Below are 72,089 nucleotides of genomic sequence, written 5' to 3'. Positions count from 1 at the left end.
TGATTTTGTTCCATTTCTAATATTGCTTGTCTCAGTCATCCAAGTGAAAATATCACAGTTCATCTCTTCATTAAACCCTCCAAAGTCTCAGTCACCAAATCCTACAGGCAGATTCTGTTACCTTCATTGCTCAAAATATTTAATAAATGACTGTTGAGTAATTTACTTGGAAGCATCCCCCTGTCTGTCCCATTGTTATGACCCTTCTGAAATATCTTAATGATCTCTTCTTCAGAATGTTTTATACTGGTTTACAAGGCCTAAGTAAACTTGAACTATAGTATTTATTCTGCCAGGCAGAATTCTAATCAGGTTTATTTCATTTGTTTTATTGTTTCAGTTCTAATTAGTCTCTCTCTCTCTCTCTTTTTTTTTTTTTGTTATTTTACTTACTGTTTATGACCTAGCTGGACCTGAATCACCTACATCCACCCATTCTTAAAGTGACGCATTTCCTGTCTTCTACCAATATGGTACCAGTGTTGACTGGACATTTTTGTTAGTTTGAGACTGTTCTTAATAATGTCATTTAAAATGCTCAATTGCTTAGTATTTTTTTTACTTTTTTTTTTTTTTCCTCATCATGCTTCACCTCTCTATTCTCTTGAATGGTGAGACCTAAATCACTTGGTTTTAGGCCAAACCTAGACTATTTTTTCATCTCCAACTCATACTCTTTTCTGAGTTTCTAGCTGTGCATTTCTCTGTTCTCTGTCTCTATAAAGCTGAAGATACTTCTATTAGCATTTTTTCTAATTAGATGGAACTCATCTAGGATTTTTTGCAGTTCTCAGTTTATCTCTGTCGTCTGACCTTAAGATGTCCTTCTTTGCTGCCGATTGATATGTTTCTGATGTACATGTTAAGATTTTGAATTCTTGTTTATACAATTTATTTTTATTTGTTTAGGTCTCTTTCCTCTTTGCTTGGTGTTTCCAGCTCTTAAAGAATTCTCTTCTAAACTTGTAGAATTGATAGAATGTTTTTTTCTATAATATATCAGTAGATAATAAGAAAAAGAAATAATTATTTTTTCTATTCCTACCTCTTTTCATACTGGAAACGTATACATTGCTATACAACTCACTGATTCATTTTTTTAAAATTATTTTTAAGCCAGTGATGAGGTTTTTTGCTGTGCTTTGGTGTATCATACAATGCCAAAGGTAAAAATTCTCATTTAATCTTATTACTCGTGCTAGGGGATTAATGTCAGGTGGCACTTATGGTGACAGTGAAAAGATTAAAAAATAATTCCATTAAACCTGTCTACTGCATTTGATATTTGAACCATTAATAAGAGGGATTATCTTCTCTGTAGACTGTGGTAAAAATAAGCTCAGTATAATTGCCTTATGAACTAAAGGCCTGCTTCTAATATGTAAAATATTCTATTTCATAAAGATCTCTGATTAAGATGTTCATTGAGATTTTAGTCACATTAAGATCAGCACATTAAGAAAGATCAGCATAATAGTTTCTTCATTTTCTAATGGTGAACATCATAAATTTTCTGAAAATGCATAAACGTAATTAAATCGTACTCCATCTTAAATTTCTGTGTTTCCATAGGTAAATGAATAGCACAATTTTTGTAGGAGTTGCTGCTGAAACTATTGAATCTGAGTGAAAAAGCACTCCATAAGAGAAATAGAGTAAGCATATGGATGACACTGATCTTATTTAATTTGAATGCTTTAAGTGATGTTTACAGGGTCTTTAGCAAATTTTCTTGAGTTCTGAGATGGATTAGAAGGCAAAGACATCTTGTAAATTATCTATTGTTTAAGAGAGAGAGCGAATTCCCAGTGTTTGACAATTGGAGAATACCACTGAGGATCTGAGGTCATCGCTGTTCACATGTGAAATAGGTGAGTAGAGCAGTAAGAAAACTTGCTGATAGAAGAAAGTGAAAACCAATAGCACTTACACAAGCTGCAAAATAATTTTGAGTACTGAGAAGATAAGCCAGTAATATGGCAGATGAAGGTCACAGTCAGGGTTGATATATTTATCAAGCACATCAAAAACACTATGGTGTAGTTGCAGTGTTATTGTTGCTCCTTGCAGCGGTTTTAAATTAAAACTAAATACATACATACATACATATATATACACACATATATATATATGTATGTATGTATTAAAAAAAAAAAGAATAAATGAGAAAAAAGAATATTTGCTAGAAAGCAACACTTCAGTCCTCGGTGGTGATCAGAAGATGTTAAAACCATTGAAATTATAGAGGTAAGAGTGGAAAATAAAACAAAAACTGTCTTTATGCTGTGATACTTGCATGCTTGCAATTCTGTGTTATTCCAGGTTGTGCAATTTTTAAGAGAATTTAATAAAGATGGAAAAAAATATGGTATGCAAGGATAACTGGGAAAACAAAATGGCTTTTCATGTAGGATGAGGCTGAGCAGAGTAGACATCCATTTGGTCCAGTGAATGAAAGAAATCAAATTAATTTGAGTGACATTATTTTTAAAAGGTTTTCAGTATTACTATTATTCAGTGGTTTTTTAGAAAGAGAAAAGGAATCAAGGTATTTTCAATGAAATGTTCAGGAAGAAAGTTTAGAAGAAACAAACACAAACTTGAATACTGGAAGTCATTATTGTAGGATCTTTGAGGTGCCAAAAAGAAGAAAAAGAAAAGAAAACTGGTTTCAAAGCAATTGATTACTTCAAAGAATGTTTATCAAAAACTGTCAAGTGCAATGAGGAAGGCTAAGTCTCGAATTTGGGAAGCCCCTAAACTATAAACCTGGTGGGAACTGATAAAATGCATGCATCAAAACATGCTATATCTTTCTGGGTTTGGGATATTTTACATTGGATTTTGTTACATATCTGTATCAGATGTTTTTTTCTTCAGTGACTTTTCTTCCTTTGATTTCAGACCCCATTTCACTGTATTCTAGAACAAGACCCAGAGTGGTTAAAGGAGTGGGCTTTTTTCTGTGGGTTTTTTCTTTTCCCTTTTTTGTAATCGCTTACAATCTATTTTAAATGGACATACACTGTGCTAATATAGCAATGACCAGTAAAATAAAACAATTTCCTTTTGTGAAATGTCTGTGACTTGGTATGCTGACAGAAATCTAGGTTATGAATGATCAACAAATGGACTAGAATGGAAAATATTAAGGATTGTATTTTATTTTCCCTGAATAAAAGCCAGCCCCTAAGATGTTTTATAACCTGGCATTGAGACTTTTTTGGGGACCCACATTACTGTAAAAGAATGATTTAAATCACATCACACTATTAGTCCAGTGCTAACTACTGATTAGTTTACTGCTTGGGAGACTAATGAATTGACACAGATTTAGATCCATTTGTTTTTATGCTTTTGCTGTAGAATAAATACAATAGAGAATGCGCTTTTTCATGCATTGAAAACCAGCAAAACTTTCAGTGAGTAACTTTGTTAATGTTAGATTCAAGGCAGTTTTTGGACAAATGTTTTAGTTAAATTTTATCTCTCTATTGCCAGAACATCTGCTGCTCAGTTCTCAGTAGGTGTTTTCTTTACTCTGCATTTTACTTGGTGTTGCCTAGTCAAGTGTGTGTTCCAGTGGTTTACATGACTGAAACATGCTGAAGTCCTAATGAGAGCAAATATTACTGACCTTTTACTGTTGGAGGCTATTTGTTCATCTTCTTCAACAAATATAATTACTTTGCATTCACCTCCACTTATGTGATGGCTTTCTCAAAACATGCAGCACCCAAGTTTATTCCCAGCAGTATGTGAGGAAAGGTTTGGAAAAGAAAACACCCAAGAACCCCAAGAAAGCACAGAGGGGACTGGGAGGGAAATGGAGTGTAGTGGGAAGAGTCACTTCAGAAGAGGATGACCGATCTTTGAGGGAGGCTGAAAAGACTGCAAAAAGCAGGAAGGCAGTAATCAGGATAGGTGATCCAAGATGTTTTGCTATGACTGTGTTGGATAATAGCTTAGGGAAAAAAAGAAAAAAACACAACACAAGAATATCAACTACAAATATAATTCTAAAACATGATGGTTTCCTCTGTGAGGAGAAGCATACTGTAGAGTTATTATGTTCAAACTCACTTTATAATTTTGTATTTCAAAGACTCTTTGTAAAATTAATAGCTTGTGTTAGTTTTCAAAAACACAGTTAGAGGAAAAGGCATAATGAATAAATTACTGGTTAATTCTGACTCCTGGAATTCTAACAGAATTGTATGTATGCTGCATTTTTCCACCAGTTTACACTGAATTTCTTGGGTAGATGAAAACAGAACGTGGTTTTGTACTGCATGTGCTTGGCTGACAACAAAAATACTGAAATAAATAGATTGTCATTACCAGTTTTTCTAACAGTTTATAAAGATTTCCTTTGATTAAAGATACTCCCTGGCCACCTTCATGTAAACCTATTCAGAAATGTAAACTACTATTAACATTAGAGAGCTGTTCCAGCATTTTATACCTCTGGTAGCTTCTCATTTAATTTTCTGTCTAGATGTTTCAGTGGTTGAGTTTTCCTTTTCTAGTAATGTAAATCCTGTTATTTACATTTTCGAGCTCTTTCATCCTGATGTTTGCCATTATATCACTTCTTTATACAGAAACATATCTGTTATCAAAACATCAGTCTAATTCTTGCTTAGCCCTACAAACCATACTGTTTTGATATCATTTGTGAAGTAATAATTCAGTCCTATGCTCACTGCAATTGCTATTTTGTGTATGCATTCTAACTTGAAATGGTATTTTTGAGCACTGGAGATTCAAATAACATTTCTGACATTCAGATTTGATATCTGGACAGTATCTCATCTATGCCTTATACAAGGATATCGATCTCACTTACTTCTTCTAGAAATACTTTGTCAAATAAATTCAGTATCCTCTTCCAAAGCAGACTCTCACCGGTGATTCATAGACATACCGTGACAGAGTAATATCAGTGATTTGCTGCAAATGAGCATTCGGGTTTTTTGTTGTTTCTTTTTGTTTTGTTTTTTTTTTTGCAGAAACATTATCTGTCCTTAAGTAGTGCATAGTATTGAATTGGTGTATTGAATGGTGTAGTAATGGCATTTTATTCCATTTTCTATATTCCGAATATACCTGTCTTCCCCTTATTTTTCTGTTCCTCTGTATTGGCTATGCCTAAAAAAAAAAAAAAAAAAAAAAAAGGAGAGAGAAATAATAAAAGGAAAAAAAGAGCACCTTTTAGATTATGAATCTGAATTTTCTTGTAGTGCTAATATTTTCTGAAATAAGAGAGGAAGCTAAGGGGAATTATGGCACAGGTATGGAAATACGGATGTTACCAATCACACGTGTCTGAGTTTCATGCTCAAACAGCTGAAACTCCAAATGATTTGCAACTCCAGTTACTCCACCTGCATATTTCGGTCATATTTACAGAAAATTCATTTCTGAACTCTGCCAGCCAGATTATTAAATGATCATGTTTCTACAACACTAATACAAGTTTATTTTCTAGATGTAGTTCTATATTGATTAGACTGCAAGAGAGGTTATTTTTTTCATTAAGTAGAACGGAAGGAAGTTATGTGCAGAAATAGTATATACTAAGTCAAAATCTTGCTGAAACTTTTTCTTCGTTTTAAAATCCATTGAACATTATAACTTTCACTTGTCCTTTACATAAATGTTTTACTGTTACGCATTGCTATGTTACTTGTAAATAAAAGTAGCTAATACAAGTCACTATGATTTTACAGTACACAGAGGAGATAGGAAGCCAATAGGTATTAAGGTTTTCCTAAGATGTGGTAAATATTAATCTAATTCTATCCAGAAATGCGTATACGCTAGGCAACGTGTGTATATGGGGTCACACTGAACTTTGATTTGTTTCTATAAAGCTTAATTGAACTTAGGCTGTGCTCTTGCTCCAAGGGTTTGGAAGTACAAAATAACTTTGCATGGAGATATAATGTTAAGAATGTAATAGTCTAACTAGCGCCCACCTTTTTTAGCTCCTTCTAAACCAATATCCCACATAAGATATGCCAAATTAGGAAGCACAAATGGTAAGGCGATACCATGAAACACTGAGGAAATGTGATATTTTCCCAAGTACTGTCATCAGACTGTTTCACTTTGTGGATAGTTTTCCTAATGAAGCAATCACCAATTTATAGTTCTCTTCTTGTAAATGGAGGCTGTAGGCTCATCTGATTTATCCTGGCAGCGCATAACACTCTGAAGTTTGTTTATGTGGTTTCCTGTGACAGGTTCTCTTGAGATTTGGGAACTGATGTTCCAAAATAGGCTTATCTCCAATATACAACAAGACTAAAAATAGTGTCAAAAAAGAAATACAGTGTTGATTCTCATAATCCTGTTTGTGTCAAGCTTCTTCAAAGACTAATGTTGACCACTACTGATTATTTTGTTAAGAAAGATCTCTAGGAAATAAAAATCAAGGAGAGGCGCAAGAGACTCAAGCAACGTTGGAAAATGGCTTCATAATTCTATTCATAAATTCTCAAAGCTTCATATTTTGAAGTGAAACAAAGTGAAGTGGGAGCCAAAGTTTTATAGATAGACTTGATTCAAGCTCTCATATCTTCACGTTAGTAGATATAACAAAAATTCATTTTCACTGTTCCTGCCAAAAAGGCCTGAACCGGTTTTATTTTCTTTTAAGGTAAATGAGTGGTTTCTATTTTAGTAACAAAGATCCATGAGGATAAGTCTGAAATTCTAAAAAGTCTCCAGATGTTAACTTTAAGGATTTAAGTTCATAGTGAGATGGACAAAGAGCTTTGCCTTCTGAAAGCACTGGCTACTCAACAGTCTTCCTGGCTTGGATATTCTGTGTACTGACACACTTTTATATTACGATTGAATATTTATCAGATGTAGCAGTCTAGATTTTTCCTCTGATTTTCAAAGACAGTAAAATAAGTGTTTTTTTTCTTTTTCCTTGCTAAGATGTTCAGCTTTTCCAGTCACTCTACAATTTCCTTAGCCTGAGGAAGCAAAAAGTACGACCACATCAGTAAATTAACTTTATGTAGTCATTTCATGGTTACTGTCACTTCCTGTTCTTACCTGAGCTTTGTCGAGGTCAGCTTGAATATGATTTGAAAGAGCAATTATTGGTCTTTTAATTAGGCATTTTGAAATTGCAAGTCAACTTTTAATTCACCTCCAAGAATGTCTTGCTTTTTTCAGGTAAGATAGAAGTTTCCAGGTTTCTTCCAGCTGAAATTCTTTTCTCTTTCACTCCTATATTCTGAGATTTTTTTTTTCAACTTAATGGTACAAATAACATTGTTGGTTAAATGCCAGTAGCCAAGATCAAAATTACTCAAGACTCAAAGTTCAGATGTCAATGCACTCCTCGCACAAGTCAATGAACTTATCCTGTCAGTGTCACTAAAAATAAAATAAGCAGGTTTCCAGTTCTGGAAATGAAGAAAATTGAGACAACTGCTAAGTACACGAGGTTGGGACAGAACCTAGTGCAAGACTCAAATAGTTTTGAGTTCTGGTCTTATACTGGAATATCTGAAAGCAAGCTTCCCATGCTTTCATCTGTTTCTTGGATTTTAACGTGAATGAGTTTTATTATTATTTATTTATTTTGATTGACAGAGACTAAAGCTAGACAGGAAAGATTATGCTGTATTATGAATTATTAATGAAGTATGACAAGGAAGCACATTATTATTCAAATGGCTTGTAACTAATTTGTTAATTACAGTCAGAAATGATGTTGCTACCTTAGTTAAAAATCCCCAAATAAAGCTGGAATTTGTAGCCAAAATTTATTAGGAGACATTGGTAAATACCTCATTGAGAAGAAAAATCTGTAGGATTTTGCCTGGAATTAACTAGGGTTTCATTGTTTGCCAACTTTTTTGGAATAACTAGCACTTGTACCCTTTGTGTAAGCAGCAAAGTTCCATCCATGTTCAGTCTTCCATTGTGTTAGCCATAGTGGGAACAAGAAATAGCCTTTCTATGCAGTTTATAATCTGGCAGTAGGTATAATTTGACAATGTGTAAAGAAAAGTTATTAAGAAAGTAAATAATATATTTGATTGTTCTTTGTACCTTCCCTCCCCAGAAGAAGTCAACAGAAGGGTAACTGATCTTTCTCAATTTTTCTTAGGCTCGTAAAATTAGATGAAGGTTCACAGGCAACATTACATTGTTTTAATAAATTTAATCTGATGCATACAAATAATCACGCATAAATAACTTTTCATGATTAGTGTACCATTTATTTCTGTACCGATACAAGAGTACAGAGTCCACTGAGAATATTTAGTTACTCTTTTAGTGTATTTTAACTTTTAACCATCCTGATTAAAGAATGAGCACTCTCTTAATCCTTGGAAAATTTATCCCTGATTTTGTTATGTAATTTCTAAAGGAATCTATGGTGTATGGAAACTGCTGAGTCATGGCCTGAACCACCAATTAAGCACCTGGGAAAGGACCCATCAGCCCTGGGAGCACAGGTGAAGACAGTTTACCTGTAAGACAGGGAAGGTGGAGCCTTGTTGCACCTCTCTTAGACCTCATTTATGGGCTGCGAACTGCCCCTGGGGGAGGATTTCTTTCTGGAGATCTGTCCTTGGTGAAGCTTTCCCTTCTGAATCTGGAATCTTCTGATACAGGTTAGCAATATTCTTCCCTTCCTCTATAGCATGTTTCTATTGTGTGTGTCCTTTAGTCATCGCACCTTTATTGTAACGCCTTTGCCATTGTATTGAGTTGTCCAATTGCTATGAGGGAATATTGTTTTTCTTTTCTCATATTGATTTTTAAGGTACTTTTTTTCTTTTAGAGACATCTTTTTGATGGAGATTCTGAATTAATAGTGTAGAACCAACACCAGTATAGGAATGGCCTTATGGTTTGTCAAGTGGTGATTTTTCAGTTTTGCAGCCCATGTAAACAATACTATTAAAATATTTTTGTATAGAAAACTAAGTTTCTCTAATCCTTTTATTTCTTCACTGCAGTTGCATTCTTTTACAGTGTATCTAAGAATGTATCTGCAAAATTTCTTGCTTATAAAATTTGTGTCGAGGTATCTTGAAAATGCTTTGAATTTTGTTATTAAGTACAGATTACACTTTGAAAGTTGCCCTGTGTCTTTCTTGGCTGTTGTTTAATGTTTGCAATTTCCTTTCTTTTGGTTATGAATTCAAAGACCTATTGCTGCCTTTAAATCCAGTGTTGGAAAATTAATTTCAAAATTACAATATTCATATTTGAATGTCAGTGCATATAAATGTAGACTATACTCAAGTTACTACAATATTTTAGCACAATTGAAAAGTCTTTATAATTGCAGTAAGAAAATGGCTTGCACTGTCATGTTGCACATCTTCATCATCAATTCTTGTAAAATATAGAATGATCTTTATGCCAAATGTTATTCTTGGGTGAGACATTTTTGAATAGTATTGTAAAAAGATTAACACTACTTTTCAGCTAAGTAGCATTGTATAGGTTGGAATCAGATGACTATTTCTTCCCACAGAATGAAGGGGAAGCAAAAATTCAGAAAATCAGAAAAATGAGTAAATAACTTCCACAGTTGAAGAGATAGGAAAATCTCCATGGACATACAATTCCTTAGGAAGTTCTGTTTCTTCAATAAAGCAAAGTTGAAAAATAAGTCATGGATGTGAGATGTGGGAACTGCTCATCTTTGAGGGTGAAGCTTTCAGGGCCATAAATGCTTTGAGTTTGAGAGTTTTAAAAGCTGGCGAACTTGTTTTATATTACACGTATGCTAGCAAAAAGCTCATTCTTCCTTGTAGATCACTCTCAGGGAAGCTAAATAGTCTTATAGCTTAATATATTTGCTTGACCCATGAAGTAAAATACGTACTGATGCATGTAAAACTTTGAAGGACTTAATTTTGGGGTAGAACAGGAGTGCAGGCTGAGTTACCTAAGGAGATAACTGTAATCATGGAAACAGTCAAGCTGAGCAAGAGTTAGAAGAAAGCTTTAATATAATATTGAAATAGTTGTTGTGGGTTCCCCATCCCTGGAGGCATTCAAAGCCAGGCTGGATGTGGCTCTGGGTAGCCTGTTCTGGTGCCTGGCAACCCTGCATATAGCAGGGGAGTTGAAACTGGATGAACATTGTGGTTCCTTTAGAGCTCATCTGGTCCAATTCCTGTCTTAAGCAAAACCACCTAAAGCAGGTGGAATGACTGAATAAAATATTATACTTCCCATTAACATGAATTGAATGGTCATGCTACACTTAAATTTCCTAATGATGTGATTTTGACTTACGTGAAAAAAAATATTTCGACTTGTATGTGAAGACTGATACTTTGTTACAGCTAAAATTGAAACATCGTCGCTGTCTTCTCAGTGAAATGTTCATGCATACAGAAAATTAATTGATAGGTTTTGCTAAGAGCGAAATGCTTTTTCAAACTAATCAAGACTGTGGCTAGCACTGGAGATTTACTTAAGGAATATATTCAACGAATTGTCAGAGTTAAAGCAGTAACAGAAATGCCAGCTCTGATCAGGAATTATTATTAGGGTAGGCAAAAAAATAAAAATAAAAGTTATATTAGTAGGAAGAGAATTGCATGAAATGAAAATTATTCTAATCTGTTTATATATTGAGAATTGTCAGATTGTACTGTGGTAGATTTCATTAAGGTTTTGCCATTGTATTTTTATGGTAACTGTATGTCAAGTATCATTCCACACTACTACTTAGACTCTTACCTTCCTTTATGCTGAAATTATCTCTTTAGTTTAAGAACAGCAGCTAAAACAATCAAGATGAAACTCTAAACATATAAAATATGTATCAGGTAGAGATTTTGAATTCAGTAATTCAATTTTAAAATCTATTTTTTTAATCTTCCAACTATTTGTTTAGGTGATAAAATATACATCCTAACTACTAGAAATACAAGTAATTAAGAAACCCTAACATTAAGAAAAAAATAATTTATTACTACTGTAGCTTAATATTGGTTTCCTTGTAAGCTTACCATTGTTTTTATTTAGTCATCCTCTTTGGGATGTAGCGTTAAAGTACAAAAGCAAAACTCTAATTCACTAATATGTGAATATGGGATGTGTTTATGCCATTAAGAGGGAAAGCTTGCAGTGTTTAAACAAATGATCCTATCTGCCTATTTGTGTGTTAAAAAAAAAAATCTGTTTTGTGGAAATATATCTCAATTTTAGCTTACTTGTGAATCTTTAGTAATTTTGAGCAGGCTCATGGGGAATTTTAAGTGATAGTTTGTTTTCCTTGAATCTGTTGTTTCTAGTGAATTCAAACATTGCTGTGCTGTTCCAGTTTTCCCGTGTAAAAGAGCATCTTCCTAAATGTAAATATTCTGATTTTATTGTAAGACTTATGACATTTTTTCCTTTGAGAGTGTTAGTGTTGCTTATAACCTAGGTTTCTTGTGCCTTGTGTAAAGGAAACAGCAAAGGCCAAATGAGTGTTTCAGGATACCTGTAGAAGGGAAGGAATGGAAATACTTGTATTTTTAAAGCACAGGATGCAGTTAAGTGATGATATTCGGGGTGTATTCTGGCTATTGTCTTCACAGAGAGGGTGAGAATCATTTTGAATTGCTCAGGAAACCTTTTGAGGATTCAGACGTGGATGTGCAGAGTTTATTGTGCAGTTTACAAAATGGTAAGGTGGCTGCAGCTGCAAATCTTTCTAGATGGCTCCCTCAGAGACTTGTATTAATTGTCTGAGGCAGGAAGGGGACAGGGAAAGAAAAATGTATGCAAAGCATGACTAGATTTTTATTTATTTACTGATTGTTGCTTAGGGTCAAGCAGGAAGTAGCTTGACACTAATATAAAGCTGAAAGTTTAAGCAAATTATGCAGGGCTTTTTCAGTAAAGGAAGGGGAAGCAGAAATTACAGTTGTACGTCAGGACCTTGCTCAGGCACCCTGGTCCTGGCCATCCTGGCTTTGCCTCCCACGGCAGCTGAGAGATAGGATGGCTGGGCTGGTTGCTGCCTTGTCCCTTGTTGTGAAGCTGCCCACCAGCAACACCGTGTGGAAATATCTCCCTGTGCTGTGACAACGTGCATAGCAGGTGAGATCTGAGAGTGACAGGGGTAAGCTGGAGGACCCGGTCGCAGCCCATGAGGGAAGACCCTGGGGAGCCATGCTGTGCTGCTGCAGTCTAGATGAGATTTTGTTACAGCTTGTTCCATAATTGTGGTAGTATTTGGACTGAGAAGCTGTTTTAATTTGATCTGCAGGATTAATTCCCTGGAAGAGACACTCCAGCCAGCACAAGCATTAGACAACACTCTCCATCTGTAACCCAATATGTTTGCTAGTAACCAGGGTTAGAGATGCTTCATCACAGACTATGTTGTCCATAAGTAAGAGGGGTCAGACAAAAGCAATTTCTATTGCTTTGCCCTTGCAGTTTTAGCATGCTCCAGTGTTTCTCTGGGTAAAAAGTACCATTTGTGCCTCCACTGGAAGCTCCTGACCAAGCTCAGGGTGGAGCCCGATGATGAGAGAAGGAGGCAATCAGCAATCTGCTGCAGGCAGAAATAGCAAGGAGAATCTCCTTGGAAAAGAAGCATTAGAATTGTGCCTAAGCCTCTAGTTTTTGTGTGTGCAGTTCAGTCATCATTTCTTTTAGGAACTGCATAGAAGGTGCCAAAATTTTTGCAGGTATTGCTTTGCAAATATAAAGCCAGCAGATTTACCTAGAATTTTGTTTTATTTTGCTATGCTCTGTATTTGTAAATGTTCTCTATTGAAACGATCATTTGATTTTCTTTGTGTGATTCCCCAGGGGAAAATGGGCAATCACAGAGCTCTGACTGATTCAGGTCCTGCACTTATCATTGTGCCAAATGGCTACTTCTTACCTCAGGTAGTATCTGTAGCCCTGACTGAGGAAAGGAAGTGTGAAAACCCATGCACCTCATCTGTAAAGGTCTTTGGAAGCATTTTTATTTATACCTTTTCCATTCTCTTTTACTTCAACCCCCCCCCCCCCCCCAAAAAAAAAAATCAGATTAAAGTTTATTTTCCATATCTTTCTCTTTTTCAGCTTCTCTTGACGGATGAGTTGCAACAATGATTCTCATACTTGATCCTCTATGGAAGTGAAACCTGTTCTAGACCTCAATTATGTTTTGTTTGCTTTTTGTTCGGTTTTATTAATGGTTTTGCAGAGTAAGATCCAACTTATTTCGTTGTATTCAACTGGAAATCCGGCTGCAATCTTTTTCTTCCTGCTCCCCCAGATCTTAAACTGTACTATGGCCACACTGACTTCTACCTCTCTCTCAGTTGGATGTACTGAGTAGCGGAAAGAATTTCCTGGAAATAAATGAGTCAAGAGCACGCATAATGATTTAAAGAAATCAGTGAGTAGAAATTTAACAGCAGAGTTTTGTTACCATTAAGCCAGGTATTCTTTATTGTCAGCACTTGGTAGCATTGAGATAACTCCAAGAATGCTCCACCAGTTCATTGTTTGTAAACAGGTTATATTTTCACATGTATTGCATACTCACGGCTTTCCCAAATTCAGTATCCTATCCGCCCCTAATGATTCCCCACCAGACACATCCTTATTTTGTAATTCTCAGTGTCATCTTGTCTTCTAGCCTCATGGTGGTTGGCTCTTGGTTCATTATTAGTCCTTTGGGCAGTCGTTTGCTTCTTCCCAAGCCTTCTGTCCCAAATGCTGTTGTGGAATACAAGGGCTATTGATAAGTCTCTGCACACACAGATAAAGAAGACAAAAGGGAACATCTTGATTCTGTTTGTCAGATTAAAGGCATCCTGTTATTTCTTTTGCCTTGTTTAAGCAGACCAGCCTTAAAACATGTTGTCTCACCTACGATACTACATCACAATTATCACCTGCAATATCTAAAGTCTACTATGTTGTTGTAACAGAATATTTTGTGTAATTACTTTTAAAATCAATAGGAAACCATGAGGAGGCCCTTTCTTGCAAATTAGGTTGTTCCACTTTATCTCTGCTAATGAAATAATTGTAAGGTAGCTTAGCTGCTTTTTTTAGTGTCTTAATTCAATGCTATGTTTTTCATTTGTATTAAATTGGGCATAGGAAGAAAACTAAGTTGCTCTCTTTCTGTAAGTCTAGTTAAAGCTGAAGATGGCAAAGAACATGTGAAATCTGAGAGGCAGGGGTTGTTTGTTTGGTTTTTTTTGTCTAAAATCAACAATCTTTCTTTCATCTTTGTGGTGTACAATGCAATTAGTTCAAATAGCGACAGCATATTTTGCTAGCAAAGGACTGAAGATTCAAGTGTGAAAACAGTTTTCTTGATTCTATGTGCATCTCACTGCAATAAGAGATAGACTCATCACAACATGAGTTAGTCTAAAGAGAATGTATACTGGTTTCTATTTTGACGGGTCAAATTAGCAGTAGACTGAGTGTATTTCATGTGCACTGAGCCAAGTAATGTGTTGTAAATGATCATCATGCTTTGCAAGCTAATTCTCTTCTGTGGTGAGATAATTAGAGACAGATGCATCCCACCTGCATCTGGCTTGGATGTAGTGTCATGTAATCATTTTAAAAGTTTGTTGTTTTTTTTTGCCATGCCAATGTAAACTGATTTAGACCATTAAAGCTACTACAGCTATATAGAATCTCACATTTTTAAGTGCAGCAGTGAACCTCTAGACACTTTAAATTGAGATTCTGACCTCTGTTTCTAGAAACCACTCAGTTTCTGCAACATAACAAAGTGGTGGGTGTGTCTTTTAGAGGCAACATGTTTATTAAAGGTTGTCTGAAAAATTTCTCTTTGGATAGTTTCTGATGAATTCAGGTATGACAGGTCAAAAATATTGCTTCCAAACTTAGAGTTAGCACAGTGATATTGGTAGTCTTTAGTGAATATTCAGATGCTAGTGCTATCACATCAGCCGGAGAAAATTGTAAATATTGCTTAAAAATTATTAGTTGTAATATTTTGAATTTATAAATAAATTTTCTGTGCAGTTTTATGTTAACTGCTCCAAGTAACTGAAATCATTTCTCACACATCAAAAGCTGAATGCGGATGTGTAAGAATCTTTCAGTGGTTCAGTATCTGCTGAAGTTGATCATCAGCTATGAAAGTGGCCTGAAATTAACTTGCAGCTCTGTTATGAGAAATCCTGATCATGTTGTCTTCCAAGACTGCTCAGCAGCTTCTGCAGTGCAGTTTTAGTTGCTAAATCACAGCTGTGTTGTGTGTACATGCCTTGTTTGGGAAAACAGGGAGCTTAAGCTCAATTCTTACATTTGACAGTGTTTGTTCATCTCCTAAGCCACCAGTCTTTCCACCCTCAGAAAGACTGGGCTGCATTACTTACTTAAAGTTAGCTTGGATTCAGTAAATGTGAGAAAATGTGTGGCCTCATTTTCAAAAACAGGCTCTTTGGTCTTGATTTTGTAGCTTGAAATAACATGTTGGTTACAGTTCTTACGTGATGGCACGCGGTGTAAGCTTTTAGTTTAGAAGAGGGAAAAAATCATTGGGCTTAATTTAGAACTCTGTCCATGAGTATGATGATAACTGTTGAATTCGTTTCATAATAAACGGGCTGTGAGATCTTTCAAAAATCTGACTGCAGATTATTATCTTTATTATTATTATTATTATCTTGGCATTATCTTGAACTTAAGTGTATAACAATTTCATTAAATTTGCTTCTTACAGCTTCTGTATGTAGCCAGTGCTGAATAATTTACATATGACTGAAGACTTCACAATGTATTCTTTAACTCTTAAGGAGGACAAAAGATTAAAGTAGTAAGTTGAGGGGCAGGAGCCTGTCATTTCACAAGTAGGTGGCTGGATACAGGGCAGTTTTCCTGGCAATGTTTATCTTGTGGTGAGAGAAGATACATTCTGGTCAGCAGTGCACTGAAATGACTGGAGAGCTTCCAAAGCACTATAATTCACTGAGTTATAACTTTTTCATCTCAATATAATATTGTAAACAAAATCAGTCACTCACTTGGAATCAGATATGTGGTTGATGTTTTCTTTGTTCTCAAGAAACTGAAGAACCAGTCTGCCACGTGAGGTCCCTTAATGTTATTTGATAGGTTAAATTTTATCATAACTGCAGCTGCAATGGGATATGGGAATAAGGAACTTCTTTATCAGAGCCATAACACTTATATCCAGTCTGACCTGTCATCTCTGTGCTGTTTGATCACCGAGATTCCCAAGTAAAACTTTTTTCTGTGAAACAGTAAGAAATGATTTTTGTATGAAAGCACAACTCATCTGTGCAGGTAAGTTGTCCTTATTTGCATTTTGTAAACTGACTGTACCAGTTGAAACATTTATGCTTTAGGAAAAAGTGGCAGGTAAATCTAAAACATCTGTGTCCCTTAGAAACAGCAAATGAATTACAAAATAGTCCTACTATATGTAACTTCCTGCTGTGCACATAGATACTCATTTCCAATTCCAAAACTCTAATTCTAATTTCCAAAACATTAGCTTAATCTTGTGCTGATCAGATTCAGCCTACAATTTCCATAGTACATGGCTAGAAAAAAAAATAAGCAATCATACAAATCAGTTCTCAATTAAGCTAAGTAGTTTTCCATTACTTTATGTAAAATTCCATTAAATTCATTTTGGGTTTTTAAGCATTTTTGCTGCTAAGTTTTGTCATCAGTGAAGTCCAACGAGATGTGGTGTAAGATTACTCCTTAAACTACACCACTTAAGTACACTGTGAAGTTTACTTAATAAGATTTGTTATTGGTCTAGAGTATTCACTGGAGATAGTGTCTTTTCCAGAGCATTCACTGGCAGCCTTCAATTTAAAATATATATAATATATATTCCACAGCATATTTTAATAGCATATGTGGTTGTGTAGTGCAAAGCAACTTTTTGTAGGTAAATGCTTTTCTTTTTCCAAGAAGAAAAATGAGGACCATATCGAACTCTTCTACTTGAAAAACAGTGACAGGTTCTATAATACAGATAAAATCTTGACACATTATTACTTACCAAAAGCAAAAGCATTTATGAAATATCAGTGTCTTAAGATCTGTGTAGCCTCGAGTCTAAACCATCTCAATGTTGTGTTTTATTTCCCAGTGTTTTTGCTTGTAGCAGACTGCCCCATGGCTCTAAGGAGCCATTTTCTTCCTCTGATTTTTAAGGAATACACATCATATATTACGTATTTCTGTTTACTGACACACACTGGAGATATTTCTCCTTCAGAAGAAAGCAATATGTTTTTAATTATTTTAATTGTCATCTAAATGTTAGAAAAATTGTTAAACATTTGGCTTCCATGTTCTAATACTCTTGAACTGATGTTTACATTAACTACTAAAATAATGAAGATATTAGGAGGTAACTTTTCCTCTACAGATCGTTCATGCAGTGTTTGATACCTGCTCTGTGGTACAGGCTATGTACAGTGGGTTTGTCTGAGATCAGATTTCCAGGGTAATGCTTCATGGTTTTTCTGTGATTATATTTAGTTGGAGAATGCCTAAAGTGATATTCCCATTGAGATTAGCATTAGTCATTCATGAATTAATATATTGCTATTTGTAAAGAAGTCAGACGCTGGCCTTATTAGAAAGATTTGAAAAGAGGCATTCTTTTCTGGTTAATTCATAATGGTGGAAGCCTTAGCTTTGTATTGTTAGATGTGTGGTTCCTACAAGTGACTTTTTAATCAGTTCATACAATGGAAATTAATGGGAATTATGTCTCCACTGCAGAAGGTCTGTTAGACTTTTTCTGTCTATACTCCATAGCAACACTTAATTTGATGGAAATTTTATAGATTGTTTTAGCAGACTTTGAATAGTACTTTGTGTGTGAATGTTATATAAACTGTTTTAGAAAGTTTTAGTTGTTTTTTCTTCTCTTGCTTTAAAATTATTTAAAAATAATAATAATGATAATCCTCACCAATACCAGTGCTTTCCTGACTGCTGGGAAGATGACGTATACTTGCAATTGAATAAAGAGATTACTGTTTATTTTTGTTTAAAAATGTTTTGATCTATAGTCTGCTTTTTCTCCAAACACTTGGAAAGACCAATTTTTTTTACAGGGCAAAAAGCTTTTCTCAGGAAGTCTGATTGGCTCCTGTAGTCATGGATATTTCAATAAGACAATCATTCACTGAAGAAGGCAAGTGTGAAGCAGTTTACAGTGGAAACAGAATTCCTATTCTGCTGCATAGTTAATCACAGAATCAATAACATTCTTTATACAATAACGAACAAATAGTGACTTGAGGCATTATTGCTGTCACCACTGCCATTCAGAGGAAGCCATAGGATTTAGCATTTAAACTGCCAGTGTATGTCAGTACCCCTGTTCAAACCTTATCTTTGTTAAAAGTATCCCAGTCACCCCCTCACTCAGCCTTTTTTTTCTCTTGGAAGCGTGGAGAGGCTGATGAAATGCTTTTTTTTTGCTGTTCTTCCACACTTTCTTATTTCCTCCCTCCTTCAATGCCTCCATCGCTGATTTGTTCCCAGGGGAGAGGAAAAACATCCAAAACAGAAGTTTGATTATTGACATGATTCTCAGAAGTACTGAATGTACAGGATTTGCTAGTCCATGCTGAGCAACTTGTTCCCTAAGTTATATATGACAGAAGTATATAATAAAGACTTCTGTCTACAGTAAACCAGAATAGCTACATTTACATGTAGAAAAGATTCAAACATATCTTATGTGCCTTTTCTAGGGAGAAATGTGATCTCATATTTATAGTGATATTTTTCCCTATGATTTTTATAAATTCTTTTAGAAGTTTTTTGGTTTTTTTGTTTTATTTTGTTTTTGTTTTTTTTTTTTTATATTGAAGGAAGTTACTTATTTGTGTACTAATACTCCAAGTTACTGCACAGCAGAGCAATTCTGTAACTACAGAAACCCGATGACCTAAACTGGATAAATTGGTAAACATAAATTCTGAACCATTGCCAAATGTTGCTTTCATGACACTCACCCTTATGTGGCAGTGCTTTTAAAAGTATGGTTAGTTTTGCAGTGTAATAAATAAATAGTAACTATATGAATGAAAAACAATTATCTGTGAATGTGGGATTTTAACTGTAAAAATTACAGTAGAAATGGTTTCTGGAGAGGTTGCTGCCCATACAAATTGGGTTCTCAAAGCCATTATAGCACAGCTGGCTGAGAATATGAAATTCTCACTCTGAAGTGAATGATAGCACAGAAGGAAACCAAAGCTAAAAGGTAATAGCTTTCAAATTACTTTAATGAATGGAACTTGTAGTTCTCTTATGTTGTATTTTTTTTGTTTAATGCATCTGCATGTAACTCCTTTTTGTTTAGCAGATAAATATGCAGGAGGAGAAATACTTTGGAATCCAGCTTACAGCAGAATTTGTCTATTCCTAGCTACTCTATTGCACCTTCCAAATATTTGTTTCATTTCAGCAGTCATCATTAAGGTTCCAGAGGTGGAAGTTCCATCTAGTAGAACAAGTCTGTTCTTTTTCGGGAGGTGTGATGCTCTGTGTTTGCTGTGTGGTGGTCTATTAGCTCCATACCAGCTAATGCTACACAAAACCCTTGTGTCTATAGTAGCATTTTCTGAGTATGTTACTCCTTTTACGTTTCAGGGTTCTGGGAAGCATATTTAATTAAAAAAATCTGATTCAATGAAAGATTGACAGCTACAGTGAGATTTTCAGCAACTGTTTTCAAGTTAGAATTTACATTATACTGAGGAAGAATAAATAGGAATATACACATATTGCATCGGAATAACTATATTGAAGTGCTTCAGTGAATCCTTTTTTTGAGTTCCAATTAGCTGTGCTTAGTCCATATCTTAAAATGGCATCTAGTTAGGAATGTTTTTTTCTAGCTAGCTTGTTTGTTTGTTTTCAGCTTATTTTATAGCTGCACAGAATGGATTTGAAGTGGCTTTGTGATCTTACTCGTTAGTTATCTAAATTACTAGTGATGTTATATCTAATAACAGATTAGGCAACAGATTCTACTTAATTATAAAATCATAAATTAGTTTCTTTTCATCATTCCCTTTGTTTTTGCCCTTGATTTAAGTGCCTGTTTTTGTTATTGCATCTGCCTTCTTCACTTCCTGCTTTCGGATACTATTTGTGATGAGATTTGTGATGAGACTGAGAACTGCAGTGTGCTGTAGTTACCTCTTTCAGCTTTCACTACAAGCTTCATTTTCATTATTTGTTCAGACACTGAATAATTTCACAGATATCCTCTAAAACATTTCATGTGGTGGAAAAGTCTGTTAAAGTAGGTGATTAGTATGAGGCTGTGTCCTGATTTGTGACTTTATAAGACAGTAAGACTAGCAGGAGCTGTTTTTTGTGACAGTGTTATACTCTTCATACATCTATCAACTGAATGCTTTCAGTAAGTGAAATTGTTACCTACTGCAGCTTATATCTTTAAAAAGACTTATGCTCAAATTTGACTGAGATGAATATATTTGGTTTTTGGAGAGAGCTCCTATGATCAGATCCCTTGAGGCCTTGCGTGTCTTACCAATATAACAGGATATTGTAGAAGTGCGTGTATCACTCTATGCCGAGTATACATCCTTTTTCATAATGGTGCTGCAGATATCTGATTTATGTGAGAAAACAGTCCTTGATGATGTATGTATGCCTCAACCTCCTGCTCTGACTAACAGATGTGTGCAGTCCAACTTTTCTGACTTCTTACAGTCTCAGTGTTTATTTCTCTGTTATTGCCAATGAGCAAATATTACTCATGAAACTAGAAATAGAATTTGAAATAAGATTACAGTCTCACACATTGTTTTAAGGTGCTGAATTTGGACTATTTGTACCTCTCTGGAAAAGAACATCGATCTCAAAATTGAGGGGAAAGTATATGTAAAAATACATTTTTTATCCTGTAATTTTATGCCATGTTGTTTCCTATGCGTATCAGTGGGAGAAGTTATTTTAATTGTAATGTATGTAGTACAAGAAGTAGAATTTGTGAAAACTCATTTCTTATAAGAGGAATGGAATTTTGTACAGAAAGTCTAATAACATTTAAGCGATCTATAAATATTTAAACGTGAACCTTTTGGTTGTAGCAATTGCCTGATCGTAATGTTTAGGGGAGCACTCTCTTGTCAAGATGGATAAGTGAAAAATAAAAATGCCTTGCCAGGTCAACCAAACTCATTGAGTGACCCTTCAGAAGAAATCTGTCTATAACAAAAAGTCTTTCAGAATGTACCCACTTAAGATCATTCTGAAAATGTTCACATACAAATTGTTTTTAAGTGGACCTTTATAATTGTAAAATGAGACTTTTATTGCAAATTTACCTCATCTATAGCGCTTTCAGAAATGTTTCTTGCAGTACAGTTTCAATCTTCCTGAAATAAAACTAGCGTTAGAATTCACTTAAGACCATTCATACCTTTCTCTTTAACAAGGTTTTTGGATCCATACCTGCGTCTTTTACATGTTTGAATTATCACAGGATGCAGTGAAGTGATAACGTTATGTAGAAGATGTAAGTTTTAAGAGATACCATTCTAAATGTAGGGCTTTCATACGAACATTTTGACTGATGTGTATATTTCTACACTGACAATTCATATGAAGGTTACAAACTTCTCTAAACCTGTTTGAAGGCCCTAATGACACATTTCGCTTTTTAAACTTGCATTGCAGTGTTATTCCAACTGTTTCATTCCAACATTTTACTCTTAAAATTGCCTAATTTTGTAATACTTAAATACAAATATCTAAATGCCTGGTATGATTTTTAGACATATTAAAGTAACCCTAATATGAAGAATGAAAAATGATATAATGTAATTCTAGAAAATGGAACCAATCTGGTTGTAATTGGATTGATTACTGCTGATATAGTAAGGCTTTGGAAATACTCTCAATTCTCCTTCTGGAGAAAGAAGAAAAAAAATGCCAGAAATAGTGAGCTAGTTTCAAACATAGAAGGCTTCTGATAGAAAATTCTGGTGGTATGAATGGGAAATGATTTCAATCTGTCTCCTGATACGTGAGTATCTCCAGTTCTACAAAAAATCTTGTCTGCAGAAACAAACTGGTGAACCTTACTACTTAAAATATAAAGAAGAAGCAAGAAGAGCTGAAAGCTGATTTGTAATTATCGTTATGCACTTGTGACAGGCTAGCCCTAATGCTAAAACTAGCTTCCAGTGGCACTAATAGTCAGTAGTAGGCTACAATGCATAAACATGCTGAGGTGTAGCCTTTCACTGTTCTTTCAATTGGTTCATGCTGCTAAGGAGACCTGGTGCTTTTTTCAGGGCTTTTGTTGTGCAAATAACATAATTGAACCCATTGACATCTTTCTGAAGTATAAGTAGCTATTTATCATTTTTCATGAAATGGCAAATTGACAGGAACTTACTTTATGACAAATCGATCCCCTTTCTAAATTGGATCTCTCGTTTATTGAAAAGTGGGATGAATTTTACAGAAGCGTATTAAAGTAGAAGAATAAAATCTTTGTCTTCCCTCCACAGGAATGAATGCACTAGTGCATTTTACAAGTTAGTGTCCCTGCATGTTAAATGTCCTGCCTGTTTTGACTCCTAATGTATTTATCGTAGGTACAATCTGGTTATCTTACTTGTGAATGAACTTGAGGTTTCTCAAATGTTGTGCTTTCTTGGCGAGGTACTATATCGTTGCCATTCTATTTTGCTCTTGACCCTTTTCTTTATGTTAAACTTAAATATAAACAGATGTTTCATGTTATCATTGATATTAATTAAAATACATAACTTGCTACTTTGGGGCATAAAACAGGATCTGAAACCATCATTTGGGATCGCCAGATTTACAGCATGAAGTTGGGAGTAGCAGAATGATTAGGTTGTGCCAGGGAGTGATATTGCTGTTTGCTAAAATGCATACTGACCCTTCAGCACTTGATTTTGTCAGCACTTTCAAGAAGTAAAGCATCTGGAAATACCTGTACTCCAATGAATGTAAATATTGCAGAGTATTTACATAAGTTCAGGAGGAAATGTTTGTTCCAAAGTAGTCCTGCTGCTTCTTATTCTATTTTGTGAAATTTTGTGAAACAAATTTTAAACAGTATGCTTTTTAAAAGGCACAGTTACCTATCCTATATTTCGTACAAGTAACTATGAATGTGCTCTAGAATAAGAAGTTTGAACGATAATTGACCAAATAGTTGTTGCTTCTACATTTGAAGTGACAGTGAGAGCTGAGGAAGGCATATAGAAATCATAGAACTACCTGGGAGATGGGGGTAGAAGCTCAGTGAAAGCGTTTTCCAGAAACGATATGCTCTCTGCTCAAGTTTCTTTTAAAGGATGTGATCCATTGCTAGCAATTTGATATACTGCAATATATTGATATCTACATTGCTAACATTCAATCATTTGCCAGCAGATAATGACAACTTGGATATATATTTTGTTTTAACATTGCTTGCAGATTCACTCTGAACAATTAATTTTTGGTGCAACGTATGTAAGATGCAAGAGGAAAAAAAAAGTTGCTATTTTGTTATAGGTTCAAATGAGTCAGGCTTTCCTGTGAATCTCTTGCGTTACGCGGGCCCCTTGTTACTGAAAACAGTATCCTTCTGCTGGTGCTCGTCAAGTCCTTCTCACAAGCTTTGGACAATCAATCTTAACTGGTTGGTATGGATAAACCTTGTAGGAATCAATGCAATATTCAGAAAAGCCCTGCCCATCCATTATCTAGAATCTTCACATACATTCTATTGGGTACAGCCGATCTTCCTCGGGAAGGCTGAGAACTGAGCTTCTGTTACTCAGGACATCAGATGAGGAAATCCTTAAGTTCCTCTGAGTCCAGAAGCCATTTTCATGACAGATATCTTTTCAAATTTACCAATGAAACTTTCAGTAAACATTTTGGGCATGAGTCTATCACTGTTCTGCAACGTCTGGACACAGTAGTTTGCATCTATAGTCTTTTACTTCCTGTTATTTGTGTTCTGTCTTGGTTTGTTTTCTCCTTGTGTGCAGCTTGTTCTTCCCCATCTGTTGCCCGCGCTTTATTGCTTCTCCTCTCTCCTTCTCCAATGCAGGCCAATATCTCATGTTGCCTCTGCTTATGCCCAGTGGCAGAATTCCCAGTGCGGTGCTCTGACACAAGATATTCCATCACAGATTGTCTGGACCTAAAATATTTAAATGTTTACAGTACTGTCTTTCTAGGTATGCTACTAATTTCAGGCCCAAACTGTGCATATGCAGCCATTCTTTACCTAGTGTAGTACAGCCATTTCCTCAGTGACAAAGACAAAACTGAGTCAACCAAGTGTCTTTGCTGAGGATCCTGAGACTTCTGAGTGAGGCACGCTGCAGCTGTCCCCAGTGTGATCAGTACATCATTCTGTAGTCTTTTCTAGCCAGGCTAGATTGTGTTTTCTTCCAAGATTCAAGGAAAAATTTCTTCACATATAAAGGATGTGCATTTTTTCATTCCCCCCCTTCATTCCCACTTCTCCAATTACAAATCCTTTCCAGTTGAGTTTTGCTGTCTCTGAGCTGCATGCACTCATCTTTCAGGACATTTGGGACATTTAAAAGCTGTGCCACAGCTTTTAAAATACTTTAATCAAATCTAAGATCATTCTTCATTCTGTGGCCATCCTCTATGGCTTCACTGTTATACACAGGCACTGACAGAGATCTTTTCTGTTTTAAAGCAGTAAATTTTCCTATTTCCTTTATTGTTTATCCTCTTTGTGCTTTTTTTTATGTGTATGCTGTTTTCCTCATCTTTCATGTGGAAACGCTTTCTGATGACTGTGTGATTGAAGATGCATAAGAATATGTTCTTTGATGTAAGGAAAACATTCTGCCCAGAAGTTGGTGCTGTAGCAGTTTAACTCTTCACCACCTTGCCCCAAAAACCATGAGTAGAGACTGAAACCTACAGTAAATTTGGGCATTTATTTATATTTATTTATTTATTTATTAAAAGAAGAAAATCACTTCCAATGCAGCAAATTTGTGCTGAGATTTAAATGTAATGATACAATGCATCGTGTATTTGAAGACTGATATTTATTATTCCATGAAGTCCCCAAAGATGACATAAACTGGGAAGATCTCTTACCATGAATTCTTATCTACTTATCCACTTTCCTCAGGAAGAAAACGCCAAACTCTCTGCAGTTTTGTATGTATTTTTCATTCTGAGGGCTGAAGTTGAAGAAAATTCCAATGAAACCCATAGGCTTCTGTAGCTTGGTTTCAAACAGGCATTGTCTGTGGCCCTTGGTGACCTAAATGAGTGTTCTCTTACTTAGGTTCTTAAATAGCCCATTTTACTGGGCAAGAACTTGATGTTGTTTTCTGAATTCTGCAGTATGATACGAACTAGGCATGCAGTATGTAGGCAATTAAGGAAGGAGGAATCTATTTTTGTATTAAGTTGTCTACAGAAAAATATGTTCATAGAGACTGCCGTATTGTGCTCAGTGACACGGCTGTCTTGTTTGTTTGTCAGTCTTGTGTATCTGCAGGAGAATAGCTATCACCTTAATCAAATGTCTGCAGGATTCTGTCTTCTATAAAGGGAAACCTGTGGAGTTCATCAGATTTAAAGCTCAGGGAGAAAGAAAACCTAGAAAAGAAAAAGTCCAGAAAGCTTTTCAGCTGTATGTTTTCTAGCATAAAAAAAGCTTCAGCTCTGCCAGAGGAGAAATGATTTTCACTTCAGCAGACTGCAATATTCAAGAGAGGAGAAAGAAGACATGCAAGTTACATGTAGCTGGTTGTTTCACATTACTGCTTTCTCAACATTTCTCACTATTTATTAAAGTGTGCAGCTGCTTTATATAAGGTCTGTAAAAGAAGCAAGTTTGGAAGGCTTGATGTTGAGAAATTTGTTCTGCAGGTTATTTGTTAGACAAAGATATTGTTTTGTTATCCAATTAGCAATTGGCTTCACTTGATGTGTGGGAATGCTGGCTTTTTTCCACGTTCACTGCTACCCTGCTCTGAGAAGGTAACTTTAAAATTGCAAAAATAAAAATAAATGTTAGTTAATCTCCTTATCTCTTGGTTGCCTTAAGTAACTTAAAATTAATGCTTTCATCTGCTGCAAGCGTTTTTTTTTTAAACTTTTTAAAGCATTTGGGCATATTACTATTTCCCAGTAGAAGCACTGAGATTGCAGGTGTGGCTGGAGGCAAAAGCAGCATGGTTTACCTTCTTCATTTTTCTCTCTGTAAATTTGGTTTGTACACTTCCAGACCTAAGACTTGGTAGGAGACAAGACATAGAAGAAAAGCTGTCTATTAAGCCAGGAATGGAAGAAACAAGGCAGCAGTCCATATTTCCCATTTGGAGACAAGATTACTGGGTCACAGATGAGGAAAAGAAGGTAGAGCAGCTTAGTGAGGTGAGAACAAGTTGTGTAGCTTCTGTGATGGAAGTAGTAGGGGAAGGAGCCTTGCAGCAGTTTTTAGTCTTAAATAATTGAACACAAAATGAACTAAAACCTCTTCTGCCTCCATCTCGGTCTCTTCTGTATGGGATAGATTTCTTCTGTCATACTTTATTTTTCTTGCTTAATTGTATATAAAAAAAGGCGGGGGGGAGGGGGGGGAGGGAAATCTTTTTGGTGTCCAAAAGTTGGAGGTGTCTGTGCTTAGAATGGAAATGACAAATGTCCAAGGGCAGTGTAGGGAATGAATTACGCTAGTTACCTAACTACCTATTATTGCGTTGTTGGGTTCTTAGGTTCTTGATAACACACACAACATTTGTTCCTAGATAGTGCTGGAGCTGTTTTTATATTGATGGTGGTGGTTTGTTTTGTTGTTTTGTTTTTTGCAAGGATTTCTACAGAAAATGGATATATTTTGGTTGCATTTTAAAACATTTAACTTTCTACACTTGCATCTTTCTGAAAAACGCTTAATTATAGGGCGGCATTCAGTTATAGTTCTCAACGGAAGTAGATCTAATATATCCCTGTTTTCACCTTGATGGTGAAGCTGAGGTATAAATGCTGCTTTGTAATGGTTGGAGTTAGAAGCCAAGCTGTCATCACTTAATAGACAATTGCCATTTATTCTGGTTGTGGATTGAAAGTACAGAAAAATATAGGGTGTGAGAAAAAAATAATGTAATATTAAAAGCTTTAATATCAAACTTATGAGAGTGCCTGGATGGAAAGAAAGATGATGTTAGATTAATGTACTTAATGCAAATAACACTTTGGCAATTTAAGCCTAAAATGTACGTTTTATGTCATATAAACAGCATTCAAGTTAATTGCAGTTTTTCTCTGTGAAACAGTCAAAGAGGCGTGGAAGTAACTTGAACAGTTGATAGCCTGATATACACAAGCTTGGTAGAATTCTCATGCAGTCTTAAAGACAAAAATTAATCAAACAAGGGTTTATTTTTCTTCCTTTTCTTCTTTTAAGTCATGTGACTTCTCAAAACTACAAGATGTGGCTTCCAGGAGAAATGCTGTTGTCACTGGAAGAAAAATTTATAGTGAAAAGCGATAGATATCAGGTGGCGGTAATTATGCCATCTTAAATATGTATGAACTTAAAGTACTTCAACAATTTATTTCTTCATCTGGAAGATTTTGTGATACTGGAAATTACATTCCAGGTATTTTTTGTTGCCCAAGGCTGAATTATAAATAGTAGCTTTGAATTTAGAAAACCTGTGTTTTCATTATCTTCTGTCAATAAGATAATTATGAAGTGGCACTGAATTAAAAATATATCTGGTGTTCAGGAACACACATCAGATGGTTCATCTAAGAAGGTGTGTTTATAAATTTTTTATTTCTTAGTGCTTCACTATATTTTACAATAATTGTACATTTCAGCTTCAATCATGTCATACGTAGTTCTTCAGTGAAGAATATCTTATTGCTGTTGTTCTGCCATTGGTTTCATTCTTTGATTTTTATATCTTATAATCAACTGCAGTTCAATGTTTTGAGTGTATGAGAAAGCGGTAGTCCTGATGAAGTACTCAGAAAACTAGCAACCTGTCTGAGACTAACATCATAAAACTGGAATAATGCAGGAAAAAGTTTGCCTTGTGTTTATATGCTACCTTTCCTTTAGTGAAGTGGAAGAAAATCTAGCATGCAAAAGACAGTGTAGCCTCCAGTGAAAGACCATAAGGATGCTGACTGCTCCTACTTGCATTTCTTAAGGTACAATGAGTGCTAAATAATTCAGTGTTGTTTCAACAGCATCTCCAGTTCACATGCCTCAGCAAAGTGCTGAGTGTGGTAACTTCTGAAGACAATTCAGAGGCGGTGAGTTGCCAGAGTATGTCAATGTGCTTTTGAAGACGGTTGCCCTTACATTGCCTTAGATGAACAAACTAAGTTATATAGTTATATAGAGTTAGAAAAGTTGTGGTGTTTGGATGTGAAGCTGCAAGTGTAGCATGAAGTTTAAAAGGTTGTTTATTTGTGTTTTTGTTGTTGTTTTAAATGGGTTTGAACAGAATGATTTGTGTGAAAGGTCATTTAGGCTAAGTCACCTATCCTTGTGAATCAAGAATAGACTTGTTTGAATTCAGTAGAGACTTGAGGAAAAAATGTATGTGGGAAGCCAGTAGTGACATAAAAATTGGGTCAAATACAGTGATTGCATTTTTTTTTTATTATTATTTATTTTTTTTCCTCCCAAGGAAATTTCAAAATCATGAATCAAAACTGAAGAGATCTTTTAGTCTCATTCAGTACCAAGACTGGCTCATAAATTTTAGTAACTGAAATGACAATATGTGATCTAGTGTAATCTATCAGTAACAGGAATGTACATTAAAGACAAAACTTTTCAATATTCTCAAAATAGAAGACAAAACTAATCCCTTAACCTTAAATATTTTGAAGATGTTTACAATTTGAAGGAGAGGAGGTAATGGAAGATGAATGTGTGCAGACAGCTTGTGAAGAGGGTGTCTGGATTAATTGATGTATGACCTTTTTAATTTTCAGCACATATTTTAATAAAATGTTTCCATGGGTCAGCGCATTTGACAGGTTTAGTTTACACTCAGTTCTTCAAAAGCCTGAGGAATACTGTTCAGGAAAATCTGTTCTTTTACAAGTGCCGCCAGCGCTGCTTTTAATGAAGAATTTGTTTCCTAACTCGGCTGTTTTCTTAGATCTAGGTCTAGAACACATGCAGTTTATTTTTCGCCGTCTCTTGTTTTAAGGCTCTGTAGTTCGATACCCTACGTCTCCAGGCAGTGCTTGTTGTTAAGCCATTGCTTACGTCTTTTACTGATGCACAACATTTGCAGAAAGCAAATAGGACCTTGACAGTCTATTATAATAAGAGGAGCTATGCTACTGCATTTTTTTAATGCTCCTTAACAAACGTGACTTGAATATTCAGAAGACTACGTCTTCAGGCAAAATTTCAAATAGGGGGGCAAAGTTACTAACATAGTTCTACTTAACAATTTATCAAATTGCCCTGGTAGTGTACATCTTTGCCTGGAGCACTTAAGTTCAATTTCTTTTTCTGTCACAACAAAAATCCACCTTCTGGAATAATATCCTAAAATCCAGGCATTAAATGTCCATAGGCTGAGATGATCTTTCAGGCTGTCTTATTGATTTAGTTTAAATTTGCATGAAGCATCCTAGAACAACAACTGGAACTCATTCCACCTTCCAGTAAATATTTTAACCTCTCAGACTAGAAAATCGATCTGTGGCCTAATGGACATGCAAGCATAATAGAATTATATAAGAAGAATGTGATGAATTGATTATTTCCTCAGAATTTCTTATATACTCAAAATCCTTGAAAAAACATATATCTCTGAATGAAGAAAAATCAACAAAACATATGGAGGGCCCAGATCTGACAGAAAACCAACTGCATTTTCTCATTGGAAACAGACTCTTTCTAGATATGAAGTAGGCTAAGAAATGTTCTTATAGCAGGTATGGAAACTGGGGAAATATATTTTATCTTAAAAAGGATTGTATTGTGAATTTTATCAAAATAAGAGAAGTTTTAGTTTCAAGTATTGTAGTTGAGCTGTGTTTGGTAGGCTTTTATGCAGCCATTCATGTTCCTCTTAAGCTAAAAACCTTTACCCTATGAGATCCAATTTTTTAGTTTCCCTCTTCTGACTGTTAGTCAAATGAAAGGAATATAAATTGCTCATAGCAACAAATATTTGTATATAAATACACATATAATATGTTGTACTGCTCTGAAATAGTGCAGCACCTCGATGTTCCCAGAAGAGATGAAAACTTGTTGAATGAGGAGCTTTGTGCACAAACAATGTGAGACAGCCCCAATCCAAGTTTAAAATAAAATCCTGCACAATAGGCCCAGGAAGCGGTGGCATTGATTTGCTCCAGGTAAAGGTCATGGCCAGAATTAGAACACAGCATGCTACAGGAACACTTGAAATGAGATTTCCTGCCTGCCAACTCAGTGTGCTTTATTGGACCACGGTGCTGTTGAGCAATGCTTTTATCTTACCAACTATCCCTCAAGGGGAAAAACAACGTGGAAAACTATGAATAAGGCAGTCACTGTAAGGCATTGTCGTAAGGGATTAATTTAATCTTACAGTTTTACATTCTTACTTTCTTTTCTAGATGTATTTTTCTATTCAGTAGTTTGGGGAAAAAAAACAAAAACAAAAACCGAAAAGATGAAAGGGAAAAACGAACAAGCTTGGGTGCAATTACTATTCCAATGAACAGACCTGACCAATGATAAGATGAAAATGCAAATCTAAAAGAATGTTTTAAAGATAATCAGTTTTCTGATATACTTCATATCACAGCCTTAGGCTTCATAAACAAAACCGTTCTTTTAATTTGTTGGGTTTTTTTGGTTTTTTTTTCCTCCTCTAGCTGCCAGACTAATTTTCCACTGAACTGAGGTTATTCATCCCCAATTGAGGCCTACTGTGTAATGAATTTGAAATCTATTTTAAGTAGATACCTGATTTGATTGTAGATATATGTTCTCATTTGATGTAGAACTGTGCGTGTTTTTGTACTGCAGTAGGTTTTGGTTCTCCTCCTGAATCATTGCTGATAATTTGTTAGTACAAAAACTTAGTGATGTCATACTGGTTAAAGAAAAATAAATCCTGTGATATCAACAGCACAGCAATTTTTAGCCTCAACATAGGCAACTTCCACCCCCATTGCTAAGGTATCATTTTCTATCTGTTTGTGGAGGTCTTCAATTTGTTCCTCCTTAAACGCAGAAAATGTTAATGTCACAGGTTTGTGGACTGGGGGATTAATTGGCCTGAAAACTTCAAGAAGCAAAGGAATACAGATACAGATGATCAGAAAAGCACATCAGAATTTGGTTTGAGAAGGTGAAGAAGAGTATATAAACAAAAAGAAAAGAGTATCTGGAAATGCAGATGTTAATGCATGAAAAATACACTGCCATAAGTGGACTGCTTGATGAGCGAGGGCTCCTCTGAGCCTTCTCTTGAGATACTGATAATATTTTGTGATGATGGAGAGTGGTGTACCTGTGATTTTGTTTGCTTCTTAATTAAGAATGGATGCTTTTATCAGAAATTTAATTTGAAATAATTAACTATCTTTTCTTAGTAAAATGGAGCAAACTGCTTGCAGTACTTAGAAGTCTTTTTAATTGCATGCACATTAAAAAGCATACATGCAGAAATTTTAGTCTATGCAATACTTATTTCAGTAGGGTTCCAATTTTGTTGGTATGTTTTCCTTGGAATTACAGCTATGATAATGTAATCCTCAAAATCATTTTAGACACGTAGAAAACCTCTCTCTTAAATGTAATGAAAATTTTATCCCATAGTATGTTTTCTCATTTGGTATAGATTCACAAGACTGAATTGAAACAGGATTTCTCTGTTTATTCCCTTTAAAACTGTGTGTTTCTAAAAGATAGTAGGTACAGATGAAGGTTCCCTGGTCCTCCTTTGTCTGTATCTTTTAACTTAGACTCTTAGGTGGTACTCTCAGGTTTGGAAAGGACGGCACTGAAGCATATTATGCTTCTGTGCCTCTTGTCTCCAGAGAGAGAACACATACAAAGAGCACGCAACAAAAATCTGCCTAAAAGCAGGAATTTGATTGTTTTCTGATTTAAACTGGAACTTGTGACATGGCCCGTGACCAGCTGCAGTTTTAGTGAAAACGTAGTGCTCCAGAAGTTCAATATGGTGCCCAAAACAGTGACTTAGTTGTTGTGACTTTCTTCTCTGCCCAGAGGTTTTTTGGATTCTCCTGGCTCCTTCTTTCTTAACAGCTGCAGTTGAAAGCCTCTAGTAACATGCTGTTATTGAAGGCCTTCAGTATTGCCTGTTATATAAAAGGAAATTGTTTGAACTGGGGAGATGCTGACTGGCTAAGCTTCCACACATGTTAACAAGTCTTGCTGGATTGCCAGTGGCCTGTGTGGTGCTGGACATTCAGCTGGTAGATTCTGGGTATTCCCCAGGTTTGAGAAGTAGTCTATAGCAGCCTAGATGAGTCTTAGATATGACCAAACCTGTTAAGAAAGACAAGACCTAACTTTCTCTCATTCTTAAATAGTGAATGTAAATGTAAGCTGTGTGATTCAACTTGTTAATATTTATTAGGTGTGAATAATTAAACCTGTCTTTAACAGTGAATGTTTGAGACAGCAGGATTACGGATTTGCTTGACCTTCTTGCTGAAGTCAGGTGTTTAAAGACAACTTGAATGAATTATCTATAGCCTAAAAGAACTGCTCTCTTGATTTATTTCTGTTTTATCTTAAATGTTAGCTGAAGGAGTACTAGCTTATAGAAGTAGTAAAGGATGGAACATAGGGTATATATTTATTGACATAAATCAATATAGTTTTTTGACCCTAACAAACTTGCATAGATTTTTACAAGCTGATTATACGCAGCAGTACAATGAACACAAGTTGAAAAGTTTGTTTAGGGTCTCCTGTAGACTTCTTCCTTTATAATACTCATGTCCTGTATTGAACAGATAAACTGGAGACAAAGCATGACCAGTCTTGATACATGTCCCTCTGCAATACTTCAGAACTGATATTTGTAGCTGCCCCTAGGTTCCAGGTGAGTGAAGTGGTGTTGATTCCTGGGTCCCTTGGGATGTGGGTTGTGTATCTGCTAAACAGTTGCTAGAAAACTGTTTTCCAAAAACTTGTAACTGGCAGCCCAATTTTCCCAACCTTACTGCAGATTGGCAGGTGTTACTATTACATGTGCTTCCTGTTTGCATTGCTGGACATGTCTGTGTATTCTGATCTCATGCTTCCACATAGGAAGTATGGTCTCACCATACTTTCTAATTCACATTTTCTTATAGTGCTCATCTTTGTTTCTTGGCAGAATAAAGATTTATTATTTTTTTCCCAACAGAATTTAAGATGAGCCATTTCAATATATGTTATTTATATATTTAACAAAGTAGTCTGCTCCCAGCTGGAGTTTATAATGATCTATTAAGGCACAAGTAACTTATTTTATTTTCTGTGTCACACCTTGAGAGCCAGCTTGATAACAGGTACTCTGCAAAACGTAATCAACTGAAAAGTAGTCAAAGAAGTTTTTCACACCTTGAATATATTTTCAAAATTGCGTTGAGCATATACTAATCAGTTTTGACCATAGTGTAGAAAAGATCAATCACAAAAACACTTGATTCTGAGGATAGGCTTGCCTCATTCATCTTCTTCCACTCATTTTTTGGTGTACATCAGCTGTGAGTTCAGTCTGCACCCATCTCTGCAACATACTCAAGTTGCATCCGCTAATGAACTAAAATAGTAGGGTCTAAGAAATGTCGTGGGATTTGTGTTTATCCGTTAAGACCAATTGAAACTGAAGAGAGAATCATGCTGAAATGAGTTCCTGTAATAAAAACTATTTTAATGTAGGAAGCAAAAGATTGATCAACGGTGGCATTAATATCTATTAATAGAACACATAGCTCTAAATATTTTAATCAACTAATTGTGTTATTATGAGACAGCTCAATTATATACATACCATTATTAGGAATCTCTTTAGGGAAAAATAAACCCTCAAGTGATCAAAACTTTGGTAACATTCCGTGGCTATTCTCTCTGGAGAGTTCTGTATGATTTTTAACATGTATTTTTTTTCTATTTTCTACTTTTTTTTCTTTTTTTTCTTTTTTTTTTGTAATTTTTTTTTTTTTTTTTGTAATTTTGTTGACATGTAAAGCTAAGTTTAAAATAGAAATACCTTTCTCAATCTCTAAGTTGGAAGTAATATTATTTCAGTATCTCACAGCATTTTTTTTTTCAGTTAAACTATAATGTTACATGACAGCTCTCTTAAGTATGTAGGTCAGTGTTAAAGTGATGACTCTTAATTATTTCCATGGAAACTACAACAGATATAATAGCACAATAATACTAATTGATAGAGCAAGTTCTCATCTTCAAAACACTATTTTTTAACATAGTCACAAGTATTAGTATTAGTTATAGCATTATTTACTATTGCCAGTAATGAACAAGAACCTACAATCTGTGCTTCTGGAAACCTGAACCAGTGGTAGTGACACACTCTCATCACTTCTGAAACACATCATCCACATCCTCCCTGCTCACATCCGCTGTTTGATCTCCAGAAACACTGAGTAAGCAGCAAGGAACATCAGTGGGTACAATTTCTTCTGCACAGAGGAATTCCATTTCACACTTCTTTGCCAGTCACCACTTAGTCATATTGCCCTTCTGCTGCCATCTGTCACATAGCAACAAAATTTAATGCAAATTTGATGGGAAGATTCAACCCCTACTGCCATGTCACTAACATCCACCTCTGATGCTATAGGCCAAGGTAATGAAATAGGAGGAATTACTTTTGGAGCAGCCCTCATATGTTGACTGGTGAGATAAATGAAATAGAACAAGAGTCATCTGATCCAATTTTGCAATTACTGGAATAATGGCTGTCTTGATTTGAAGGGGTAGAATAATAAAACATTTATTGGAATTCAGCTTTTACTTGAATTGGTTAGAATTGTGTTCAAGTTGTTATAAAAATATTACTTTTATTTCCTATCAGCTTTGTTCGGACATTTGTAAGTAAAAAATACTTCTGTTACCTGAATGTATGCATGTGTGGCTACATGAGTGGTTCCTTTTCTTTTGATCTGCTTGTAATTTTGTTTTGATAGTATGTAATGTTTAATGCTGGCCACAACATTTCTGTCAGAAGAGGTGGTATTTTTACAAATGTAGGAGGTAGGAAGAGGGCTAATAGCAAGAGAGAAGCTATTCTTGCAGGCAGCATCTTCCTTGCTGGCCGTGTGCTAATTGATGGCTTGGATCAAACTTAGCTAGAGACTAAACCCAGAAACCTGACTAACCTGCTTGATAGTCTCAAAAATCTGTTTATGCAAGTGATTTGATTAGCTATTAAGAAACATCTAAATTAAACTAAATTAACACTAAATCATTTCTGTTATGACAGTTATTGTGAATGTCAGTAGGAGGAAGATGAAGTTCTGTATGAAAGAGTTTCTTTCTTGTACTGAACTCTTGTATGTTAAGAGCTGACTGTCCATGTAACAACAACATGTAACTCAGGCTGCGATTCTTTGGGAACATCAGTGCAGATAGCCTCCTCCTGGCATATGTTTCCTGATGTTTATTAATAGTGCTTGGTACAAGATGAGCCATGCTTACTTACATGTGTGAACTTGTGGATGTTCATTTGCATATAAACTTATCCAGACCTATGGAAAACGTGCTAGAAAAGATCAGATCATGGTTCCTGATCATTAAACTATGTGCAGTCTTTGATATCATTCTTAAATAGACATGTCCTCTCAGTGTATGTAGACCCCAGTTTTATGTGCCAGTGACCCCAGTTTTATGACTCCAGTTTTATGTGATTTTAAACTAGCATGTGAATTTAGGAAGGGCGTTATTTGGAGAATGACCAGCTCTGAGGAACCAACAGTATGTTTCTACTTGGTCTGTAAAATTGGCAGAACTGCAAGGGGCAGAATTGATAGCCAGACCTTTTCCTTTGCATCTATAATTACTAGCTGACTGAGGGCTGCAGTTGGTCTGCAAGTGTGTTAAGATATGGCCAAATAGACTGAAAGAGAAACTGGCTCATCAGACAAGAATCTAAATGTGACAACATTGTTATACATACCTTTGTATTTATTATATTTATTATCTCTGCACATATCCAAAATAGAAGGATTTGTAAAATACTCGCTTTTTGTATCTTAAATAGATGACAGTCATCAGTAGCTAATAGTTAAGATATATTGCATTCAGAGGAACTTGATGTTCTGGTTATCTTTTTTTTTTTTTTTTTTTTAATAATTTTTGATGGCTTGTTCCAATCTCCTTTTTTCTGTCCAAATTAAGTCTTTCCTTCAACTGAGAGTTTAATGTAATTTATGAGATGTATTGTTTATCCCCAGTTATGAGTTTTTCTCCTGTACTTGTCACTTCCTTTTTGCCCTTCTAGTATGTATGAGGAGATGGCATATTCTCTAACAGAAAAAAGTATGCCAAGTCTTTATAAATACTATATTTTTAATATGAGGTATAGTTCTGGATAAAAATCTGTTGTTGATATATTCCCTTGTCTCATGTTTGGCTCCTATCTCTGACTAGAGCAATAGCTTTATTCAGTACTACAGACACGTGGTGCTGGTGTTCTCTAATTCCTCTTTTGCTTTATGAGTTTGAGCTGATTACTGCCAGCATACAACATGTATTCTGACTCAATTAAAATTTCAATCCAAAATCTTTTTTCCTTTCTTTTTAATGAGGAATAAAAACAATAATGAAAAATCTTAACAACAGAATTTCAAACTCAGTAGGGAGTTTTTAATTATTTTATCTTTTTTTCCTTTTTTTTTTGAGCAATTTATCCAGCAGTTGGAGCCTTCTCTGTAAAAAATCTTGATGGAAATAATTCCTATTTTCTCAGCTGGAATTCAGTAGGTGCAATACATAGAAGTAATGACAAGAAATATGATTTTTAGGGAAATGGTAAGAAAAACACTTGAAGGACTTGTATTAGAATAATGATTCTTCCAAGAATAAAGTTCTGGTATATGGTAGTATAAGAACAGAGCTTACCAAATTAGCTGAAAATAATTAACCAGGTACTCTGATTTATTTTGTTCCATAGACATCATCAGTAAGCACTGTGAGTGTGCTTCTATGACTCTTCGACAATATGTCCTGGAAGGATATTAAGATGGGGAAATTCAATTATGGAGCCCTGCAATACTGTATTTGTTAGCAGCATCCATGTTGAGTAAGAGGTATTAGTTACTGCCTTCTAAACCTAGACACCCAAGCAGCTTTTCACCCATCTAGCTGTCCACTGACCATAGGCTTCCTAGCTTAGGCACAGCAATGCTATGGTAGGTGCTGTGGAGAGCCTTGCTAAAGTTGAGATAAATGGTATTCATGATTCTCCTGTATGCAAATTCACTTTATGATAAAAGGCAGTCAGATTGGTCAAGCATGACTAAACTTTCAGAGCTATTCCAATTGTTCCCAATGAGCAGTTGTACAGAGAAATGCAGTCCTGTGGATCCTATGATGTTCTCAGGGACTTGAAATCAGGCTAATGTGCCTTCAATCCTTTGGGGTGATGTGTTATATGTTTCTATTAAATGGTAGATATTTCAGCCTTCACTAACTGAAAGTGAGATATTTGCACAAATCTATTTGTTGTTTTGGTTTCAATAAAGGAAAAGAAATACTCTTCATTTAGCAATATTCAAAATCTATAAAAAAATGATTTTGCTCTTAAATTGCTGTCCAAAGTAACATATGAAAATTCTTTGTGATTTCATTGGTTTGTGTAGGGGATATGGCTGCCATTATTTCTACCTGTAGGATATGCGACAACCTGCTGGTATTTGGTTGGCTGTTTATTATAACCATCCCATAATGTTTCTGCATTTATTCCTTCTACTTTTGTGACTTCATTAGTCTGGCAAGGTACTAGAAAGTAAGTGGGAAGGTGTTTGACCCTGTAATAGCTGTTTTTTGAGCACATAAAGTAGAATTTTCAGAAATACAGTTTTATTTTGAAAAACATACTGATTCTTCATCACATTTTTGATGTACATGGTTTCTTAGCCTGCATTCTATAGTGATAACCCACAAATGAATTACATTTTTTAGTCTGTCTTTTGAAGGAAATTTTGGTGAGGTTTCTTTATTTATCAGATGCTTCATATGAATTTATGCAAACTGAAATAAAAGTAAATATTTTTTTTATGTATCAGTGGCCTTTTTAAAAGTGGGCATAAATGGTTCCTCCTGAAATTCAAAACTTATCTCTGAAGGATAAAGCTTAAAGGATGGGTTTCCCATTTTGTGCTTTAAAAAGTTAAACTTCTGTATCCATGCATCATTCTTGGGGTTTGAGGGATAACTATGGAAAAATTAACAAGCTCTGTAAAGAAATATCTTTGAATTTACTTTGAATCTACTGATGAAGCATTTTCTAAATCAGAGTACAGGTTGGTTTTTTTGATTGTTATTTTTCATTGTTTTTGCCTGAGCTGAGTTGGCCATCTTATCCTTAACAAGTATTAAGCATAGCTGACAGAAGGCACACTAAGACTTGATAAACTCAGTACAGTATTCTGAGTAACAAAGATGGTGTTCCAAATTATTAATTCTCATGTTCAAATAGCGTATTTGCGATACAGGGTTTGGATCTCTAATATCTGTTTCAGAAGAGGAAGTGCTGCATTTTAAAAGCAAATAGATTTGTTTCAAGCCTCCTTAGGCTTGTGAGCCTTCATGGCCATATGGTAATGATAATGGCTTTTGACCTGAAGTGACCTTACCAGAAATTATATCATATGTTGGTGATTATGAACAGGAGGAGAATGCTAGAGATAACTTGATTTTGCTTTTTTTGGCTTGAACTTCTGCTTAAGGAGGATTTCAAATGCTTTGTTCAAAATTGTTTTCTTTTTTCTATTATGTTTTAAATAATTCATCTCTGAGATAGCACAGATGAAAATTGTTGCTATTTAGGTGACTAGTATGGTACAGTAGAAATATTGCAGGCCATCATGTCAAAATATTGCACAATGTAATGATAATGATTTTAGTGGGGTTCTGTAAATGGGGGTAGTATTTCCAAAACTGTCACAAACAAGAATGGTAGAATTATTGCTAACTTATATAAACTAGGGTTAATCCTCTAGTACAATTCAAAATTCAAATATTAATTAGATAATATGGTACTTAGTAATTTGATTTGGTGATTTGTCCTTGATTTTTCTCTTTATATAAGGGGGAAATTTAAAAATATTTGCTGTTGGACAGGATCTGATCTCAGTTATTCTGAAACACATCCTCTTTGAACAAATGGAATTACACAGGCCTTATATTACAGTGAATCTCAGATTTTACCCTTAGCCTCTAAACTATTCTTACAAAAGATTGGAAAGTATTAAATAGAATAAGTAGGTCACACGTGTGAGATGATACTGCCCCTTATCTTTAAACAATATTCTAAATTGACTCTAGCGCAATGAAAGGAAATGAATAGTGTATGTGCTCCCGTGTGAGCTGTCAGAAAGATAAAACTGAACATTCTCTAAATCAGCTTTTCCATGGACAACTGCTTCATCATCATTAGTATGTATATCCGTATTAATATCTAGGCCACCCAGTTATCCTAGACTGAAGCCTTTCGCAATTTATAACTACCCTAGTAACAGTAACAATGTCTGCATGACCTATCACAGAATTAATGGTTGATTATATTTCTCTAAATCATCTCAAAGATATTTGATAAGGGGTATGAATAACCGTGTCTATCTGCTTTTAATAGTTGTGCTTATGCACAGTAGGATGATTTCGAGCCAATCGATTTACTCCAGCCATGTCAGAAAGGACTGGTCTCTATAAAGTGCCTGGGTACTTGGAACTGAGACAGTTTGGCCATTGAGAGCAGATACGTATAGCTTCCGTAGTGGCATCTAAATGTTGGGTTCAGATAATTGAAATTCTGAATATTGCCTGGTTTATACATGTATTATATTTGCACATAGTCTTTGAACAAATATGGAAAATTTCAAAGCTGTTCATAGGCAGCTCACGAAAAATTTCTTCATCTGGTTGAAAGAATTAGCTTAAGATTTAGATGTTCATTAATAACAGTGATAAGGCTAAGTGAGAGTGGGATGGCGATGACTGTACACGAGTTGGCAGGGTAGTTAAAGGAAGCAGTGTATATAGCTGATGCTATGATTATTGTAAACACTGTTTACTTCAGAAAAAGAATAATGCGATGTGGACTGTACTACACAAGACAATGTAGACTGTATAAATTTCCACCATTGACTTCTGTGGTAGCAACTTTAAAAATGGGGAGTTCAGCCCACTGTTCAGTGTAGATGGATTTCCAGATGTAAATTTCTGGGATGGGATTGGCTGCATTAAGGAGCTTAAAATATCATAGGAAAGCTAACAAAATTCTTGGATCCCTCACTCTAGAAGCCTCTATACAGAACAGAAAATGTTACTTCTTGATCTTCCCAATTACACTACTAATTACAACTCCATCAAAGAAAGTAAAAAATAAAAGAAAAATAAAACTCTAAATTAAAATCAGCCAATCAGACAGGAGAAAATCAGACAACATTTGGATAACCTTATGGTGAAAGAACTCATCCAAAGTCAAAGTAAAACCAGATTATACTGTTCCTCAAACAAGCAGCTGTGTAGCTTCAAACCAGGTGCTGCATGACTGGACTAGTGCTCACATAAGACAGCGTTACTTTCCTAAGAAATGATAAAACCCATTTTAATTTAGCTAATAGAAAATATATATGTATGTGTAAATGTACATCATCTTACAAAAGCCTTTTGAAACGAAGGAAGTTCTTCAGTTCAATTTCTTAAATGAGTTTAGGTCAGTAACACTGAGAAAAGCATGTTTTTGTTCTGAAGAATCCTAAAATGCAATTAATCTTACAGATCTATGTTTTTCAGGATTTGACAGTGTGCACTTTCAAGGCATGAGTAGTCTAAACAAGCTGTATTTTGTTGCAAGTTTAAAGGATGTTGTTTCTGTGTAGAGACTTGCAGGTTGAGTCAAGGTAGAGGATAAACTCGTTTCAATACCCAGTTCTTTGGTTCTTAGAAGAATAACCTCTCATATATTGCTGTGTTCAGTTAAGAGCTGATTAAAGGTGTATTGGACATTTGTAATGAAAATATAGTTTGATAATGAAATATATCAACTTTCATAAATGTTTGTTTCAGCTACTGCTGTTTATTTTCATGGCAAATATGGCAAAGCAAGAATTTATGTTCCACTGTCTGGAATAATGTAATGGAATAGTGATTTCTATCAGAGGGTAGAGAGGAGCTACACCTGTCAGTAAGCCTGTATTCAGTAAACAGAGATGTAAACCATGGAAAAAGTATTTCTAAGTCTTTGAGTGTGAAAGGACAAAGGTGCTTCATGTAGATTTTTATGAGCTCTCATCTTCACACTTCTTCGTACATCTTGCCTGAAACTCTTTCTGTGCCCTTTGTTAGCTGCCATCATCTTATGTTAAACAGCTTGTCCTAAAGCACAGTTATTCTTAAGTAAACATACTGTGCTTCATGTGGTGAGTCAAATAAACTAATGAGACAGAATGTTCTGTTTTTGAGTCACAGCTGAATTTGCAGATGGTTAATATGGAAATCTTAATTGTTGGAATACTGAAAAACATGAAGTAGAAAGATGTACTGTTGCTTTGTCAAACAATTCTGTTTCCAGCACAGTTGTCTCCCCTGTGAATGATTTTCAAGGTACATTAGTTTGTAGCAAGGACATTTGATTTAAGACATAAACTTACTCTGAAGCTAACCAACACTTGTAGCTTTGACATTAAGACATAGTTTTCTTTATTTTGGATGATGTCTTTACTATGTGGATATATTGGAAACAAATTTTAGGAAGGTAGCATAGTATATTGCCATGATAATATCAACTTTGTAGATTTGTTTTGGATATTTAAATCAACTTAGTATTTTCCTATAAGGGTATCAGTATTCTGAGTCCATTCAGATTTCTGCTAAATCAGTGTAGCTGTTTTACAGAACTTGTTGATTGCATTGCACCTTCTGATAGTATTTAAATAATAAAATCTAAGTCAAATATGAGTGTTGAGCGAAATATGAGCATTCTTTTGAATTCTACTTACTGCAGCTACACTTTGAATATAAACCCTAGGTTAATGAGATGACCACAGTGGGGGAAAAAAGGGAGTATGAGTTATGTTCTGCTGCTCTCAAGTGTTACTCTAGCTTAGTATGCTCATTCTCAGACAGTTTTGTTAGTCAAGAAAAGCTCCTCCATAATGTCTTGCAAATCATCGTTACAGAGGATTATTAATAAAAATCAGATGTTTATTAATAAAAATTATTGTTCATTGTTATTTTATAGATATTTTTATAATATAATTTTAATATAATAATGTAATACAATAATAATTATTATATAATCAAGTCCACTTAAACCCAGGTAGTTTCCTGTTTTGGAAGTTTCTCTCTTTTACTGATGCAGTTTCAACTTAAATCTTAGTCTATGTCTGGAAAAAGTCAAAGGGAATTGTATTAACGTAGAGTTTTAGTTGATGTCTTTAACAAGATTTTTTTTTTCGCAAGGAGTTTCTCACCTTCAGAGGGAACTCCAGCTCAATCCAAGAATTGCAAATGAGCAATGATGTCCGTTAAATTTTATGCGCTTTGGTTTTATACTTTTATGTAAGTGATTGTCATCCTGTATAAAGTAGATCCATAGGATAAACTTCAAGTCTTTCAGGAATTAGTGATAAGCTTCTTTGGCTCACAGCTTCAGTAGTGGATCACTAAATATTTGCACAGAAAAATACTTAAAGGTTTTTTTAGTCAAATGTATTTTTTTGCAGGATTTAACATTGTAAGTTGATGTAAGAAATGCTTAGCTGTGCACTTAGAATGTTTCTATAAGCCTGGACTGTCTGGAACTGCAATGAGCAGACTGGATCGTAATAGTAAAACATGGCAATGAAAATGTGATGAGAGTATTGTGATGTTCACTTCCATTCTGAGATGAGAAATCAGTAGTGGAAGGTGAATGGAATTTTGGAGAGAATAAATAAAGACTCTTCAATTTGCATAAGATTAATAGAATGTTTCTTTTTTTATGAAAAAAGCCAAATTTCAAGGGAATGATTCATGCTACAGCGTTGGTAGCAAGAATATACTTTTCTTTAGTCTTTACAGCAAATGTATGAATTTATGCCTGCCAGATTTCTGTTAATGAGGTATGCATGTTTGTCATAGAATCATAGAGTTACAAGATTGGAAAGGGCCTATAAGATCTAGTCCAACCATCCTCCCTTTACCCTTTACCTACAGAAAACCACTAAACCATATCTTGTAGCTCCTTATCCAGACGCCTCTTGAACACTGCCAGGGATGGCAACTCCACCACCTCTCTGGGCAGTCCATTCCAGTGTCTGACTATTCTCTGAGAGAAAAAGTTCCTTCTTACATTTAGTTGAAACCTCTAAGACAATTTTTTAATTCCTTCAATCCGTCTTATAATACTAGTTGTTGTTCAGTGATACCTTAATGTAATCAAAATTATTAAAGCCTATATATCATAAAATATTTAATTCCTCAAGAAACAAATAAGAATTATTGTTTGAGCTGCCTGCTGCTTACCTCACTAAATGGATTGAGTTTTCTTCTGTAAGGTTAGATTTTGGAAAAAGAAGACTGGGTGTCATGGTTTAACCCGTGACACTAGGGAAGGGGGAAAGTCCCTTTTTTCTTTTTCTTTTTTTTAATTATTATTATTATTATTATTATTTAATATTATTGGTTTTTTTGTTAGGCTGTTAAAGGAGAGCCTGTGTGGAGATATCTCTGTCGCACTTCCTATAGACAGTTTTTCGTAAGCCTGACAATATGTCTTGGAGGAAGCTGGACAAACAAACAGGGTTGATAGGGTGTATGTTTGGGACAAATTCCCACAGTTATGGAGTCATAAGGTAGAGCTCAGTGCACTCAGCCTAAGAAATCTACAACTTTCAGGAACTGCTGGAAGAATTGAGCATGTCTGTGGGTGTCTATGGATTTATTAGAAAAAAATTACTTTTAAGAGCTTGACGTCAATACTGCTACTGCACTGCTACTGTGTTATATGCTCTGATAGATTTGAGGCCAGTCTTTTATTTCATGTTATTTTTCCTTTGTTCCTAGACTTTTTCTTTCCCTCTTTTCATGTAAGGCACAACAGGACGAGTCCGCTTTCAGAGTTCTCTAATAAAGACAGTTTTCTTTGTAAGGTTTTTATAATGCCAAACTACCTCTTAAAATGTCATTTGACTGATACTGACCACCTGTAGGCAGACAGCTAATCTGATTATGTCCTAGATGAAAGTAAAATAGCTTCAATTCATAAACATGATAAACAATCACTCTTTTAAGACTGACACAGGTGAAATTTGTTACTGTTGCCATGGATAATTTAATATTGTTTAAATGATCACCACCCTAAATTAGCCATCACCTAATGAAAAAGTGGTTAGGATTTTCTCATAAATAATTTGAAGTTCACTTGATTGAGACATGGCTAGTAGAAACTAACAAATTAATAAAAACACATTCTATTGAGTTAATACAAGTATATTATTTAGGAAAAGTAGTATTAATTTGCCATTATTCTTAGTTGAATAAGCATATGTCCTTTGCCATTATTTTTTGAACAGACAAGAAATTGGATTATTTCTGAGAAAAGATTATATATAAGATGTAATTACCTGTAAAACAACACATCCCATATAGTAGGTTTTGAAATATGAATTGTTAATAAACTTTGAACAATAGGTCATAGGTCTGTAGAACATAATTTTCCTTCTTAATAGTAAAATATACTTCAAGTTCAAGGTGTTGATATAATACATAGAGTTAACGTGCATTTGGATGTTAGAAGTCTTAGCTACTGCAGTGTCTTATTATTCCCCCTGTTCCATTTACCTGCTCTCTCTGTCTTGAATGCCTCTCCTGCCCTGAAAGCTTAAAAAAAATAAAATAAAATAAAATAAAATAAAATAATGCAATACCATTTACAGAAGAAAGTTAATTAGACTTTGTAGAAGAGTCTGTGTTATAGTGGTCATACAGAGATTGCCTTACGATGTTGTACTGTTATCCCTTCACAACCTTCTCAGAAATCAAACACAACCAGCAATTACATAAAAACTAGCATACTAATTACATACTCGGTAAGACTGGAACAACCCCTTCCTAGCAATATCAGTCAAGAAGGACAAAGAATCTACCAAGAGGAATATCTTCTCTTGGTGTTGCAAGGCATGCGTGTATAACTCATCTTGCAGATTTCTATATTTAAGAAAATGGAAATAAATCAACTGGTAAGAACCGTGAACTTCCAGTTGACCTTCATGAACAGAAACCCCTTAGAGCTACATAAGTGATTTAGAAATGATGAGAAGTGTAAGAGCTTGGGGTTGTTTGGTTGGTTTGGATTTTTTTTTTTTTCCTCTTTCCTTGAGCTTGTATTTTGTTTTTGGTGTTTAGAATTATTCTTAGTGCTTTTTCCATGAAACTTTGTTTCATCCTGTATGACACAATGGTTAGCAGATAATGTTTAAGTTAGTTTCAGTTTTACGTTTCACTGTTAAACACTTGAATTTTCACTGAATTACACCTGTTGTCTATTTGACTGCCATACCTTAAAACTGATAGCTGATATTAAAGGTATTTTTTTAAATTTGAAATTTATCCACATTTTGTTTTCTGTTTTAAATATGCAATGTAGCCTTTTGCAATTGGTAGAATTTTTAGAAGTATGAAGCTTGCAGAAAACTGTCTCCCCCCATGCACATAATTCTGACACGTTTTGTTTTTCTCATGCAGCAAGCAAGAAATTTATGTGAAGCTAAACTGATATATTAAGCTAAAGTTACTGCTGCATTGCTACCACTAAAAACTAGGTTTTTTGGTTTTTTGTTTTGCGAAATGTAAGGTTAGAGTTTTTTATTTTTTTTTAAAGGGGGATTGAGAATCTCAAAGCAACTATTCAAGCTTGACAGTTCATCTCAGAGGAGTAGGTTTGTTGCAGATTAAAAACAAACAAAGCGTCCATTTACCTTGTAAAATGTTCAAACTCATTATATTTTGGGTTTCAGCCTAATGTTTTTACAAATGAAAATTATGAGCTCATATCAAAATAAAGGGAAATAAAAAGGTTAATTGTAGTGTGCATTTGTGTTCCTTCTATAAGCAATTTCTTACAGGACTACTACTGTGTCAGGAGTGAAATCTGAATCACCAGATATTAGCCTTTGAAAACTGCAATTATTGATAAGTCATATTGTTCATTATAAAAATGAAAATTTTTAATTTGATAAATTGCAAAGAGACTTCCTAGCAGTTACAAAATGAATCTTAATGCTCTCATTGTGGGAACCAGTAGCATTGCTTCTGATGCATCTCATTAATAACAAGAAGTCTCATTTGAGTTATTAAAATACTCTCGCATTTTCTGTACTGATCACTTTTGATTTATTTTTATTTTTATTTTTTTTACAATTTGTTGCTTGCATTACTCCCCAGTGTCACTATCTGTGTAAACTGTTTGCCAAGTATCTACAACTGAATAATAATATTAAAAACTAATAACTTCCTTTGAGTGCACTGTAGAATTAAGAAAGGAAAACAGCTTTAAAAGTTTAATATAATGAAAAATTATATTGGAGCTTTAATATTCTCTTGCTTATGCTTCAGTTATTGCTTTCATTAAAGTTTTAATTTCCAGAGATATTGCTTTGATAAAATTAAGTAAACCTCTCTGGTTAGTATCTGTGCAGATGCTGAAAATTATTTGCCTTTTCCTCCTCATTTACTGCCATATTCTTTCTACCATAATTACCTCACTAATACACATAATAATGCACCAAAACTGACCCATGAAAAATGTGTGGGGATGAAGAGTATGATCTTCAAAACAAAGAATTACAATAAAAACAGGAAGTTAAATTGTGTTTTTTTCTTTTCATTGCTATGCTCCATTGGTTCCACTGATGTGTGTATTTTAAAATGATAAAACACATTTACTGGGGAGAATACTTACATTTTACAAATTTCTCTATCTTTTTGAATAATTCTGTCATTTACTAATTGCAATAACTATACTATTATTACAGCTATGATTTAGTATCCGAAGTGATGCAGATGGGATCACTGAAACCAGAAGAGGTTGGATCTAAAGTTGGATGAGGTAAATGGGACAGAGGACTGGGCTACTAGAATTGCCATTATAAAAAGAGAAAGACTGTCTCCCAGATGGTTGTGGGTTTGTTTTTTTGTTTTTTTTTTTGGTTTTGTTTTTTAGGTATTAACTTTAGTAATAGTGTTGAAGCACAGGATTATCAGTATGCATCTGGGTAACAGTCTTTCAATTAGCTTTATATCAACTGTTTAAGCAGTGCTACCTGTGTTTGTATACATGCCTATCTAAGCAGATAAAAACAGTCATGAATTAAACTTCATCTACAGATGGTACAGGACAGGAACTGGAAATGGGCTGTGTACTGTGGAGGGGACATGCATCTGAACATCTGTATTAACTGGTCTTTGGAATGCTAGTTAACCGGAATGGAAGACAAAGACATTGGAAGTGATGTATGAAAGCTGTTAATTGTATCCCTGAGATTCACAGTCCAGGAAGGCTGAATGAATCCTCTTCTTTATTTTTAAACTTTGTTTTGACTTTCAAGGAATGGTCTAAGAGCTCTAGACTGATGCTCTTCATGTAGGTGCACTGGATTTTTTTCTACTCTTGAGCTACTGCAGCTCCCTTTTATACCTTCTTTTTGATGCAGTTACTGCTGTATGTTGGCCCTTTGGTGAGCAAGGTTGACTTACTGTCTACAGTTTCACTGTTTAGAGCTAAATATATTTTTTTTAAAAAGTATGGAATGAACCATAAAAGAAGATGATTTTTGGAAAATAAAGCCTATCATCCTCAGTTTAGTACTTGGTGAAAATAAGAAACTTTGAAAAAAAACTCATTTCTTCAGAACTATCCACATACAAGTAACAAATGGACGTTCTAGTTTTTTTCACTTCTTGCCTATTGCTGTATAACTGATAACAGCAGCTGTAGAACTCTCAGTATTCTGATTTTTTAAAATGGTGCTATTTCCAGTAGTAATAATTTACTTATCTTTTATTTTATACTAATTTCCTGTTGTTTTAATTTTAAGTGAGATTATTGTGGCTTGGACTACTCACTATGAAATCTAGCCAAACTTTTCTTATGACTTATAGGGTTGAGCTACTGAAATCTTTATTTTCTATGTCTAAACAGGTAAATACAATGCTTATTTCCAGCATAGTTGTATGCATTTGAAAATGATAATTAAAAAGGAGAAGTCTTCTAGCTGTCTTATATTGTGGAGGATTAGGGAAATGTATAACAATACTTTCCCAAACCAAAGCTGATCTGAATGTAATCAGCTTAGAAGAAAAAATTAGTGACCACTATAGATGGTATGAATTGAATCACAGAATTGCAGAATCATGGAGTTGTAGGTGATGGAAGAGACCTCTGCTGGACAGAAGAGTCTCAGGTCTGTCAGCCTTTTGATTTTTTGTATGAGAAATGCTCCAGGTTCTTAATCGTCTTTGTTGCTCTAAGATTTAGAGTTTTTTAACCAATTGTACTCACAGTGAAGAACTAAAATAATTACAATACAATAAAAAATAATATTAATCCTAGATTCATTTTGAAAAGCTTGACTATAAATTTAATCATCACATCAAGTCCTTTATTTTATTTAAAGTAAGGCTAGAGACCTTTAACATAGATCTTAATGTGCTAAAGATATTTTTGTAACTCCAGGAAGTAGGGAAACATAAGGTGAATCAATCTTTTACTTTTTCTAGCTTAAGACTGTTTGCATTTTGGTCAGAAAATGTCAGTATCATATCTATCTATATGTATACACATACTAAGTGACCTATGGTCACATTTCATACATATACCAGAGCTAAATTAAACTGAAACATTCTGCTTTAAGCTGGTTATGATGCACTATCATCAAATGAGATGAATATGCCCATTACACTGAAAACTACATTTTGCTACGCTGTTCTTGACCCTTGATGGTACTTCTCACTTGCATGATAACAAGCAAGTCCTGGAGAATGCCTAGTGCAACATTTGAAGGTCAGTCTGCTTTGATACTGCATAGCAGCTTGAAGTACTTGGTGACATGTACGCTAGAAGCTGATACTCTTCTGAACATGTTTAGTCTAAAACAGAACAGTGTCTCTGATTACTTTCTACATTAGCAGTATCTACTTGATCCTGTAGTTATGGTTACTGTGTTCTATTAAGTGTAAGAACAAAGTTGGCTCAGGAAAATATTCACAGTGTTTTATACTGTGCTAAGAAAAGCGCTGTATGATAAATCATGTTGTATTAATCACTTATCCACTTAGTAAAAGGAAAGAGGAAAAGAGACTCAGCACAAGCTGTTTTAGAAGTACTCTCAAATACTCGATTTTGGGGGGATGTTACTCAAGTGAAATTAGATGTTGGAGTGGAATGCCTCTGAGATGGACAGAAATTGCTTCATATATTGGCTGGTATATAGAAAAAACAATCTCAGACTTCCAAAGGATTCAGAGAGATTATGAGTCCTTCCATTTGAATCTCTTTTATACTGCTTTTGAAAACTAGGTCAAATACTTGTTGCTATTACTGTCATTTAACTGGCTTTACTTCAATATTCTTGCTAGTGAGCTTCAGAGAAATTTCATTTCAGTCACTGCAGTAGTGATTCAGATTTATGACTTCTCAAATCATTGATGTTGTCTTTATTTCACTGACTATAAAAAACTGAGGATTTTTGTTTGCAGTAGTTTATAAAAAATGTACAGAAAAATATTCAGGCCTACAAAAGGGCAGGCAGTCCAATTGTTTATTTGGAGGCATTATTATGGCCTAGCTTGTGGGTGGACAACAGATAGAATGTTTAATCATGTCCTGTTAATGCACAGCTGTTTTTCTAATGACTCCAGGTTACTTGGTTGAAGTTGTGAACAGAGGAATTGTTTATTGTTGTCTGGAGTTGTTATCTTTGTTAGAGAAGTCTAGCAGACCTACTTGAGGAAAAAGCATTGATTTCCCTTATTACGCCTAAGATCAAAGCACAATGTTCTAGATTATTCTCTTATTATTTAGCAGTTGCTCATCTTCTGTCAGAATAACCTCTTGGCCATGGATCATAAACGGTAGGAAAATGAAGAAAAAGTTATTATCAATGTTTTATTCTGAATGCAAGACTGAAATTGTTCTTTTTCTCTTGGAACTAAAGGCATACAAGTTGCTATATGCTCATGGAGACTTTTCTGAAGGTAAACTGTCCCCAGCTAGGCAGATTCACACAGTGAGATTGACAGGAGATGACTACAAGGCCAAGAGATGGACTGAAAAGAGTTTTCTAAGTTACATGGTCTCATCTGAATACATCATGGACATCTTCACAGTTGATTTTTTTGAATTTGAAGGGCACTTCAAAAAGTAATCAATGTAAGTATTTTTAGAGTAATTTTAATTTACTGTAATATTTTGGAATTATAAGTAATTCTGCATTTCTGCTCTCCGTGTAATCACACAATATGTACTAAATGCACAGAACTGACTGAACACCTGAAGATTTTAGTATATGAAATCTTGGTTTCAATACTTTCTGCTCTGTATAGGACTAACAATCTTTAGCATAGAGTAGGAAAATAATTTCATATGCCTTTAAAATTAAAGTTTTATGTGAGTCTACCCACCAGGATTGATGAATCAGATCGACTTCAAAGGGAAATGGGTTTTCATGTTGTCTGCTGCTTTCAGTATTTCTTATCTGAAAGGGGTAGGAGATATTCATGCATCTCAATCTCTCTCATGCATTGCATCTTACTCAAAGTGATCAAAGCCTTTTGGTTAATTTCAGTAGATTTTCAATAGATGTTCAAGTCAGTTTTGCTAATTGTTAGAAGGGAGAGAGGAAATTTCCAACCACCTGAAAAGTGAGTTGCTGCCCTGAAATAAATGCTGAAAAATGTAGTTTTCCATCAGTTCCTTGATTAATTCGATACCCAGTGTGGTGCATTACTTCCTATGCAGTGTGCCTGCCATATGACTAAATGAATCTCATGAGTTTGTTTTTTTAACTGTGTTGTGGAAAACTATGTTGTGTCTGAATTGTTATCTGTACAAATGAAATATCTTCAGTAAATGTACGAACTTCTATTTCTTCTTTAAAAAAAGTTTTTAAACTTTAAACAATGTATCCAACCTTTCCTGCACTAAATATGCCATTTAGTTTCTTTGCTGACACACACTGTGATTTTTTTAAGTTACCTTATGACAAATGACTGCATGAAACACAGGAAGTGGAGAGGGTGAGATATAAAGCTCAGGTTTATTAAAGCTTGTCATCATGATAGAAGTGACGTCTTGTACTTGAAAAGCCAACTATGACTCCCTCCAGCTTGTCTGCACTTGTAAGGTTAGGCTTTATTTTGCCCAGGGGACAGACTGTGTGATCCAACAGCTCCTATAAACAGCACAATGCATTGCAAGAGGAGAGGGATGAGGAACAAAAAACAACAACAACAAAGAAACAACAACAAACTAAAAGGTGTGTTAGGAAAGATCAGTTATATCAGTTATTAAAAAGTAATTTGTTTTATATTGGTATTAAAGGAAAAGAATTCACTTACTTGCTTTCATAAATAACATGTTTTCAACCACTTTTAACTATACGTACCTATTAATTGCTGGTTCAGACTTTATTTACTATATGATTTATTCATGTCTGTGTTAACAGAAATTTGTGTTCATTCAGGACCTATGCCACCTGTGGTAGTAGTGTATATGATGTGTGAATTTCTATGATGTATAATGTTTAACATTATATACTATAATGTATAACATTATATAAATTTAACTGGAATGAAAAATGTTGCTTTTGCATAGACTTGAAAGTGTATTTGGTGGTAGGATGACTTGTTGCTGCGGTCAGGTTGAATATCAGTCAGGTCTGATGTCTGAATGACTCTCTCCTCCATTAACACTTCACTGTGATGCTGCAACCTGTCCTGGGTTGGAATCTGTGTTAGTTCATGGATGACTTTACTAGTTTCGTGTTAATAATTGCTGGGCCTGTGTTAGGAAGGTCTGGAAGAAGCAGGGGCTGCAACTTGAAATATGCAGATGGCCCTGCTCTTGAGTGACACCTATAGGATATTTTTCACGGGTTGTGCTGAGTCTTAAGTCTATCACTGAATTAAATGTTGTCTATGTATGTCCTTCTCCCAGACCAGCTTTTCTGTTCTATCACTACAATGCCCAGTGTAATTCCTGTGAATACTGTTTGTGCTAGGATGAGTGGCACGAAACTCTGATATAATCCTGTCCTGTCAGTAGAATTTCCTTATTTTAAAGATAACTACTTTTCAATGCTAACAACCATTTCAGTTGTAGATTTTTTAGCAGCAACAGTTGTGATAGATAATTTTATTATATGAGCTGACAAAAGTTGGATCAGGCTGGAAATATTTGCAGCCAGCATTAATGGGTGCCAACTTTAATGACATTAATAAAAAAAAAAATGCAGCTCTTCTGTACCTGAGAATCCTAGATCCATGGTATTTAAAGCCTAGCTTTTATTGCCTGGCTCAGGGTGCTAGGGGGTCAAAATTCCTGAAACTTTATCAAAGTGATAGAATGAATTGGTGTCACTCCTAGGGTCTCTTAAGTCACTTGTCTAGTTTATGAACTGATACTTCTCACATGATTGAGCTGCTTGCGTGAGGCTCTCAATGTTACAGAACAGATGAGGACTCCAGTCTGGGTGCTACTGATGCTATCCCAGACCATGCTGCTTTTGTCCCCCCACCAAAGCCGAGCCCAGGAACCCTTCCAAATATTGTTGTGCTTTTGGCAATAATTATTGCAATTTTGGGGGAGTGAAACTGCAGGTGACTGCAGGAGCTATGTAGTCTATTCTTGACTAAGTGACTTGGTATGTCTGTACACTAAGGCAGAACAGAAAAAACAATACAGAGAAGTTTTTGTAATGACTCAGGTTTCTTTTCAGGCAAAATAAGACTGTTTTGTTGCATGTTGAGCAAACGACCATTTGATTATATTATCTAGCCAGGCAGCAATGAAACATTTCTAGGCACTGCTATCCTTAAGCAGAAAAAGAATCAATCTTCAAAATCTTCCCTTAGGATAATGCTGCCTCGCTCACACTCACTTTTACTAATCTTCATCACAATAACTAGAAAATATTCTTTTGTTGAGAATGAAGCAGGCACAGGAAGCTCCGTATTTGTGCATAGGGCACACGGTATGCAATCATTTGATGCTGCACAATCACTTGTTGGAATATCAAGATAAAAGGAAAGTGGACCCACACTGACATTTGTGTCATAACCTTAACGTTTTTCACATTTGCACCCAAGTTTAGTGCAGCAAAGCCCATTTGCAGTCCCTGAACGTTTACGTCTCAGTTTTCAAAAATGAAGTGAGGTGAACTGCAAGGAATGCTTTTATGTCTTGTGCTTTAAAGAAAGGAAATTGCTGGATAGCAATTGCTGACACAGCTGTGTCATGGGGCTGTTCTCTGCACCACAGCCTGTAGGCAATCTGTAGCTTTTTACTGTATCCCAGTGGTCTCAGTCCTCTTATCCTGATATCTCCATGTGCTAACTAGTTAAAGAGATTTTTCAAAAGGTCACCTAATGTAATCTTCCATGCTTCCTTTCCTGAACACTGCATGCAATAAGTCCTTTTTGGCTTCCTAATGGCACTTAAATAATTTCATCACATTCTGAAGCGCAAATCAGCATCTTTTCTTGGGGATGATAACAGCAATTATGACAACTTCTTATATTTGTGACAGTCTATGATGGAGTTAAACTTTTTTTTTTTTTCTTTTTTTCTTTTCCAGTTTTCCGTCTTTTCTCACAAATGATATACTTTCTAACGATGTATGGGAGACCTGTGGATAGTTTAAGACTTTTGGAGCTGTAGCGTTGCTGACTGCCACTTAGCACATAGCTGAGATTCCCTAAGCTCTACTTGCTTCAAATTCAGTAAATGTTGATGTCTTTTGAAATCTATGATCAAAATCTGTCTTGCCTAGCAATTTCTGTCTTGTTAGACTGAAATGATACAAGAATACCTATGGTAACAAATCATTTAGTGCTGGCTGTTTCTATTTCACATTGAATAGCTGCCTTTAGTTATCTACATCAAAATAGCTGATAGACATCATTATTAGAACAGATTCAAACGAAGGGCTTTTTTATTCTTGGTGGGGTTTTTTGTTGCTTTTTTTTTTTTTTTTTTTTTTTTCCTCTAATAATATATGAACTGAAGTGGAATCAGACACATGGAAGTTTTTCATTCTTGATCATTAGTTTTATATTTTTCATAAATTAATTTTCAACTCCAAGATTCTAGTTTCAAAAGGATATTTTAAGGGTAAAACTACTTCATCTAAAACTATCAGGGTAGCATCTTCACATCTATGACTCTGTCCTCTTAAAAGTTTTCTTAATCATTTCCCTCTTCTAACAAGCAGTCATATGTGTATGGGTCTGTTTTGTATATTTCATCAATACATCATTTTCCCAAGAAGTGTCTGGCTTTCAGAATAGAAGGACAAATACTAAAAGCTGAATGCTTGGAGAGAAACACTGCTCATTCTTTGCACCATCCTTCTTTGAGAGCAATGTGCATTTGCTCTTTGTGTGAACTCGGTCATGGGCATTTTATTGCGCTTAATACCTTTGATGTTAGAGCATTCTGTTTGCAGGGCCGTAGTCACAAATGAGCTATTTAATTTTAATTTCTGGTTTTGTTGACATTTATTTTCTGGAAAATTTACATTGTAGGTGTAATACCTTTTCTTTTTGAGAGCAGAAAAAGATTAATTATAAAATGAAAGTTTCTATTTAATTATTGTAGTGTCCTTGAAAAGAAAATCTCTACATATAGCAGACCTTACCTTGTCTTTGTACTCTGGTAATTAGAAAACCCTATTTAAATCTGGTTGTGATCTTTGTTCTCTAGAGATTAAAATCTTTCAGATGCATAAAGTTTACTTCGGAGTAATTAAATTCCAAGTGATTTTGGTGCAATTGCACTTGTTAATTTTTATTTTGTCTTTGCCTGTGAACATTTTCTGCTTCTTGATTTAATACCATTATCAAAGAAAGGAGTGGTATCACTATTGTTTGTGGTAAAGCACCTGCTTCTGTTGTAATTTGGTTATTCATAGGTGTGCAAGTGATCCATGTGTGAGATGAGGTTTGATTTAGCAGGCAGAGAGAGGAGGGGAGAAATAAGGGAAGGGACATGCTTGAGAATTATGCTGTAGGTTGATAGCAAAAATAGGAATTCATTTTCAGGATTCCAGGTAAGCTTTTACCTACAGAATGTTAAGTACAGAGCATGCTGCTTTTCCTGAGGGCTTGGGCCAGTTTTAATCTGGAACAGCTCTGTGTATTTGAGGATCCTCACCAGAGACCTGCCCCTTCCTTCACCCAGGAGCTGTTTTTAAGTTCTGGCTCTTGCTCAGGCTGTGCTGAGATGTGTCTGTGCGCAGCCTCATATGCTCCTGATGCTGATCCCAACCCAAACCTACCTGACACTGGAGACATACCTGACAGTCTGGGTGGATGGCAGAACCTGATAACAATCTCTGGACCTGCCTGCATGCCTTGCATGCTCTCATGAGGCTGAGTCTTTGGCACAGTGCACAGCTCTGCCTGCCTTCATATGGCTTGGGACTCCTGGCTTTTGTTTCCTTACAAAACAACCTGCTCCTGCTGCTCCTTAAATTGTCTTTCTCTTTGTGGATGATGGTATCTATGGTGCAAAAACCAAACTGCAAAAATATCCTACTCAATGCAACTTCAAATATGTGTGCCACAACACATACTTTCTCTTAGCTTAAGTAGTAGGCTGTATTGTGATGTAGAGAAATTCAGAATCTATATCTTCATTGTTTATTGGCTTCCTGCATTATATTACTTCTCTTGCTGCTTCTTCAAGGTAGATGCTGCTTCCTCACTACTGTTGTCATTAGTGCTTCATTCTGGACAATGTTTTATCACAATGTAAGAACAATAGAAGGTTTTAAAGGAAAATTAAAGGTTTGCCTTAATTCTCATAGCTCGTAGACCACTTCTTTGTGCTATTTTAACAGTGTTGTACAAAGTAACAACAATTAAATCAGATTGGATTTTGCTCACATTTTATTTTAAATGCCCATGCTGCCTAGGTATTACAGGTGACTACTGTTGCTGTCTAAGTTGCAGAACTGGAAGTAGAAAGAAACTGCAAATTCAGTATTGGATTAATATCAGGTTAGTATCAGATGAACATGGTATCTTTATATTTAGCTGCCAGACTAAATCCATTAAAGATCTGGTGAGAAAAGCAGTATCAAATTGGGAAAACAAAAGGTGGTTAAAGAGAACATCCCCTGCAAAGAAACTAGGGCACTCTAATTTGCATGCACTGTTTTTTCTATGTGAAAATGTAGAAAGGATTTTTCCAGTCTGAACTGACAGTCAGATCCACATTGAAGCATCTTGGCAGTTGCTTCCTGCATGGTTTGTCATACGTCTCCTTGATAATTTCTCATTGTTTGGAGAAAGGGGTGAAGGAGGAGGACCTAACAGATGTTCAGTAAAATAAAAAAAACCAAACAGCTTAGTGTTTGTCACTTAGAAATGTCACGCACGCCCAGCAAAAGATTGCCTTATCTTTTAAGTAAAGATCCTGCAAGGCAGTGTGGGTGGCAGTGGAGATACTGCCACTGCTACATAAGTGCATTTAAGAAGATGCATTTGAAAGACAGAATCTGTATGGAGTATAATCATTCTCATATTTATTAAAAAAAAAAAAAATGCCCTGGAGGTTAAAACACAGTGGAAAGCTGCCTAGAAAGGACATCTCTAAATGTGCTTAAGTTGGTAAAGCTCTTCTTATGCCATCAGTATTCTTCTGAAACCCCATCAGGAAAGAACCACAGAGCATTTGCATAGGACTCTGTTAGTGTAAACTTACGCTTTATGCTCTTAGGTAATTATTCAGTTTCAGAAGGACTGGTGGGTATCGACTAGAAGAAAATAAAGTTTTCTACAGCATCTCATCTTTATTTCCATTTAAAGGATCATTCCTACTTTCAGTAGAGGGATTCAGTTAACAAAAATGCTTGCAGGACAATCTAAATCCATGTAAAACTTCTGTCTTCTGTTTTGTGAACTGTTAGGATCTAGAAGAGCCCCAAATCCCTCTGCAAGGTGATAAATTATTATTTAAGGTTTATATAAAATAATTCTCACTTGTGGGTTTGGGAGAACTCTTAATCTCCCTGATAATGCACACAGATATAACTAGTTGAAAAAATTAATTAAAAAAATACTGTTATATGCAAAGCTTAATCACTTAATTATCTCACCAAGTAAGCAGTGATAGACTAGAGTTGATTTCCCTGGGTTTCATGCATTCAGAAATCTCAGGTTCCATTTATATAGGACTCTGATGGCAGATTTTGGCATCTGAATTCATGTTTCTAAACTTGATAACTTCTTATGTAAGAAACAATAGCAACAAAATGTTTTGAAGCAGTGAAGCCTTGAATACTGCAGTTCTTAAAAGCCTGAGACTTCTTAAAAAATACAGTTCCTTATCATTCAACTTAAATGAGTTGCAAAACCATCAGGATTTGAAACATTTTATTTCTCTGAGGTAGTGTAATATTGGAAGATTTCACTGTATGCAAAAGGCAGTAATGCTTTTGGTTTGCTCACGTTAAATGGCTTTTTGAGAGTTGTGTAAAATTTAACTTCATTTCCCATTAACAGAGAGCCAAAAAGAGAAACAGAAACAAAATTCTGAGTTCATTACAGACTTTCTCAAAGCACTTGTTGTGTTAGATAAAAGCTCTGTGCTGCATCTCTCATGCTGGATGATCTTGTGCTGCTCTGTAAGAGGACTGTGTCAGTCTTTTTGAGGGGCTCTCTAATGCCGATGGACCAGTATTGCAGTCTATATATCTGTTCTTACATCATACCGATATTCAGCCCTATTTAACTCTATGGAGGTTGTAAGATGTGAGAGGGTTCCCACACTATTACTGTAAAATGTCATTGACTCGCTAATCTGTGGAGAAACTTGTTTTGAGGTAACTCTACTATTGCCTCATTTTCCTAGCAGTGCCTGTACTTTGGTCCCTCGCTTTAAAAGTGACTTTGGGAGCTATTTATTGAAAGTGCTGTTTTTACTGTAATGAACGCGTTGATACTGGAGTTAATCGGAAAGAGTGGAAAGATAGAATTCAATAGCAGGTAAAGACTGTAAGAAAAGAAAGAGCATCTTCAGTCCTGCTTTTGTTTAAGCGGTGTTTAGACGATGTCATAAATCTGAGTTGGAGCCTTACAATATGTCACCAGTGTAACAAATACTTCCCTTTGTCGTGCATCCTGTCAAGGTAATAAAGATTTAAGCTCCAAGAATGTTCTCACTGTGTATGAGAAACAAATTTAACAGGATTGCTATTTCCGTTCTTTCAAGACATTCTGCCTAGTACTTCTGTATGGATCTTTAGGGATCATATTATTTCGAGTGTAGTTTTACTCAGCACCTCTGAGACCAACTGCTGTGAAATCAAGTACCTGTACAAAGAAATCTGTCTGCTAATCATATTTCTCTTGCCTCTGTTAACTCTGCAGTTCTTGCATTAGAGAAAAACCTTCATCCACTGTGGAACCACATTGTGCAGCTCATGTAGACTTGCCCAGCCTGTGGAGTTTTATTATTTTAGCAATGCCAGAGCATCTCCAGAGGCCCTTATTTACCCATTAAACCATATAGTTTGGGAAGACTACAAATATACAAGTGGGGAGGTCTTTGAAGGCTACTTGAGGTTGTTGCTTTTTTTAATCATATTTAATGTTCTCATCTTGGGAAGAATTTCATTGTTACCCAGAGAAGGTTCAGCTATGAAAAAAGAGCAGATGGTCTCCAGGAAACATCTACTGTGGATGGAAGATGAGAATTTTCAATCCATATGTGAGGGGTTTTTTTTGTTTGTTTGTTTGTTTTGTTTTGGCTTTTATTTGATTTTTTTGGTCTCACCGGGATCCTGGCTGCAAAATTAGCAAAATGGTTTGAAGCGTGTCCTGTCATTATCATTGCTTGTGCTATTTGTTAGAACACCAGATGCCAGTGGTCAAAATAATTGAAAGCAGAATTAATCTTTCAACAGGCACTTTGAGTTTGACTAAATTTACTTGGACATTTTCTAAAGTAAGGTTTTCTTCTAGCATCAAAGAGAAGTAATCTTATTCATGCTTTGCAAATTGGGCCAATTTCATTGATTTTTCTGGTGAGAACCTAGGGACCTTTTGAACTGGATTTTAAGGGACTCCTAACATTCCATTTCTTAGAAGAAAGTCTTGAAGCTAATTCTTGTTTCAGTGTTATTATCTCTCTTCTCAAATGGATGTTGCAGAGTTGTCCATTTTGATGCAAATTTTGGAGTACATTTTCTTATTATGAAAATTTCATTCTGATTTAAATGTCTTTGGAATTTTTACAACTTCATTATTTCTCATGGAAAAGAAGAATCTGGTTTATTACGTGCTGTGTTAATCACAGGGTGGTTTTTTTTTGTTTGTTTGTTTGTTTTTAAATCCATACAGTTTTATACCATCTTCATAGATATTTAGGAATAAGAATAAGGTCTGTTAAAATACTTTAAAGAGTCTCCAGACTCCCAGTGCAGTAAATTAAAAATAAATAAATAAATCATTTTTAGTTGTTTATGGAATTTATACATCAATGTTCATCACTCAGCATGTTTCAAAATCTGTGCATAGCATCTTACCCGTATTGTAGATGTATTGCTGTTTAAGCACTATATAGACTTTTTAAACTCTTTTCATCCTAAATAAAATAAAATTTATGAAGATGTACTATAGCAGAAATGCTGAGTCACTGCTTGAGGTAGTGATTGACTACCTGGTGGGAAGGCAGGGTCAACCCAGGGTAGCTCAGGTGCATGCAATGACTCCAAGTGACTGGAAGAGATGGAGCCAGGATCCATCCCTTCCCAGACCTCATTTATGGGTTGGCAGTGGAGGTGAGGGTATCTCGTGCTCTAGATCCCTGTGTACTTTGAGGCTTTCCAAAGGTAAGCAGCTCTTTTCCTTCATTTCTGTATCCATGGCTGCTACTTTTGGGCTCATTCTTCTTTGCCGCAGCCAAGGATTTTGCCACCCTGCTGTTATCATCCTACTATAGCATTGCACGTGCTGAGTACTAATACAACAGTATGTCCTGAAATAGCATGCAGCTAGTTACAGCCCTGCAAAATTTGAATAGCCCCATTGTTCATGGCCAACTGACAGTTACATATGTTTTATTAGCACTGTCGGTTTGTGAATAGGAAACAGTAACCAGCATGAACTTCTTAGAGTCACTTTGTCATTCTACTTTGTGGAAGTGTTGATTTTTCCTGCCTGTGCGGATCTAGGTATCACTGGCTGAGCACTCCAGATGGTAAGAAGCAAGCTCAGGGAGCAGCCACTCACACAGGCTGTCTGCAAGGCTGTAAGTATCTGCTCTTATTTCCCTGGGGAGCACAGAGATGGGGCCTACTTGTCCAAAGGTGTTCACAGAGCACTTCTAACTATTCTTAGGAACCAGCTGTAATGCAGGCATGAGCAAAGCATGTGAAAAAGCTTGCAAAAGATGGTTGGTGGCACAGCTTAATGTTTCGGTCTTGCACGTATACTGGTAGCTTTCATTTAACATGAAATAAGTAACAAGTTCTTTTTGTGCTTGTTTTTACTAGACCTTAACAGAAACTCATCCTTAATTTCTTGGTGACTGCTACTAATGTGTTGTCTCATAGGTGTTTGCATTACTTCACATTTTCAAGCATGAGATGACATCAGATAAAACTGGGATGGTGCTTTTTATTTCTTCCTGTACTGGAGCTGCAATTGTACATGTGTTCTGGGTGAATATTAATGCATTAATGACACTGAAAGTTTAACTTTATATTAATATTCTGGGGCATTTACTCTCTTTTTAAAGAAAATGTATTTTCCACTGTATAATTAATTCTGTACAAAACCAAGATGGCTTTGATGTAGGTTAAAGCATCTTTTTAAGTTCGTCAAAGTCTTCTTTTTGTTGGTAGCTGATATCTTCAGGGGAATTCAATTGCTGGTGAACAAGCAATTAAATCTATTGTGTTAATTTGAACACATGTGGCAATTAATTGGTGCTGGTTGAGGCTCGTGTGCCTTATGGCTTCCCAGCTGCTCCATAGAGGCTCAGGTCAGAAAACAGAACCTTGTCTTCTAAAGTTTAAATGAGTGCATCTGCCTAAGCAAGCTGCTGAGCTCAACATAAGAGGAATGTGTTTTAATGAAAATATTTAAAGACACTTGAAATAATGCTGTTGCAACCCAAGATATCAGGTGTTCTTTTGTGATGCTATTCTGCCTTATTTATTTTGTTTGACTAAGGTTCACCTTTGTTCTGTTATCTCAGTCTGGGAAGTAAAGCAAAGGACTTATTTTATATACATAAACTTCATGCTGTGTACAATGCTCAGATTTCATAAAGGAACTATTTGATATTACAGAAATGGCCAGTGCTTGACAATTGGATGTAGATTTTATAGACAGACTGTGTGTTCTATTTCCAAAATGGAGTATTTCAATGGTTTTATTTGGCCTAAGTGTCTTATTTTCACTCATTTACTGTGGTGTATTTGTGAAGGCAGAAAGGAAGGCTGACGGACCGTCTCAAACTCCCCAAACTGCATCTGAATTTTGCTGCCACATTGAATGGGCAAAAAAATTGAGATCCATGTTGAACCATCACTTAATTTCTGTTGATAACTGCTGGGGTAAATAGCTATCATTAGAGCAAGCACCTGGTCTGATATTCACAAGATAGGTTGATTTGTTCATGCTACCAATAAACAGAGTCATAAAGCACTTTTTTGGTAAGAATTTAATAAATAAATGTGCCTGAGAGATTCTAAAATTGTATTCCAAGAGCAGCCATCCTTACTCTCGAAACAGAACATCTAGTGTGTTGTCAAGGCAATATTTGCTTTTGTCATTACTTAACTTCTACTTATTGCTTCATAATTACAATTCAGTTGACTTCTACTTTATTTGCCAGGCTTTTTATTTTTTCTTGTTTTTTATATAGAGCTGGGCTGTCTTTGAAAAACTCCAACAGTTCAAAAGACTTACATCTTTCAATTTGCTTTGCAAGTTTAAATGCTTTAATAAATGCTTTAAATAAAGCAGAAAGCTTTTAGAAGACATATATGAATTTACACAAACACTTTTCCTGCCTCAGAAGGGTCTGTCAGACTGAAATAAACAAGAGTGATTACAATTTGTGCATTGTTACATGGTGGCTCAGTCACACATTCAACTCTTTCTGTGTACTGATATTATTTAAATAATTGTACACAGAAAAATCAATCATTAAGAATACAAATTGGATATACTAAAGGCCTCATTTAAATGATCATTTTTAAACAAACTTGGGACTGATTAGAGACTACTTTATATGTTCTGATTTGTTCTGATTTGAAGCCTGCACTTTCTTACACCATGTTTCTGTCTGGTGATTGATCAATTCTTGTTTTTTAATATTCTTAAATGCAGTAAGAAAATGCTGCCAACTCATGAGTTAGCTGAGCCAATAAGGATTCTAAGTCTTCATTTTAGTATTCAGCCTTAATATGACTTCACCCCTAAACACTGAACTGTTGGCTTTCCAGGAGCAATTCCTTAAGCACTGTGCCTGTGCATAGTGCACAGATGTATTCTGTGAACTATGGATATACCTATGTGTTCTGATTTCATACCAATGCAGAATTACATTAAATACACCAAAGCTACTTTGTGATTTTTAGAAAGACCCATCCAAGTCTGGTAAGGTTGAAGTGAATTAAAATCATTTGAAATGCAGTGTCATGTTGTAATCTAATCTTGTGGGCAAACTAGAAATAGACTGTAAAAGCAGGCCAATGTCCAAGACAGAAGTTACTAATTTGGTAGAAAGATTATTATTAATTGCTAGGACTTTCAAATATTCCATTAGCAGTTAAAGGAACAGAAGATGTTTTTTGTCTCATATGGACTTCTGCTGAGTTTGTTTCCCCCTAAAATGTTTAGTTTTTAAGATACATGGCTCTCTTGCTGTTTATGATGTTCTAAACGGTGTGTTTAATACTTCCTATTAATGAACTCTTAATCATTTTCTATTAGTCATCTTCAGAATGTTACATTTGTTTTTTAATTATGTTGTGTAGTTAGATTTATCCAAGTTGCATACATCATGCCATATCATAAAAGGCATGTAAGACATTAGCATATTTTTTTAATTTGTTTCTCTTTCATGTGCTGCTGTTTAGCATATTTCTATCTTCCAAAGAGAGAAAGGTAGCTAATAAAAGTTTTCTCTTTGATTTTTATTTTTTTTTTTTTAAACTTGTTGCAGTGTTTGTCACCTGGCAGGAATTGATTTGCCTTCTTTTCAAGTCTGAGGATGTCTCATTTAAGTAGAAAATAAAATGTAAAGGATTCCTTTAAAGAAAATAATGTGGAAAGAAATAAGGCTGCAGTAATTTCCTTCAAATTTGCAGTCTCAGGTTAGGCAATACTTGACATACCAGAAACAAGTCCACAAAAACCTTACTTTCAAGTTTTTTTTAACCAAATCTAATGATATCCACTTTCATCAGGCTCCTTCTGGGTTGTGTCTGAACAGTATACATGTGTTTTTTATAAATTCCAAGCACTGTTTTCCATCCCTTGCAAAGCCCACAAGTGCAGTTATTCTCCTATTTCCTTCACCTGTTCTTTTCCTCCTCCTACCCCAACGTAGTCTGATTGCTTTTCTCTCCGACTTGGGAAAGCCAAAGAAATTCTTGCTTACTTGGCTATGTAGTTCTTAGCACCTTTTTTTCTTTTTGCATAAAGAATTCTTGTAAAGTAGTGTGCATGGCATCAAAATCGTCTGTATATTCCCCCTGCCCAGTAGTGTGTGTGCATATATATACATACATACATACATATATATACACACACACACACACAAAGGCAGGGATATATTTAAACAAATCTTACCAGAAAATACTTTGAGAAAATATCATTTTGAAATGTGTTTGGGAGAAGACTTCTGAAACTCTTCTGAGGTTCTATTAATATTACCAACCTCCTTCATAAAATGTAATTAATACCTTGCCTGTGGTAACTGCATTTGTAGAATTGTTTTACACATTAAAAAGAATAATGGGGGCCTGGAATATCTTATATGTACCTTGTAAATTGCTTTTACTTGAAGGAAAAAGTGCAGTTCAACTGCAGTGTCGCTGTATTTTACTTGCCAAGTGGCACAAGCGCGTCTAATGTGTAGTACACGTGGATTTCAATTAGACCGCATGTCTGGTGGGCATGAGAGGGGGAGTTAACAGTTCACTATGTATTTTAATCTGCAGCGTTCCATTGTTGCTTATGCTGGCTATGCTCAAGGTACGTGCAATTGACTAATGACAAAAATTGCTAAAAAATAACATAAAGTTAAATGTTTACAGTTTGTTGGGTCGCATTACTGACTGTCCAGGGCTGCATGCATCCTGTCACCCATGAGCTGGATGAACCTGTGCTAGAGACTTCTTTGACCCACAACTCTGTAGCTCACCTTTCTTTGTCTTTGCCTAGAATTAGCAGAAAGCCCTCAGTTTTCACAAGTGGGCTGTCAGGCATTCTCCAAGGCTTTCAAGCCTTGTCTCTAGAAGGTTCTGGTGTTCCATTAAAAAGCAAAACAGAGGCTCTAAGTGTTGACTGCTTCTGTTAGCTGCATTCTGAATGTGCGAAAGGAGAGATTGGTAAAAAGTAGAGGTCAGAGAAGACCACAGAGGAGAAAAAGAAGGGAAGAGAAGGTCAGAGAATGTGAGGGGAAGGCCAGAGAAGAGCAGAGGGGAGATGATCAGTGATGGATAGAAAACAAAAGGTCAGAGAGGAGAAAAAGGTTAGAAAAAGTAAGTCCATGTTTGTATTTGATTAGTAAGACCTCTGCTTTTGTTTGGACCTTTGATTGTTTGTATATTAGTTTTCACCTTAATGGAATTTGGGAGTGAACTGTTGTTTAGCAGGGAGGTTTAATCCCCGATGTTTTAACAGATTCTCAACTCTTTTATCTTGATAGCAATTATGAGAATTAAATAGGATAGCAAACTTTTCAACTTAAATCAGCAGCCGTAATTTTATTTGTAATCTGCCATGATATGTTTGCTCAACAATAGTTAAGTAATGAGGATTGTGTTTTCAGTGGTAATTACCATCTATTTTTTCTAGAAGTTCTCCTGCAGCTACAAGTCTTTATGATGAGATAATTTCTAGTATTTCATATGATGAATTCTTGAGAACAGTTTTAAATTATAATAAAGGATGTAAATATTGGGAGAAATTTTAACTGCTTAGAATTCAATGCATGAGCATAAGAACTTAGACACTTAACATATAACATTCAGTTCTTAAGGTATCACTGATAAAACTCTATGTACCTTAAAATTACTAGTTCTCATCTGCAAGGAAACAGTTCCTTTGAAGGAAAGCCTATGGGAATATGATCTTCAACTTAGTATGACAAAGATCAGAAGGATGTTGAATAAAATAGTTAAGTTGTAAATCACTTCTTAGGCAGTGATTTTTGCTGGGCAAAAGTGTGAGTCTCTCTTGCATAGCACAGGTAAAAGTGCTCTTCGTTTGATATTCATTTCCCTCTAAATAACACTAAAAACAGTTCAGAGGAAAGAGAAATGTAGTAAATGACAGAAATGACAAGGGAATAGCATAGCCAGCACTGTGGATACGTTGTGTGGAAAACCCTTAAGTGCTGAAACAGCTACCATGTTCACATTCGCCTTTCTTAAAAATGGTTGGTATGTAGCAATGTTTCAGCTTTTTTGATGTTATATATATACATATATATTAATTTTTAAAAGCAACTTGATTTTTTAATATTGCTTTCATTTTGCTTAAAAGCTTATAAACATAATTTTGAAGCAAGTATCTAGGGAACACACCTATTGAGCTAGCTATTTTAATTAATGTTGCTTCCTGAATTCTGACTATGCCTGTTAGCACAGTAGGCAAGAAAAGAGCTAAAACCTACCATTTACACACAAGAAAACCTGTTCTTAAAACAGTCTGTGGCTTGTATCCATACCTGAGTATCTAGAAAAACAGGCAGAACAAAAATCAAAGCACCCACACAAATCCAGCAACAATCATAAAATGTCAAACTTCAGATGATGAATATTAAATGTTGGCTGTTATCGGTTTAAAAAAGAAGTCCAAACACAATAACCAAAAACAACAACCTAAGCTGGTTTTAAAGTAGAGGAGATAATTCTTGCTTCTCTCCATCATTCTATTTGTTACTTGGCTGTGATGACAGCAGCTTCAAACAAAATACAAGCATGAAATAGTGAAGCATTCCCAAGCCACAGGAACTTCTTGCTTATGTCAGTTATTCTTTCAAGGACTGCTATTCCTGAATTAATTTTGTATTAAAGGCATGAGCTCTGAAATTAAGCAAGGTCTTGCTTGTGACCATGATGTCTGCTTCTGAATCACTGTAGCTGTCTGCCTTGAGGACTCAAGCAGTTTTCTGCTAAAATTGTCTGATCTCCTTTGAAAAGGAATAAATGTGGTAATAACCCTAAATTCACTTGGAGATATGAAGTTTTTATCTGTTAGAAAAGGAATGATTAATTTCTCTTGAATCCAATCCTTTGTGAAGACTGGACTATCAGGCCAAGCTAAACTACCTTCTCATATTCATACATCTGTTTATTCAGGTGAGAGACATATGTTCTTCTGGATGAATTAGAATTGTTTGCCTGTTTCAACAGTCATAGTTTTTCCTTTAACAGCCTAGTGAAAGTTCAAAAACCATGACAGATCATCACCTCTTAGAGTAAATAATATAATCTACTGAAGGTTCACAGATGGTTAGGAATGCTCCTTTTCTTCCAAAAATCTCTCACCTAATATGAAATGCTGTTGTCTGGGATGCTGTAGTTTTATTTGATGTAACGGTGTCTCCCATGGGCACTAATTGAAAACTGCCATGTTTTACTAGCACACCATGCTTGTGCAACTGCTTTGCTCCCTGTGCTGCATGTACATTTTTACATGATTGATGTAAAATAACTGAGAAAGGTCATTTGAACACAAAGATATTTAAAACACAGAAAGCCATTTGAAATTATTTGGTTACAAGAGTAAAATGATGTGGTAGACGAGTAAGAGAAAAATACTGCATAAGTTATATCCTACAAAATGTAACTTGCTTAGGAATTTTCATCTAGGATTCAGAGAAACCAATGGTAAATGTTATAAATCTAATGCAGTGTCTGGGAAAGTTTTGACATCTTTATCTGCTTTTTGTATTCACTAATTAGCTTCAGCTTTTCATTACACTGGAGAGAATTAAGGGGACTGAGGGATGATTAAGATTCTTAATGGTCAGATGGTCAATTTTTTATTATTTATTAAAAAATAAAACATAAGTCATTGCATGTTTACAAAGCACACACAAAAAGGATATGTCTATAGAAAGGGAGAGAGAATTCTGGGAGTAAACTGGTCTCTCAACTGCGCTAACCCTAGAAGACTTCCATCTATTTCCTTTTACGAGACACTCACTGCTCCTTTTTTTATCTTGTTCTTGAAAATAGTTTTTTAAAGAAAGTACGAGACATGGGGTCCTCCTTGTTTCTTGTCCAGGTTCTCTCACAGGAGATACTTTAAGCACTTTTGGAGATGTAAGAAAGTAGTTCATGTCATCTATATTTAAACATCTTACTGGTATCTAAATCAGAGCTGTAGTCTTGCAGGCTACACCTCACATAGTCGATGAAGAGCAGCACTCTGAATTACACTCTGGAGGGCGTGAGGCTGAACAAGCTTGCCCTGTAGGAGCTGCTTTATCACTGTGACCATAGGAGGAGGTGAAGCTGTTTCAGCTAAAGCTACCAGAGCTTGGAAACTCTAAACTCTACTTCTCTTAGTGCTGTTAATACCAGTAAAAGAAAGGAACTGAGATAGCCTACAGTAACTAAAGAAACATTCACAATGTAGTTTGTATTCTGGTTATAAAACCAAATCGTTTATAAATTATTAGAGATATCCCTTTGATAAAATTCTGGCTGTTTAGTCACTAATATATCAGGTTTGTTCCCTCGCTCCCCTGCTATATTTTCTTCCTGGTAATGTTACTAACAGAGTGGTTGCGGTCGGTAACACTTAGTTTAGTTCAGGTCTAACAGGGAAGCAGAATGCTGGGTTTGCTTTGTACTTTAAAAAAAAATCTGTCAGAGAAATTCAGCATGCCAGTGTTTTGTCTGAAGATGGAGCAGAAAATTCTTTTACAAGAGAGATATCTGAAATTTTCTCCAAAAGGAAAGTGAGAAACCCAAGAATCTTGCGATTTTTTTTCTCTTTCTGAGGTTAATGAAAACAACTCGTAGGATATTAACTCACAAGAAAGAGAGAATGTTGTTAAACAGTTTCTAAAATTATATCAACAAAACCGTGACATCCAGCAGGCTTTCATAACCATTAATTTTGTTGGCAACAAAATTGTAGTGAAAAACAAAGAAATGTGGTTTGTATAGGAAGAACTTCCTCTTACTGTGAAAAATAACTGTTACATTGATGGTTTGTTTACATACCTCCTACTTAATTGCACTCATGTTTTCAGTCATTCTGAACGATACTCTTTAAAATTAACATAGTGTTGTGTTTTCACCCTGGTAAGCAGCAAAATATCACACAGCCACTAACTCCCTCCTCCCCAGTGGGAGAGAGAAGAGAATCAGACGGGTAAAAGTGAGAAAATTTGTGGGCTGATTGACAGGTGAAGCAAAAGCTGTACTTGAAGTAATGCATAATAAAGAATTAATAATGAATTCATTCACTAGGTTCTATCGCCAGGCAGATGTTTAGCTATTTCAGGGAAAGAGGGGTTTCATGATGTAGCATTTGCCTCGGTAAACAATATTTCCCACACCCCTTTACCCCTACTTTGCACCAGCTTCTCATGCTGAAATTGGCATTACAAGGTGTAAAATATCTCTTTGTCTGTTAAATTCAGCTATTTTCTCTCCTTAGAAATGCATATTGATAATTTATTTCTCTTATATTTCTCTTATTGTTAGCCTTAGTGCCTTTAACTGCTCTTTCAGTGTATCCTATCTGTTGTTGCTCCAGCTGACAGCCCTATTATCCAAAAATAATATTAAGTTGGATGGGTCTACTCATCATATAACTACTGACTTTATAGCGTCTAAAACTTCGAGTTAGCTGTTGTGTTGGATGGCTCTTTGTTAGCTGCAGTGTACTTAGTGTAGGTCACAGATTACTTTTTTGTTTTAGTTAAGTTCAGGTTCTATTTTTAACTCCTTTTAAGTTCTTAAGTACTGCTTTTACTGTTGACTTTTTGCCTGAAAATATGGAGAGGTATGCCTAATTGGTATCTGAAGAGGATGCACAGTAAAAAAATTGTAGTCTGTAGATGTCAAGGTAATTACCTTATTTTGCTTTCAAGATGGCAACCTTTTAAATTAGACTAGCTGTTTGAGGGCACTTTTGAATCCAAGCCTGTGACAGCAGTTGAAATGAGTTTCAAGAAACTGAGAAATTAGTCTGATAATCTGTGTTGTTTTGTTTCCCCAGATAAGCACAACAGTTATGCCATTTTCTGATGCATCCATAAATGTGAAAATATCTCTGAACTCTTTTAAAGAGTTTTCCCATTGTCTTCAAATAACATTGAATGCATTTCTTTAATTAAAGTAATAAATTTTCAGATATGAAGAGCTAACTGAAGCAGTTTTCTCTAAATGAACAATTGAAATGGTGATATTAATGTCAGAATTGGAAGTATTTTATTCCTAACATCATTATGACTATTGATTAGTTGACACACTGGTGATTCTGGGGAGGGGTTGCTGATGTAAAAGTTGGCATGTGCTTATGGTAACTCATATAATCCTATAAAAAATTATGTACAATTTATGCTTCAGTAATCCTTTATTAACGTGATTTCGAAGTTTGTTTTTCTGATGCCAATTCAATCAGCTTCAGTAATATGTGAATAGATAGCATTTGTTATTGCATTGCCATTTTAGCCCAAGCAACCAAAATCCATATGCTGTATGTGGATAAGAAGTGGCTCATCTTTTTATTGCAATGAACACTAAACTTTGCTTTCATTCCTTTGTATTTTATCTGCCTATGCCCATATTTAAAAGTAGTTGGATATCCTAAATTTAAAGCAGAGAAATAATGGCTGAACTACAGGTCAAATTTTCCTCTCATTTCACTGTACCTACACTGCGATATAGAAGATGATCTTTCCTGGAGACGTGATTCCCAGTTCTGGGTCAACATCATCATAAGAATGATGAAATGATGACTGTATTGGTAGTTGCTTAGCTTGATATTTCTCAGGTTACAGCATTTGTATAAAATGAAATAGTCATCGCTGTGTTTCCACACTGGGTCTCATTGTTAGTTTATTGTGGTATCCTTAGGGGTACCAGCACTTTAACAAAAAGTGACAAGTACGTTTTGGTGTGTGTGATAATGTACTGATGTAGCTCAGTGAGGTATGCAAATGAAATATTCACTCTAATAATGGGAAGAGTTCTGACCTGCAACCCAACATATGGCTAGGGACTGTGCAGTTATGCATTGTGAGGGAGAAGTGATTGGAAGTTCCTGTTAAAATGCTTCCATCTGTTGAGAGATTTTCCAACCAATGCAGAGAAAGTTAGAGTTTCTTTCTAGGATGAGTTGAAACAATAACATAGCCTGTCTTTATTAAATTGCTAAAGCTTCCTGTTGGCCAGTGCCAGCCAAAGAACTGGAGAAAGGACAGTAAATTGCTTAGAGACATCTAGTTGGCAGGAGGTAAAGTTTAGAGTCACCTGGAAGAAGAATGAGATGTAGTTTTGCTTTGGAGCAGCAATTCCACCGATTCCATGCAAAAACATTTTTATTTCCATGGTGTCCTCTTGTGCTCATAGTGTATAAACTGTATGTGGGTGAAATGCAGGAAGAAGTGAGTCTGTGTGCAATAGCAAGGCTCTTAATAAGGCAAATACAACACTTATTCACTAGCTATATATTAAGAGTATTTTAATTCCATTTTGTGTTATCTTAAAGGGCATTCTGTGAACTTCAGGCTTTTCAGATCAATCCTTTTCCAACTCATAATCAGTGTGGGAGGGCAAGGCATGATCAATGAATGGTCTTAAGCTTCTGGAAATGGCCACTGCTGAAGTGACCATACAAGAGAGGACTGATAAATAGAGGTACTATTCTTAAAGTAGAGTTCTGGTAAGTAAGCTTATTTTCTCTATATAGAATATTTCTAAAGATCTTTTGATCATTATTTATTTACCCATAAGATTTGTTGCAGAATTTGTAATACCTAATTAAAAACAAAAGTATTCCTGCATTGTTCTGAATACGCTGAGAATCCTTTTTTTTTTTATATTTAAAAGGATTTCCTTTATGGAAAAAATCCCACTCTTATACAGAGCCTACTCTTGGCACAGATTTCTGTAACCCCTGAGAATGTTTTCAATTTTACAATAGTTATGTTACTTAAAGGAACTGAATATGTTTATGGCCTTGTCTAATCATGCTGCTCACATTAGCTACATATAACATTTTGTGTAAGAGTGGTTCGTGCTCAGGCGTCTGTCCAGTTCAGGGCCTCAAAGCATCTTAAGTGTTCAAGAACTCTGGTATATCTACACGTATCTTCAGTAAGTAACAGTGCTTCCAGGGGGTTGCTCCATTGGAGTAC

The 72,089-nt window shown here is 35.3% G+C and overlaps 1 long non-coding RNA gene across 1 annotated transcript; it reads left to right on the top strand.

Moving 5' to 3' along the window:
* The first annotated feature begins 33,033 nt into the window (after positions 1-33,033).
* LOC107317081 lies at positions 33,034-52,015 on the top strand. The gene is made up of 4 exons (XR_001556727.2): positions 33,034-33,122; positions 47,272-47,345; positions 47,624-47,749; positions 50,452-52,015. It is a non-coding gene; the product is annotated as an uncharacterized LOC107317081 (long non-coding RNA).
* The last annotated feature ends 20,074 nt before the right edge of the window (positions 52,016-72,089 follow it).

This window comes from Coturnix japonica, chromosome 8 (assembly GCF_001577835.2).
Source record: "Coturnix japonica isolate 7356 chromosome 8, Coturnix japonica 2.1, whole genome shotgun sequence".
Taxonomy (NCBI): Eukaryota; Metazoa; Chordata; class Aves; order Galliformes; family Phasianidae; genus Coturnix; species Coturnix japonica.
Note: the sequence above shows the minus strand (reverse complement) of the source record. Positions and strands in the feature narration are given on the sequence as shown.